Raw genomic sequence first — 72,089 nt, 5'->3', positions numbered from 1 at the left:
CAGAACCTCTTTGGGCGGACCGAACACCTCACAAGAGGCCATGTAGCAGGTGCGGTTTTATTATTCTCTGTAGTGTGGCCTGCTGTGGAACTACAAATCTGAAGTGTGGCCTGCTGTGGAACTACAAATCCCAGCATGTCCTTGAAGGCCAACGACAGAATACTGCTGGCAGGACATGTTAGGTCTTGTAGTTGGCAACAAAATCTGGCACCTGAAGTTCCAAAATAGTCTGTAGCTGGCAAAGAAATCCCACACAGTAGTTCCACAATGGTTGTGAATGCATTCTGGGATTTGTAGTTCTACTATAGCCTTTGCTTGGAAGGTAGTCCCACAACGGCCTGTGGCTGACTGTGGCTTTTACATTTACAATAGCAAAAGGTCATGTTGGGACTTGTCCCACTTTAGCATATCACCAACACAATATTCTGGGTATTGTAGTTCCACAAAAGCCTATGGACGGCAGTGCATCTGGGATCTGTAGTTCTCCAGCAGCTATGGCTGGCAGTGGATGCTGTGCCCTGTAGTTCTCCAGCAGCTATGGCTGGCAGTGCATGCTGTGCCCTGTAGTTCTCCAGCAGCTATGGCTGGCAGTGCATGCTGTGCCCTGTAGTTCTCCAACAGCTATGGCTGGCAGTGCATGCTGTGCTCTGTAGTTCTCCAGCAGCTATGGCTGGCAGTGCATGCTGTGCCCTGTAGTTCTCCAGCAGCTATGGCTGGCAGTGCATGCTGTGCCCTGTAGTTCTCCAGCAGCTATGGCTGGCAGTGCATGCTGTGCCCTGTAGTCCTCTAGTAGCATACAGTTAACAGTGAATGCCGTGACCTGTAGCAGACCCTCCAACATGACCCATTTCATTAGGTACAAAATGCTCTGCTCCTGGACTTCCCTCTTCATTTATGATTGCAGACACCTGTGCTGAAACACCTGTCTTATCAATTACCTAGCTCAACACAGGTGACTGCAATCATACATTAGTTGGGAAGACCAGGAGCAGAGTTTTTTGTACCTAATGAAACAGGTCATGTTGGATGGTAGGCTGTAGCTTCCCATCAGCCTATGGTTGGCAGTACATGCTGGGACCTGTAGTTCTACAGCTGACTATGGCAGTACATGCTGGGACCTGTAGTTCTCCAGCAGCTTATAGTTGGCAATGCATGCTGGCACCTGTAGTTCCCTAGCAGCCTGTGGTTGGCACTGCATTTTGGCTCCTTTAATTCCCCATCAATTTACGGCTTTTAGGGCATACCGGGACATGTAGTTCCACTGCAGACTATGGCTGAGACCTGTAGTTCTCCAGCAGCTTATATTTGGCAATGCATGCTGGGCCCCAGCAGCCTACGGTTACTGTGCAATCTGGGACTTGTAGTTCCCAATCAATGTATCGCTGTCAGTGTATATGCTGGGACCTGTAGTTCTCCAGCAGCATGGCTGGCTGGGTTATGCAGTGCACCACAGCTGGAGAGCCACTGGCCAGTACCGGTGCCCCCTCTCACCTTCCCAGTCAGAGTCAGAGCTGCCGGCAGTAGTCACCCTTCTCCCCTCCATGTCTGATGCTCTCCGGCTCCTGGAAGGATCCTGCTTCCTGGTCCCAGCACTTCCTGGTCTGCAGCCACGCCCCCTACATGGTTACTGTTACTATGGGCAGGAAGCCTTAAAGCCACAGTCACACAGTAATTTCCCAGGGATGGAGGTATCAAGCCCTGGGGGAATATTTATCATTAAACATTTGCTGCATGTACATTCCCCGAAATGTATGAGGGAGGGGCCGCAGCAGATACAGGTATCTCCGATATCTTCCGCGGTCCCTCCATTTCCTACAGCGGCCGCATAACCCACAGCAAATCAGTAGATGTGACGACTCCGATGTCGGCGGATGGGAGCACGCAATCATGGGTACACGTCAGACAATGTGTACGATGTGTCGCTCCAATCCACGGGACTGAACGACACAGGGCCGTATTCAATTAGTGGCGAAAAGTCAGAATCCACGAAAAAGTATGGGCGATGGCGACTTTTCGTCTGTCGCAAAAGTATCGCCGTATTCAATTGCATCTGGTTTTTCACTTATGCAAAGACGCGATGCAATATAATAGGTGAAAAAGATTCGCTTATGAAAAAAAAAAAAAGCGCAAAATCGCTATTTCGGGGTGCAAAGGTGGGTAAACCACTCTGCACCCTTGGAACAGCCCCCCAAAGGATAACTGCGTAAAAAAAAAGCCCCCCAAAAAGTGAGGAACACCCCAAAAAAAGCACTTTGAAAATGGGGTCGAAAAAAAATGCAAAGTGGGGGTACAAACTTTTAAAGTAGCAAAATAGACTTTTGGGGGGTCTGCAAGTATGGGTGGGGGCTTTTTTTGATTGCAGGTGTTTGCTAGAGGTGCGTTTTTTAGGATTTTATAAACTTTACTTTAGCGACTTAAAACCATGCTTGCACCCATTTTCATGTACCCCAAATGTGACAGGACTACTTATTTTTTCATAAAGAATCAGCTTAATGCTATTCTTCACCACTAGTGCATAGGTGCTAATTAGAAGAAATTGCCACACCTTAAGTACCCCAAATAGCTTTATTAGGGCTATTCGGTGACTTGTACATTGATCCCCAATGTTAGTGCATCTATTAGGGGGTGTCAGGGGGTGTCAAATCTGACAGCACTTTTCGTCTGGTTTGCATTCACCGGTTTGTTATTTCGCGTGTTTTGGAATTGAATAGCGGGGGTGCGCACGATAAGTTTCCACAGCTAAAATACGCGATGTAAGCGAAAAGTCCGGCATGCGAAAAAGTATCGCGGGTGCAAAACTAATTGAATACGGCCCACAGTCTGAGTCCACCCACCCTGGCACACCATAAAATCCACCCTTCTAACCCATAAACATGCCCTCTTGAAAGGCTCTGATTGGCTACCTAGCAAACAACAATTAACCCTATAGCTCTCTGCACCTAATCCCCTAATCTGAAACTACCTCTCCCGCTCACGAAATGCACTCGCTCCTCGATATCTCACACTGCAAAGGGTAATTCACCACACATGCGTGCATCCACACATCGGCAATGTTACATATGCAGTTACAATATACACAACCGACATCACACTCATGACATGGGGCCTCATTATAAACTAGGGGTGTGCACGTTTTGGATCTGGATCTTTCTTCGTGTTTTGGATCTGGATTGGTTTTGCCAAAACCACCCTTCCGTGTTTTGGGTTCTGGGTTTTGTGTTTTGGATCTGTATTTTTTTTAAAAAAAGCATAAAAACAGCTAAAATCACAGAATTTGTAGGTTTTTCTGCTCCTATGCTATTATTAACCTCAATAACCTTAATTTCCACTCATTTCCAGTCTATTCTGAACACCTCACACCTCACAATAGTGTTTTTATGTCCAAAAGGTTGCACCGAGGTAGCTGGATGACTATGCTAAGCGACACGAGTGGGCGGCACAAACACGTGACCCATCTAGGCGTGATACTGTAGTGGCAGACAGGATGGCAGTTTGAAAAACTAGGCCCCAAACTGTACATAATGCAAAGAAAAAAAAGAGGTGCAAGATGGAATTGTCCTTGGGCCCTCCCACCCACCCTTATGTTGTATAAACAGGACATGCACACTTTAACAAACCAATCATTTCAGCGCCAGGGTCTACCACACAACTGTGGCTGAAATGATTGGTTCGTTTGGGCCCCCACAAAACAAGCTGGCAATTAATCTGTCCCTGCACAAACTGGCTCTACGGAGGCAAGATGTCATCCTCATCCTCCTCATCCACCGATTCCTCACCCTCTTCTGTGTTGTGTACATCCTCATCCTCACAGAGTATTAACTCGTCCCCACTGGAATCCACCACCACAGGTCCCTCTGTACGTTCTGGAGGCTGGTCTCCCTGGAAGAGCTGATAATTCATTTTGATGAACATCATCTTCTCCACATTCTGCGGAAGCAACCTCCTACGCCTTTCGCTGACAAGGTTCCCGGCTGCACTAAACACTCTTTCGGAGTACACACTGGAGGGGGGGCAACTCAGGTAAAATAGAGCCAGTTTGTACAGGGGCCTCCAAATTGCCTCTTTTTCCTGCCAGTACAGGTATGGACTGTCTGACATGCCTACTTGGATGCTGTCACCGATGTAATCCTCCACCATTCTGTCAATGGTGACAGTATCATATGCAGTGACAGTAGACATGTCAGAAATTGTTGCCAGGTCCTTCAGTCCGTACCAGATGTCCAAACTTGGTCCTGCCTGCCCTGCATCACCGCCAGCGGGTTGCTTAGGATAGCTAAGTTTTTTCCTGGCAGCCCCAGTTGCGGGAGAAAATGAAGAAGGAGCTGTTGACGTGTCACGTTCCGCTTCAGCTGACAGTGTGATCACCAGCAGGTCTTTGCACCTCTGCAGGCTTGTGTCGGCCGGAAAGAGAGACACCACATAGGCTTTAAACCTAGGATCGAGCACGGTGGCCAAAATGTAATGGTCTGATTTCAACAGATTGACCACCCTGGAATCCTGGCAAAGCGAATGAAGGGCTTCATCCACAAGTCCCACATGCCGAGCGGAATCGCTCCGTCTTAGCTCCTCCTTCACTTTCTCCAGCTGCTTATGCAAAAGCCTGATGAGGGGAATGACCTGACTCAAGCTGGCAGTGTCTGAACTGACGTGTGGCAAGTTCGAAGGGCTGGAGAACCTTCACAACATGGAAATCATTCTCCACTGCGCTTGAGTCAGGTGCATACCCCCTCCTTTGCCTATGTCATAGTTGGATGTATAGGCTTGTATGGCCTTTTGCTGCTCCTCCATCCTCTGAAGCATATAGAGGGTTGAGTTCCACCGCGTCACAACCTCTTGCTTCAGGTGATGGCGGGGCAGGTTCAAGAGTGTTTGCTGGGGCTCCAGTCTTCGGCACGCAGTCGCTGAATGGCGAAAGTGGCCAGAAATTTTTCAGGCCACCCAAAGCGTCTCCTGCACGCCCCTGTCGCTTTTCAGAAAATTCTGCACCACCAAGTTTATTGTGTGAGCAAAACATGGGACGTGCTGGAATTTGCCCAGATGTAATGCCCGCACAATATTGGTGGCGTTGTCAGATATCACAAATCCCCAGGAGAGTCTAAGTGGGGTAAGCCACTGAGCGATGATTTCCCTCAGTTTCTCTAAGAGGTTGTCGGCGGTGTGCCTCTTACTGAAACCGGTGATACACAGCATAGCCTGCCTTGGAACGAGCTGGCGTTTCTGAGATGATGCTACTGGTGACGCTGCTGCTGTTGCTGCATAAGGTGATACATCTACCCAGTGGGCTGTCACAGTCATATAGTCCTTAGTCTGCCCTGTTCCACTTGTCCACATGTCCGTGGTTAAGTGGACATTGGGTACAACGGCATTTTTCAGGACACTGAGGACACTTTTTCTGACATTTCTGTACAGTCTCGGTATCGCCTGCCTAGTGAAGTGGAATCTAGATGGGATTTGGAACCGGGGACACACTACCTCCATCAATTGTCTAAATCCCACTGCACTAATGGCAGATACCGGACGCACGTCTAACACCAACATAGCAGTCAAGGCCTCAGTTATACGTTTTGCTTCAGGATGACTGCTGTCGTACTTCATCCTCCTCGCTAAGGACTGTTGGAGGGTCAGTTGTTTAGTAAAAGTAGTGGTGTTCCTACTTCCTCTCTGGGATGATGAACGACTCCCAGCAGCAGCAACAGCAGCAGCGGCAGCAGTAGGCGTAGCAATGCAGGATCCTCCGGAGGAATCCCGGATAGGAGAGTCAGTCATGCCAGTGACATGGCCTGCAGGACTACTTCCGATCCTGACTAAGGAGGAAATTGACGAGGAGGGAGTTGACGGTGTGGTTTGCAGGCACTTGGATACAACAGGACAACGGGATTTAGGTGTCCCTGGACTGCTTACGGTCTTAGCCAAAGTTTCTGAACTTGACAGTAACTTATTATGAACACGCTGCAGGTGCCGTATAAGGGAGGATGTTCCTAGGTGGTTAACGTCCCTACCCCTACTTATTCCACCTTTAGATATGGTACATATGGCAAGACAGTTGTTGTCCGGATTTGGATAGAAATATTGCCAGACCAAAGAGGTGGAATGTTTAGTCTTCTGCCCAGGCATGACCGTGATGGGCTTTTTCATCCCACGGACAACAACTGTCTCCCCCGGAGCCTGATTTAAACAAACCACATCACCATCAGAATCCTCCTCGCCAACTTCCTCCTCAGCGCCAGCTACACCAGTATCCTCATCCTGTTATACTTCAACAGTGACATCTTCAATTTGCATATCAGCAAGTGGACTGTGGGTGCTCCTTTCAGCACTTGCAGGGGGCGTGCAAATGGTGGAAACAGCCACCTCTTCCCGTCCAGTGCTGGGAAGGTCAGGCATCGCAACCACCACCACACTTGGACTCTCCTTGGGGATTTGTGATATCTTCTTAGAAAGCACAGTTCTTCGCTGTGCTTTTGCCAGCTTAACTCTTTTGATTTTTTTAGTGGGAGGAGGGCTTCCATCGTCATGTGAAGCTGAACCACTAGTCATGAACATACTAGGGATCGACCTTAGCCGTTCCTTGCCACTCCGTGTCGTAAATGGCATATTGGCAAGTTTACGTTTCTCTTCAGATGATTTAAATGTTTTTTTCAAGGTCATTTTCCTGAACTTTGTCATTTGGGATTGTATGTGCCTTCTACTATGACATTGGGCATCGGCCTTGGCAGACGACGTTGATGGCATGCTATCGTCTATGTCATGACTAGTGGCAGCAGCTTCAGCACTAGGAGGAAGTGGTTCTTGATCTTTCTCTATTTTATTTTTATCGGAGAAAGTTTGGTCCTCCATTTATGTTATATCGATTTGATATATACGTGCGGCTAAACACAGAAAATATTTTTTTATTTTTGCTGGAGAGTAGTGCACTTTGTGGGTTACACCACCCTTTAAGAAATGAGCCAGCCAGCTCTTTACTTATGGGACACAGGCGCACGCTTGGCGCTGCTCCTTTGTTGATGCACGTGCGGCTACTGCGCACACAATTCACAAACACAGAAAAAATATTTTGTTATTTGGTTTGGAGTGTACTTTGGGGGTTACAGCACCCTTTAACGGTCAAGCCAGCCGGCCCTTTACTTATGACACAGGCGCACGCTTGGCACTACTTTGTTGATGCACGTGCGGCTACTGCGCACATAATTCACAAACACAGAAAATATTTTGTTATTTGGTTTGGACTGGAGTGTACTTTGGGGGTTACAGCACCCTTTAACGGTCAAGCCAGCCGGCCCTTTACTTATGACACAGGCGCACGCTTGGCACTACTTTGTTGATGCACGTGCGGCTACTGCGCACACAATTCACAAACACAGAAAATATATTATTTTTTTAGCACTTGGGGGGAGCACCCCTGATGGACAGAGCACCCCCTGGACAACACTACAGCACCCCTTTAGGACTGGGACACTGCACAGGACTTTGGAGTGGACACAGCCCCTATGGAGAACTGACTGCACAACACAGTCCAGCCAGCCCCTATGGACTTTGAAGTAGTGGACACAGCCCCTATGGACAACAGCAGCACAGCACAGCACAACACTACTCTGCACTACACTACACTACACTACACAGCCCAGCCAGCCCTAACTCCCACCCTCCCTCTTCACTGTCCACAGCCGAGTGAGAAAATGGCGCCAACGCGGGTACCTTATATAGGATCCAAAACCCGCGAGACTCGGAAGGCGGGATGATGACGTTTTGCCTCGATTTCAGATCAGAGTCAGGCGGGAAAAGTCGAGCCTGACACGGATCTGCCTCGGATTGGGGGGCCTCGGGGGGGTTCGGATTTCAGAAATCCGAACCCGCTCACCCCTATTATAAACCAGTTTTATAATTCACAACAAGTGACAAAACTTGCTACATATGATAAATGGTGCTCCAGCCAATCAGCTCCCAGCTGACATTTTTCATACAGATGACAGATGGGAGCTGATTGGCTGGAGCACCATTTATCATACGTAGCAAGTTTTAGTGTATGTTTTCTATGCTGATTTGGTAATTCTCCATGATAATGCAGCTGTGCGTCTGCATTATAAAGCACGGAAGCCATTTTGCGCACATTACTGTGAGGGCTGCGGTGCAGGCCGGGATGGCTTCCCTGTGGTCAGTAAGGGATCTTGCAGGCCAGGCAGAAGCTGAAATAACACATCCTGTTATTATAACACTGCCGGTGTCGCAATTCATCATTGCGGTTGAAACAATCAACTGCAGCAGGTGACAAGTAATGTATCATGGGCCATACAATTATCCTCCCTGCCTGTTCCTAGGCCCTCAGGATCTTACAATGAGAATGAATAATTGTGAAGATGTTTGTGTGTGATTAATTCTATAATACACCATACCTACCCACTGTCCCGCTGTTCTTTAGTGTCAGCCAGGGAGATTGTAGGTGGTAGCACTGAGGGAAGTGTCCTGCAGTGGCCGGTGAAAACTATAGTATGGAGAGCAGCCCCCTGGAATAAATATACCATACCTCCCAACATTGTAGGACTTGAAAGAGGGACATACATGGTGCGTACACATACATGGTGCTCCCTGAGCGATATCGTCTAGTGTGTCCCCGGCAGGCTGTGCTCAATGTCGTTCATGACATTGAGCACGCCCGCTGAACGATATCATTAACGATATCGTTCAGCGCCGGGCTCTCTCCCCCATTCCATAACATGCAGCAACCTGACGACATCGTCAGGTTGGCCTGCATGTTAACCCGATGAACGATGATGACGAACGGCCCGCGGGAACGCGCGTCGTCGTTATCGTTCATCGTTTTTGTGTTAAAAATGGACGATAAAGTGGACGACTGAACGATAACGATATCGTTATCGTTCAGTCGTCCACTTTAATCGCCCAGTGTGTACGCACTTTTAGGATGAACAGGGGTGTGGCCTATCATGAGGGGGCGGTGCTTAGCACAGATGGGCATGGCCTCGGAGCTCCCTCCCCTTTTTGTCACTCTGGGGGCATGCCCAGCAGTCTCGGAGACGCTGCGCTGCCCCCAGAGACTCTGCCTGCACAATTATAGATGTCGTGCGTATCTGCTCACCCGCTGCTCTGCTATGCACACTCCACAACACTGTAGGAGGTAGGCTATGCAGAGCAGCAGAGTGTGCTCTCTCCAACTCCTCCCCCACACCACGGGACACTGCGGCCCGCAGGCGTGACGGCGGAACAGTCCCAGAAAAACGGAACTGTCCCACCCAAAGCGGGACAGTTGGGGAGGTATGATATACGGGAGGCAATCGGGAAGCCGACTGCCTAAATACCGGCAGCCGGCTTCCCGACTGCCATTTCCCGGCAAGGGTGAAATGCCGGGCGTCTAGATGTAGACGCCCGCATTTCCCCGACACCGGGAGACCGGCGCCCGGCATCTCGATCGTAGGGATGCCGGGCGCCACGAGCGGACAGCCGCGGGGGGGGAGGGTTAGGTTTAGGGCTCCCGGGGGGGACTTAGGGTTAGGCACCCCCCCGGGAGGGTTAGGCTAGGGGGAGGGAGGGTTAGGGTTAGGTACCCCGGGGGGGGACTTAGGTTTAGGCAGCGGGGAAGGGGGTGGTTAGGGTTAGGCACTTAGAGGGGGGATTAGGGTTAGGCACTTGGGGGGGAAGTTAGGAGGACTTTCTCACACCACCACTCTGCATAGTGCGCGTCATCCATATACACTTTGCCGGCTCTTGAAGAGGCTGGAGGGCTGTCCAGCAGCTTCCATAGCGCTGGGCAACCACCAGCATGACAGAAACCGAGGGCATGGCTCGTGGGATCTGCATTTCATGTGAGACCACGCCCCCTTGCTGACCATTTCCGGCCACGCACCTAAGGCACGTACAAGTGTTCAAAAGTTGGGAGGTATACCTATTGTATAGGAATAACCAGTGTCAGACTGGGACATGAAGGGCCCTTGGACATCAGGTGAATGCAGTGGTAGGGGCCCTTGCTTAAGGGGAGTGGTCATCCACCAGAGGGGGTGTGACCAGCCACCACAGATGCTTAGCTAACCATTAGGCAAATTTTGGTGGAGTTTTTTTTATAGGGGGGAATCAAGCCCCCATGCTGATCATTGGTCCTTCGCCACCCGGTAACTGACTGTCTAATATAGTAACAATCTATAATTTGAGGTGGGCCCGTTGGGGATTTCCCCAGTACCCCTGTGGGCCAGTCCAACCCTGGGAATAACAGTAACAGCTGGTTCATGACTGAATAATGTATTTACAGAAGTTGACCAGCAGAGGTCCCCACTAATCATTCCATGAGCTGCTGGATTCGGGGTCGGTATGAAATCCAGCAGCTCATCGGAGGAAAGGCACAAATACTGGGGGCACTGCACTGGGCACAAATACTGGGGGCATTGGAGAGGGCACAAATACTGAGGCCATTGGAGAAGAGGCACAACCACTGGGAGCATTGCAGGGGGCACAAATACTGGGGGCATTGGAGAAGAGGCACAACTACTGGGGGCATTGCAGGGGGCACAAATACTGGGGGTATTGCAGGGAGCACAAATACTGGGGGCATTGCAGGGGGCTCAAATGCTGGGGGCATTGATCGGCTGGAAGACCTGCAGGGAAGATCCCGACAGGTATTTAAACTATTACTAACCTAACCCCCCCCCCTAACCCTAACCCTCCCTTAGGGGTGCCTAACCCTAACCTTTCCCCCAAGTGCCTAACCCTAACCCCCCCTGTAATCCCTAAACCTAACCCCCCCTTCCCCGCAGCCTAAACCTAAGTCTCACGGGGGGGTGCCTAACCCTAACCTCCCCCCGGGGGTGCCTAACCCTAACCCCCTCTTACCTTAGCCTAACTCTAACCCTCCTGGGGTGGTTCCTAACCCTAAGTCACCCCCGGGATCCCCTAACCTAAACCTCCCCCCCCCCCTGCGGATGTCCGCGCCTGGCGCCCGGCGCCCGGCTTACATTCGGTGGGTATGCCGGGCGTTGGGCTCCAGGCGTAGGTAAAATTACAGATGTCGTGAGTTCGACGCCTGTCATTAGACCCGTGCCGGGATTAAACAGTCGGGAAGCCGGCAGTCGGCATTTCGACCGTCGGCTTCCAGACTGCATCCCCTGGATTCAGTATCTTTGGGGTTCCCAGTGCATGGACTGGAGTGCCAGCAATGTGGGCAAGATGAGGTCACTTAATTTAATTTAAAAATCACCTTGGACCTTTTGCTCAAACCTGTATCTACCCTGGTAACTTATACATAACAAATGAGAACTTGCATTTACAACAAATAACATTCATTAATTTTAATTGAGGCCAATAACCCAAGACCATACTTACCGACATATATTATCTGCTCCCGGGGGATGCCCAAAGAGCAGACATAGCAGGACACTTTGGGGGTGGGGCTGGGTTTCTATGTCATTAGGCCGCGTTTTCGTGTTATTTAGCCACGCTCCCTCCATACGGAGCCGTGATTCACCGCAATTACGCAGCGACTACCGGCAATCATTTCCCCATCCTTCCCACTTGGGATGTAGGAGATTCGGATACTCTTCCGGGGGGCTCCCTGAAAATTCTGGAGCCTCCCGCAACTACCGGAAAATTAGGTAAGTATGCCCAAGAAACTGGGTGCTGGGTGTCACAGGCATTACCTGCCACCAGAGAGGGCACTTACTGACGGCCATGGATGGCTGTCAGTGAGTGCCCTTTCAGAGAATAGTTAATGCCTGTGACACTCTGGACCTAGTATTTTCCATTTCTCCAAACCAGCCACCATGGACCCCATGACGCAGTTCTGGTTTATTTAATTCCCTTACATTTCAAACATGGTTGCCTGCTCTCTTGGTTTGGCTGGGAGCTTCTTGAAAATCGGGTGCCCCCTGAAAGAGAAAGCAACTCTTCTGGATTGTCTGCTGCCCCCCGCGCCCCCACTTATCGATCGAAAGTGGGCAGTCCGGGGGGGGGAGGGGAGGCGATGACGCAATTCGCGCTGAATTGCGTCACTGTAGCCCCACCCCCTGCCTTACAATGGCGGTAATATCAGCATTGTAAAGCTGGGGGTGGGGCCGAGGTGATGCGATCAAGGTGGGGTCAGCCAGAAAGTCGGTAAGTATGAGGCCACCACAGCTGCTGAAGCCGCCTCCGTCGCCGACAGGGCCGGATTAAGGGCAGGGCGACAGGGGCGGTTGTCCTGGGGCCCCCACACATAGGGGGCCCCCACACACTGTCCTCGACCCCTGGCCACATGCCCGGCGAAAAGGTTGATCGCGATCTACTGGAAGCTCACGGAGCTCCCGCCTGTAGATCGCGATCAACTTACGGTAAGTGGGAACGTTGGCCTCTGAGTACTGATCGCTTCAGAGGCCAGCGTTCCCAGTGATGCAGTGCGCGGGTGACGTCATGACATCACCCGCGCACTGCAGGGAAGTGGAGCCTGCGCGCCAGATCCAGCAAACAGCGGCAGCAGCAGTAGCAGTGACGGCGGGTCTTGGGAGCTATGACGGCGTGGAGCGAAGACAGGTAAGTTATTTTTAACAGGGGTGTGGGCGGGTAGGGAGAGCTACTAGGGACACTACTTTACGGGGCACATCTACAGGGGGCATTTAAGAAGAGGCACAACTACTGGGGGCATTGCAGGGGGCATTAGAGGAAAGGCACAAATACTGGGGGCATTGGAGAAGGGGCACAACTACTGGGGGCATTGCAGGGGGCACAAATACTGGGGACATTGCAGGGGGCACAAATACTGGGGGCATTGGAGGGGGCACAAATACTGGGGGCATTGGAGGAAAGGTACAAATACTGGGGGCATTGCACTGGGCACAAATACTGGGGGCATTGGAGAGGGCACAAATACTGGGGGCATTGGAGAAGAGGCACAACTACTGGGAGCATTGGAGGGGGCACAAATACTGGGGGCATTGGAGAAGAGGCACAACTACTGGGGGCATTTAAGAAGAGGCACAACTACTGGGGGCATTGCAGGGGGCACAAATACTGGGGGTATTGCAGGGGGCACAAATACTGGGGGACATTGCAGGGGGCATAAATGCTGGGGGCATTGGAGGGGGCACAAATACTGGGGGCATTGGAGGAAAGGCACAAATACTGGGGGCATTGCAGAAGGGGCACAACTACAGGGGTCATTGCAGAAGGGGCACAACAACTGGGGGCATTCCAGAAGGGGCACAACTACAGGGGGCATTCCAGAAGGGGCACAACTACAGGGGGCATTGGACATCAGGCAGATAGACCGGTATGTGTATGTGTATATATATATATATATATTTATATTTATTTTTTTATATATATAACTTATTGATAGGGGCCCCCACACGTTTGTTGCCCAGGGGCCCCCACAGACCTTAATCCGACACTGGCCGCCGAGCACACTAGCTTCCGATCAGACTCCCTCCCCGAGTGTGCACTGCTAGACGGCCACCGCTACCCACAACCCCACGCGGCAGGCCTTTAAGTAACATGACATCACTTGTCATGACGTGATATCCTTTGGACTCGCACGAGTGCAGTCTGGATTCTCACAGAGGTACAGTGAAAAACCAGGAGGACTAATAAGATTTGCCGGGCAGCAAGAGGCAAAATTGAAAAACAGGAGCTGAATGCGGGAGGGTAGGCGAGCCTGCAGTGTGACTCAGACACATTTGCGCAGATTAACAATAATTGCTCATTGAAGTAACTATCGGCAATGCGTACATCTACTAATCAGGCCAAATGTTCTTGTCAGAACCATAATCTCTGCATCACTTCACGATGTCAACCTCATTAAAAAGCTAATTAAAACATTTTAACGCTGTCAGCAGTATAGATGTAATGCCAGTAAAGCAGCCCTCCAATGGCTGTGTGCAGCCTCCATGCAGGGCTCCTCCTCTCTGGCTTGCACATGCGCCAATCTCCGGGGAAAATGTGTTGTGTGGGTCCAGTGCACCACACACCCTACATCCATTATAGTTACGGCCATTCTCCATTGCCGAATGCACCTGCCTTTGGTACAGGCAGCATTGAGTGGGCACCCATCAGAGGAGAATTGACAAAAGTCCTGACAAAAAGGACCAGGTGAGCGCACGTAGCCTAATTCTGAGCCAGTTGAACGCATCCCCGAACGCCAGCTGCGAACAGGATGCTAATGCCACTATATACCCATATTATTGTCCTGACTCAGAGATGGACGCTGTTGTGGCATCAGACTCATGTGTCTGTGTATTCCAATGAGCACACAATTATGTGAATTAGCAGCTCCACCATTTTGTGAGTGACAGCAATCTCACTCTGTGAGAGTTCTGAATCTGCAGTTAACCACAGGGTGTGATGGCATACCATATCTGTATTGCGCAAAGAACACGTCCATTAAGGCATCAGCTTTAATGATCGGAATGTCATTACTTTTTTAAGTTTGGCAGAAATTCAGTAGGCTTTGTGAAATTTCAGATCATGGCTAAGAATCCTTAATGGGACATGTGAAACCGTAAAGGTTTTTTGTCTATGGAAATGTATTGCTTTTTTATAATTTATTAACCATCAGGGACGGGAGCAGCAAACCGGGCCACCTGCAGGGGAAAAAGGAAACAAAATGGTACACTAGCGCTGGTGGTGGAGGGGACAGCACACAGGAGGTGTTTTGGGGGTGCAGAGGGAGAGACGGCTGAGGGGGCAGGCTGCAGGCGTACGGGGCAGTGGCAGCAGTGGAACAGTGCACAGGGGCAGCAGCGGGGACAGAATTGCTCACTGGTGCTGATAGTCCCAGCCCTGACCTGCTTCTTAAGACCCCTACACATGGAACGATGTGCTCACGATGCGATATCGTGAACGATTTCCCTAGAACACTCCCCGGCACTCCAGGACACGATATGGTGCTTAAACAGCACATTTTTTTACTTGGGAACTATTATGCAAGATCTAAAGATAGCTGACTGCATACACGGATCAGTGAGATCCGTGATGCAGGCATCTGTGCAAAATAAATGATTTAGAGATGCACGCACGGATCAGTGCAATCCGTCCATGCATCTGTGTTAAAAAAATGAATAAAAGTATACTTAAAAAAGAAAACTGCATGCCCCCCTCCCCCCCCCCCAGGAACAACCAGCCCTGGGCTCTGGAAACCCAGTACTGGTTGTGCTATATACAGGGGACAAAAGATGTACGGGTCCCTCGTATGAGGCACAACCAGCACTGGGCTTTCAGAACTAGTCCTGGTTGCCAATATATGGGGGGCAAACGATGTAGGGGTCCCCCGTATTCAGCGCAACCAGCACTGGGCTCTGAGCCGGTCCTGGTTCTGGAAATACAGGGGGAGAAAATATGTAGGGTCGTCCTGTATTAACCAGAACCAGCACTGGACTTTTTCTAATGGGGGAGTAATGCCTCAACAAAGGGAACCCTATCACCGGGCCCCCCCAGCCAAAACATCACCCCAGACCGCTAGTCAGCCCAGGCCAGAGATCCTTGGGGAGTTGGGTACCCCCCCATAAAGGGGTCCCACTCTCCAGGGCACCCCAAACCTGGACTTATTGTGTAGTGTGGTGCATATGAAAGTAAAAATATTGTCTTTTGCAGTAGGAATACAGGTCCCAGCATGCCTCCCCCGCATACTGGTACTTGGAGAACTACAAGTACCAGCAAGCGGGTGATTAGGGGCCCGCTGGCAGGGCCGTAACTAGGGTAGTGTGATCAGTGCCATGGCACGGGGCACCGCAGGGCAGGTGGTGCTGTTTGGGCCTGTCAGTTTTCTGTTTATTATCATTCTCACTTGTAGCTTCCTCTTCTGTTATCCCCAGCATCTCCCGGCCTCCCCTATCTCTTCCCCATGAGGCCATGGCCTTTTTTCTGGTGCAGAATCTTATGTCCCCATTTAAAAGTTGGAGTTGGGGGGTGCCAATGCTCTCTCTGGCACAGGGCACCAAAAAGTCTAGTTACGGCTCTGCCCGCTGGTATCTATAGTACCCCTGTAAAAGAAATATTAAAATAAAACAAGGTCACATTTTTTTAATATTTTATTTTCCTGCACCTTCACCTGGGGGGCGGCAGCCTTTAAGCTCTTTTTCATGGCTGCCGCTTCCCACAGGACTTCCATGGCGTCTTCACCTTGAGGGCGGCGGCCTTTAAGCTTTTTTCCATGGCCGCCCATCCAGGATTTCCCTGGCATCTTCCTTCTTCGGCAGCTCTTCTCTACTGCCACCTGGCCGACTGCCTGCCGCTCTGTGTCCTCGCACTGGCTTATATAACCAAGCTGAGGGGATGGGGTGACGACGTCGCGAGCCATGATGGCTCTCGGCGGCCATCTTTAAGTTTAAAAAATTGTGCATCGCGGTTCTCACCTTTGAAGTCAATGGTGAGAACCGCTCATTGGCTGAGAGGCGGAAGGCTCGCCTTTCTCTGCCAATTAGCGCTCTGCACCGGGATTTTTATAGTGAAATACCGCTGCGAAGCTGTCATTCGGGTAGTAGAGTCCTTAGAGGCCAAGACCCTGGATCACCTACTTTGGATTACTCCCAAATCCTCATTTTTTATTTTATTTTTGCCCTGAAATTGAGCATGTAGCACCGGGAGACAGTTCTACCCGTCCATACCAAATTTCAGCTCGATACTTCCTATAGCTCTTGAGGTGTAGCCCCTTAAACACCATGCCCCCCCCACCACTCCTCCTGAATTCTCTATGGAGACTTCCGTTGTTTTTTTTTTATTCAGCCTTAGTATAAGGGCACGACTGTGCCCCATTATAATATGTATGTATGCATGTGTATATATATATATATATATATATATATATATATATGTATTGTGGCAGTATCACCAGAGATGGCGCTGGTGAGCAGCAGATTCTGTGTGGGGCAGGAGAGATCCGCCAACATAGAGAAGAAAAGGATTCTGGGAAGAGGTGTAAGGGCTGCCGAGTGAACTCAGGGCCTGATTCAGACCCGGACACTATTTGCATTCGCTCGCTGGCTAAAAGGGGCTGGCTATTTAAATCATGTGCCCGCACTGCGTCGCGTAAAGCCGCCCACTAAGTAATAGCGAGCGGCTGCACTATGCGCTCGCACCTGTATAAAGACGCCCCTTTGCCACTCGCAACACACGTCATCTCCGGCAGTTGTAGGATTAACCGGGAACATCGAGAGCCATCGGATCTGCTCGCAGCGCTTGTGGTAGCCTTTTCCCACCACAACATTGCGAGCAGTTCTGGCTAAAATACAACCCAGTCACGTGTGTAATGACGCTACTTTGCTAATTATGCACACCCATTAAACGCCGTTCTGATGTCGGGCACGCCTGCGTACGCACATCCACACCCCCGTTTTCAAGCACCTTCCCGTTACCACCCACAAACGGCACTATCTGTCACTCAAAATAGCGGCCCGACTGTGGGCTACGGGCGAGCACTTTCCCATCGCAATGGCTGGTTCGCGCACGCGCACTGCGACTAAACGCATGTGCAGATTGCAAAAATTGCTCAATGCGAGCGAGCGCAGCATAGCGTCCGGGTCTGAATCAGGCCCTCAGTCCAGGGAGGACTGAGGCAGACCAGTCAGACAGAGCTCACTGTGCTAGCAAGCCAGTGAGGGCCAGGAGGCCTGAACCTAGACCTGTGAGATACAGGGAAGGCTATCCAACTCTGGGGCTGAGCTATGGTACCTGCAAGGAAGCAGGCCACACTGTGAGAGGCGGCAGCCAACAAGCTAAGGAAGCTATACCAGGCCAGGAGGCCAGTGTCCAGTCCTGCATGTGGCAGGAAGGACCACCAATCTCAGAGACTGTGAGAGACTGTTATGCAGAGTAGCTGCTTCTGTAGAGAGGGTTCAAGAAGTGAGCTAGTGCCCTAAGAAAGGGCTAGGCGTTTATTATTTTCTGTTTGTTTCCTGATTATGCTGGAAGTAAAGCACCACGTTCATTTGTTTTACTGAAATGCCGTGTGTGGGGTCTGATTCTGCACCTAATCACTGCACCACTGACCACTGACACTAGTCTACCAAGCTAATTACCCCAAGTATCACAGCATATATATATATATTTATATATATATATATATATATATATATATATATATATGTATGATATATTTGTCAGGTTTAAAATTTTAATCTGGTCACATGCAGTTTCCGTACTGTCTTTTCCCAGTGTCGCAGGTAAGGGTCGTATTTCTACGTCGCTACAGTATACACCTTAAAGTAGGGATGGCCATCAACCATCGATTGTTGACAAATATCAGTGGTTTACTACTATGATCAATGGTTTTGCCATCAATGACAGAGAGCCAATGGTTTTCCGCCATCGATGGCTAAGTGTAACCCGCCCCCAGACGGACCACTAAGCTCTGCCCCTCATTTTTGATTGGCCAGCTGGCTCTATAAATGGGTCCAGGTTGTGGGACATGTAACCAGCTGGGTCTATAAATGGGCTCAGGTTGTGGGACATGTAACCGGCTGGGTTTATAAATGGGCTCAGGTTGTGGGACATGTAACCAGCTGGGTCTATAAATGGGCTCAGGTTGTGGGACATGTAACCAGCTGGGTCTATTAATGGGCTCAGGTTGTGGGACATGTAACCAGCTGGGTCTATTAATGGGCCCTGGTTGTGGGACATGTAACCAGCTGGGTCTATTAATGGGCTCAGGTTGTGGGACATGTAACCAGCTGGGTCTATTAATGGGCCCAGGTTGTGGGACATGTAACCGGCTGGTTCTATAAATGGGCTCAGGTTGTGGGACATGTAACCAGCTGGGTCTACAAATGTGTTGTATCTTCTTCATGAAATTGTGGGTCTGACAGCTTCCAAAATATCCCAATTTAGGAAGAGACAGTCCCATAGGCTGAAAAGTTGTCCCACCTACTTATAGAGATTGCCAGTATACCAAGTATAGCCGAGAGATCTCCATGCAGCCTTGCCTGGCTCGGAACTTTGTTGTCAGGCACCTTAGGATCATAGTATTTGGTCAGATGAGTATAAGGCTGCATTACAAAGTACTGTTTGTTTGTTCTTTATTTGCAAAATCCCAGACATGGCAACTGTGTAAGAGAATTGCATTGCACCATGACAGCTATCTCGCTAGTGAATGAATAGGCTGTATTCTCATAAATATCTGTTCTGCCCAGAGCATGTATAATAATAAACTGGGATAGGTTTCTCACAGCAACCAAGAGAAGGTCATTGACTTTAAAGGGGAACATCAGTGAAAATGAGTTTGGCACCATTATGAAATGCATTTAACTAAACAGCTTTGTACATATAAAGTTTCCATACCTTGGAAGAACTTTGAATATTTAGAAACAAAAATGCACCTGCAGTTTCCAGTTCTCATGGGGTTACATGAGCTCACCAGTACCCCAGCTGTGGTGCTTCTGCATTTCGGGTTCCTGTCTCTGGCAGTGAAAGAGTTATGGTGACCTAGGAGGAAGTATATAATCTACAAGGAGTAATATAAAAAGATATGTGTACATGGCATGTGGTTTTATGGTCACTTCCCCCCAGAGCAGTCGTGTAAAACAGAAGCAGATAGACCGAGACGAAGAGACAGGTGATTGAGAGGAGCCCAGGGACCTGAGACTGCCATGGACTTTCTGCAGAGACATCTCCCCCGGGTCTACCAGGCCGTGCAGAGTGCTATGGTGAGGTTCATATATATGATGGGAAAAGGGGGACGGATGAGGGTAACGCAGGGCTATGTACTCACATAGACTGCCTCCCAAAAGTCCAAAAACAGACTGGCAGGTTCATTGGCTGCTGGCAGAAATGGTCCCTACTGTGTTTGATAGAAAATTTAGATTGTAAGCTCACTGGGCCTGGACCGATGTCAATGATATAGTACTGCGCAATATATGTTGGTCTCAACAAAATGGTTTCTGGCATAAAATGTGCTACTGCGCCGATACATATAACCGCGTAATACACAATAGTGTCTCAGGGAGAACTACAAGCATCATGTTATATTTTCTTTATATGATAAGAAAATTTGCAATGTAAAAACTCCTACTCAATCAGGGCCTGATTCAGAGGTGAACGCAAGTCCCATAGCAGCTGCGATTCTGTACGCAGCGGTTGTGTGAAAATATGCATTGTCGCAGCCGCAGGTATTATACTGAGACCCCCACTAGTGCCGTCTCGAATACGCCGCTTGGTCACTTAGAATGTCCATCACAAGTAAGCGGGCGAAGTTTCTACCACGAATTTGCAGACTCGGACACGCCCCCAAAGCGGTCACAACACGTCTGGGCTTGGTTCGCCACCCCCGTTACCTCCCACAAACGCACCCTAACTGTCGCACACTGCATCCAAGTCCTAATTGCGACCGCTGTTGGTGATCTAACTTGGCGCGTGTACAGTAGGACTCATACGCTTGTACGGTATAAAATATAAGCTCAGATCTGTAAGCATCGGCTTTGCGTGCACCTCTGGTTCAGTTATAGCTCATAGAGCCGATAGATGGTAAATGTCATGTGAGAGATGGAAAAATAGGAACATTTTGTGCAGTCTGTGGGCCTGATTCAGAGCCGGACGGTCTGACCAGAGCGCTCGCTCTGAATCAGGGCCCTCCTCCATTAAAATGGAGCGTCCTCCTGGACGCTCGTATAGCTGTGGGTCACCACCCACAGCATATACGAGCGTCCAAAAAGATGGTCGCGATGGTCTTGACCATCGCGACCATCGGACTTGCGACGGAGACCCTGCGGTAGGGTCTCCCTGCCACAAGCCCTGGAGTGATTTTGGCTCTATCAGAGCCAAAATCACTCCCACTGACATCACTAGTGATGTCAGTGGGGCCGGCTTCAGACGGTAGGCGTTCCCATGGGAACGCCTCCATCTGGCAGGCACGCCCCCGGCACGCCCTCCAAAGGGGGCGTGCTGTCAATCAACATCGACAGCACGCCTCCTTTGGTATGAGACCCGGAGCGACAGCTTGGCTGTCGCAGTCCGGGTCTCGCGCATGCGCATGACGGGGCTCCCTCCGTCGTGCGCATGCGCAGTGGGGAACATCGACCCACTTGCGAGCGTACTGCCGCTTGCGAGTGGGTCTGAATGACCCCCTGTGTCAGTACTGAAAGATAGGGACTTTAGCATATGCACTCAGATCCGCCGCGACCGAAGACGCATCACCGATCCGCACAGCGTCAACCTCTGAATTATGCCCATGATGAGGTGGATTGGGGTGTGAGGCTGTGGGTGGGACTTTTGTGCTTTAAAATGCTGGAGATGGGTCCATCTGCCAATCATTAGTAGTACTTTCATTAGAAAGAGGAACCATTTAGTTATGGATGGTGCAATGTTTTATGTCAACACCTTCAGGACTTACAGCTATCGTTCTCCTGCCACAGTCTTCCCCCATACCTGGTAACGGGCCCTAATCTCTGCTCCCGGAACCAGCCTTCAGATGTTTATTAACAAAGTTATCTGTAGATGAACTGAGGGGACCCAGGGTATAGGTGACCTTAAATATGTTGCAATGTAAGTGCTGTAATGTAAATGCCTTTATTTTGTTGGTATATGGAGTGTGCTACCTCCATGATGTCCCTTTAATGGAAGCATCTGTCCTTTACCAAGATGGCCGCTGACAGTGTTAGTGTGCATGTGCGGCACCATCCTGCCACGGCGCACTCCATATACACCCCCTCCTTGCAAGCCCATGTTACACAAACATATACGGTAGATGGGCTTCTTTGCAGCAGCCTAAAAATGAAATGAAAAGATGTTAAAGTATATTCTAGTCCACATTTCTGTAGAAAGAAGACTAACAGCTGTGACGTATAATCCCTTTAGTGACCATATCAGCAGGATTCTTCTCACTTGCTCTATGGACCACAGCAACAGATCCACTCTCTATCGGCTCACAAGTAAAGTGGTGTTTGATTGCAATGTGCTTGGAACTTCCATAGTGCTTAGTGATATAAGACAGATTAATTGCACCTCTATTGTCACATTTCATGTTGAAGGTGTCATCCTTGTTTACAAGACTTAGTTCACATAAAGGACCTCATTCAGAGTCGGTCGTTGCGGTCGCACGGTCGTACGCCACCGATGTTCGCTAAACTGCGCATGCATAACTTGGCCAGGTTGTTAGTTGGAGTGACAGGATGAGGCGTTTGTGGGTGGTAACAGGGGAAGGTGCTTGTGAACGGGGGAGTGGAGATCCGAACGCAGGCGTGCCTGACTATGCAAACGGCGTTTTATGGGAGTGCATAATTAACTAAGTAGTGTCATGGCACATGTGACATGGGAGGTTTTTACACTGACTTGATCGTAGTGCTTAAGAGAGGGTATGGTCAACCTTAAGCTCTACGGCCTCTTTTACCTTACGACCATGCAGCCGCAACGACCGACTCTAAATGAGGTCCAAAGTCTCTTTAAGGTGTAATGCTTCCTTAGCTGATTCTGTTAGTGCCATATATTCCGCCTCAGTGGTAGAAAGGGCTATAGTGGCTTGTTTCCTACTTGACCAGCTTACTGTTGCAGTATAAATAGATATCCTATATATTTAATGATGATCATCCTCCATTGTTGCCCAACGGGCGTCACAGACTGATTTTAATGTAGAATTTCCAGACTTGGTAAATTCCAACTTCAAAGAAGATGAACCTTTTAAGTATCTTAATATTTTCTAAACTGCTTTCCAGTAGAGATGAGCGGTTCGGATTCTGTGGAATCCGAACCGCTCCGAACATTGGGGATCCGAGTCCACCCGAACCCTGTTCGGGTGTTCACCGCCTGACTCGGATCCCCGTTCGGGGCCGAACGGCGGCCGCCTGATGTCGGATTCTCACTAGAGAATCCGACATCAGGTCTCCTCGCGTGTAGGGCAGAGCGCAGTGATAGCGCTCTGCCCTACACAGACACAGACACACAGCCGCCAGCGGCAGCTGTGTGTTTGTTACAGCAGCCAATGAGAGTCACACAGACTCTCATTGGCTGCTGCACGGAGGGAGCCGGCTGGAGCTCACACATGAGCTCCGTCTTCCGGCTCCCTCCTCAGCGTGTGACAGAGCGGACGGCGCGGGAGCGGGGATACAGGTAAGTTTTATTTTTTTTATTTTTTTACTTGTCAAAGGTCCGGGGGCGCTACTGGGGGGGGGGGTCTGCACTACTGGGGGGGTCTGCTACTGGGGGGGGGCTATACTACTGGGGGGGCCATACTACAGAGGGGCCTGCTACTGGGGGGGCTATACTACTGGGGGGGGGTCTGCACTACTGGGGGGGGTCTGCTACTGGGGGAGGCAATACTACTGGGGGGGCCATACTACAGAGGGGCCTGCTACTGGGGGGGGCTATACTACTGGGGGGGGGGTCTGCTACTGGGGGGGCCATACTACTGGGGGGGATCTGCACTATTGGGGGGCCATACTACAGAGGGGCCTGCTACTGGGGGGGGGGCTATACTACTGGGGGGGTCTGCACTACTGGGGGGGGTCTGCTACTGGGCAGGGCTATACTACTGGGGGGGCCATACTACAGAGGGGCCTGCTACTGGGGGGGGCTATACTACTGGGGGGGTCTGCTACTGGGGGGGCCATACTACTGAGGGGCCTGCTACTGGGGGGGGCCATACTACTGGGGGGGCCTACTACAGGGGGGGCCATACTACAGGGGGGGCCCATACTACAGGGGGGGCTACTACTGGAGCAGCCTACTACTGGGGGGGCCTGCTACTGGGGCAGCCTACTACTGGGGGAGCCATACTACTGGGGGGGCATACTACTGGGTGGCATGCTAATGGGGGGCATACTACTGGGGGGGCCTGCTAATGGGGGACATACTACTGGGGGGGCCTGCTAATGGGGGGCATACTACTGGGGAGCATTCAACTGGGGGCACTGCATAGTGGACCGTACTACTAAGGGGACTGCATAGGGGGCACCACTGCTGGGGGACATTGTGTAAGGGACACCGCTACTGTGGGCATTGTGTAAAAGGGTCACTACTGTGGGCATTGTGTAAAAGGGGCACTACTGTGTGTCGTAACATAAATAAGAGACACTACTTTATGGTGTAATGTGAATCAGGCCCTATGTGCGGTGTAATGCTAATAAGATTGTGCACTGTGACTCCTAGGGCCGTAGCCCACTTTGTAAACAAGTACTGTGACTCTGCTGGCCGTACCCCACTGGGTGGGTGCACTACTTTTCATTTCTGCCACTGCTGTGTGGCAATGTGTCATAGATGTGCTTTATACTGTGGTGTCTGTGTCGTTGTGCCGCTGCTTTGTCGCTTAGTAACCAGTCAGCTCACTGCAACCTTTGGCCAATAATGTTGAAAACAATATTATAAGCTGTGATATGGTCTAAATTGACTGGAAATTAATGTTATTGAGGTTAATAATACTCTAGGAAGAAAAAAAAGACCAATTTATGTGATTTTAGCTTTTTTTGTCAATTTTTGTAAAAAAATCCAAATCCAAATCCAAATCCAAAGCCAGTCACCGCAGTTTGGCAAATCCAAATCCAAATCCAAAGCCGGACGACGAATTAGAACCAAATCCAAATCCAAATCCGGCAAAAATGGTCCGGCGCACATCCCTACTTTCCAGTTATGTCTCCCAGGATTATTGGCTAATTGGCTTCTTTTGCTTACTGAATTTGGGAAGGGACACCGGCTTTGATTGCCTATTATACAGCTCTCACATACTGGCCTTTTCGTGTGGCTTACAGATATTCCTGTAACCATCCCGTCAAGAAGATTCTGGATGCTGTCATATCCAGCATGACCTAATCTTCAATAGTCTGTGAGTCAAAACTCATCATCGTATAATACTGCTCTGTGTCAAGGACATACAGTTATTGGCAAAAAGTACCTGTTGCTATTACAGTCCCTCTTTTGTTTTGCATGTCACACTTTCCTTCTGTGAACTGGACTTTAAATCCTTTCTACTCTCCCAACTTTTGTAGCTATAAGTACTTTATATCCTATTCATCTGACAGTTATAGGATCACACATGCTTATTGTAGTGAACCACTCTTAATTGCAACTGAAATGTCTTGTGGCACTTGTGTCAATATACCAGCAATCTCTTCTACAACTGTCTCTGGGGCTGATTCAGCATTGCACACAACTGCAATGCTGAACTTGTGTGCAAGGCTTATTACGCAGGACCCATTCTGCACACTCGCAGGACCCATTCTGCAAGTGTACAGAATGTGTCCTGCATAAATGCATGCAGCCCCTTTGATGCCTGTGCCTGATTGGCAGGCAGAGTCATTTAAGGGGCGGATGGCGTTCCCAGAAACGGGGGCGTGTCCACCCCGTTTTCCGGAAGTGGCAAGGCCAAGGGCTGCGTCGATGGACGAAGTTTCCTGGCCTTGCAAGCAGTCCAGCTTGAGTAAGCTGAGGCTTACACAGCTGGCCGGAGGACCAACGCCGTCCACCATCATGACCATCGATTGTCAACGGTGATCCCAGCCTGTGACCTCGATTGCAGTGCTAGGATCACAAATGCAGCAGGGGGTGTCATACACCTCTTGCTGCATTTGCATATTTGCAAGGGCGGAATTCCAAAGCTGCCTGAGTGCAGCTGTGCAATTCTGGCCGATGCTGAATCACCCCCCTCTGACACTTAAAGTTGACTAAGTTTCCTGTTACACCTTTTTTCTGTGTAGCATTCACATTTTTCAGTTTTCATACAGACGCTTTGTAGATTTGTCTTATGACATAAGATGCAAAGCCCAGAAAATCACTTGTACTTGCATTTTCTGGGCTTTGCATCTTTAGCGGTAAATTTGGCATTTTGAGTGATGTGAGGTGCGATATTCATTTGATTTGTATTCGATTTTGCATTTGGGTATTTACTAAAGGCCAAATCGAATGTAAAATCAAATATCAAATCGAGTTGTAGTCAAATTAACCTCAGGGCCTGATTCAGACCCGCTCCCGAGCACTATGCGCTCGCAAGCGGGTCAGTGGTGGCCCAGTGCGCATGCGCACGACGGAGGCGGCTCCATCATGCGCATGCGCGAGACTCGGATAGCGACAGGCAAACCGACGCTCCGGGTCTCGTACCAAAGGGGGTGTGCTGTCGATGTTGAGTAACAGCATGCCCCCTTTGGTGGGCGGGCCAGGGGAGTGGCTGCCCAAACGGAGGCGTTCCCATGTGAACGCCTCCGTTTGGGGGTGGACCCACTGACATCACGAGTGATGTCAGTGGGAAAGATTTCAGCTCTGTTAGAGCCGAAATCTCTCTGGGGCTTGCGGCAACGAGACCCTCCCACAAGGGTCTCGTCGCAAGCACAATGGTCGCGATGGTCTTGACCATCGTGACCATCTTCCTGGCCGCTCACTATAGCTGTGGGTGGTCACCCATAGCTATGCGAGCGGCCAGGAGGCCGCTCTAAAAAACCAGAAGGCCAGCCCTGATTGAGAGCGAGTGCTCTGTCAGAGCGTCCGGCTCTCAATCAGGCCCTCAAATCGAACATCGGGAAAACATTGATACTTTTACATAGACCAACACACAAAACCCTTATTTACTATCATTCGATTTGAAATCGAACTCAAAATCGGACTTCAAATCGAACTTCAAGTCCTGAAATTAATAGACCTGCTTCATGCTTTTGATTTGAGCATGAGTAGGTCTAATAAACACAGATACATGCAGACATCAGTGAGATGCCTGCATGTATCTGACTGTAAAAAGCAAATAAAGAGTTTCATTTAAAAAAAAAAATGACCAGCCCCAGACTTTTCAAACCCAGTCCTGGTTGACTAAGTACAGGGAAAAAAATACGCAGGGTTCCACTGTAGTTAATACAACCAGCACTGGGCTATGGGAACCAGTCCTGGTTCTGGAATTACAGGGAAAAATGTGCTTAGGGTCTCCCTGTAATTCACAGAACCAGCCCTGGACCCTTTCTAGCGGGGGACTGATGCCACAGCCAGGGGAGCCCTATCACCGGGCCCCCCAGCCGGAGCATCACCCCTGACCGCTAGTCTGCCCAGGCCAGGGATCCCTGGGGAGTTGGGGACCCCTCCAATAAAGGGGTTCCCCTCTCCAGGGCACCCCTAGCCTAGGCTGATAGCCCGGGGCTATCCCCACCACCCCTGTCTTTACAGTAGAACTGCAGGTTCCAGCAAGCCTCCCCCGCATGCTGGTACTTGGAGAACCACAAGTACCAGCATGCAGGGTATTAAGGGCCCACTCGGACCTGCAGTTAAATAAATATTGAAATAAACACACGCACACACTGTACACAGTAAAGTTTTAATCCATACATACACATTCACACATACTCACCTACGTTACCTGGAGTGGGCCCCTTATCCAGTAGACATCCATGGTCTTCTTAAAATAAATAAATGGAAAACGCGACCCTCGCACTAAGTAATAACCATCCTAACCAGGATGGTTATTACTTCCCGAATGAAGTGCTCAGACGCGGCTTCCTCCTTTGAAAGTCCATGTCTGAGCATTCATTGGCTGAGAGAGGTCAGCCCCCGCCTCAGCCAATGAACGGCTCCCTTCCATTGAACTCAATGATGGGAACCGTAGTATAAACTTTAGTTACCCTGCGGCTCTCCATTGAGTTCACTGGAAAGAGCCATTCATTGGCTGAGAGAGGCGGGGGCTGACCTCTCTGAGCCAATGAACGCTCAGACATGGACCTTCAAAGGAGGAAGCCGCGTCTGAGCTCTTCATTTGGGAAGTAATAACCATCCTAACCAGGATGGTTATTACTTATTGCGAGGGTCGTGTTTTTCAGTTTGTTATTTTACCCACACCCATGGATGCCTACTGTGGACCAAAGAGGACAGAACCACGCATAGGAGATGGTGAGTATGTTTTTTTTCCGACAGGTACCCAATGAATTTTCTACTGGAGAAGGGGACCGATGCTACAGGGATACATAGGTGAGTATGTGTACATGTGTGAGTGCATGCATGTTTATTAAACTTATACTGTGAATGTGTGTGTTTTTCTTTCAACATTTCTTTACAGGTGAACTACAGGTCCCAGTGGGCCCTTAATGCCCCGCATGCTGGTACTTGTGGTTCTCCAAGTACCAGCATGCGGGGGAGGCTTGCTGGGACCTGCAGTTCTACTGTCAAGACAATGTTAAACATATTCTTTTTTTTACACTAGTTTGACACAATCAAACCAGCCACCCACCGCCCAGGGGTGGCGGGGATAGCCCCGGGCTATCAGCCTAGGCTAGGGTTGCCCTGGAGATGGGGACCCTTTTATTGGAGGGGTCCCCAACTCCCCAGGGATCCCTGGCCTGGGCTGACTAGTGGTCAGGGCTGATGCTGCGGCTGGGGGGCCCGGTGATAGGGCTCCTCTGGCTGTGGCATCAGCCCCCCGCTATAAAGGGTCCAGGGCTGGTTCTGTGAATTACAGGGAGACCCTACGAAATTTTTTTCCCTGTAATTCCAGAACCAGGACTGGTTCCCAAAGCCCAGTGCTGGTTGAACTAAGTACAGGGAGACCCTACGCAATTTTTTCCCTGTACTTAATCAACCAGGACTGGGTTGGTTGTGTTTTGGGGGTGGACCTCACGTCAATTATTTTTTTACCTTTTAACTATTTGTTTGCTTGTTATAGTCAGATACATGCAGGCATCTCACTGATGTCTGCATGTATCTGTGTGAGAACTAACTGCTTATGCTGAAAGTGAAAGCACGAAGTTGTTCAATGCAGTTTGGTTTGAAGTGGGATTTGCCGTTCGATTTGTACATGAACATCACTGTTCAAAACCGAATCAAATCCAATTTGTTTTGCAAATCACAAAACAAATCGACCATTAGTAAATCTGGTAAAAAAAAAACGGGGTTGTCACAATGTGATTTGAGTCGGTTTGAGGTGAGCTAAATCACACTTCAAATCGACCATTAAATCGACCTTTAGTAAAACTTACCCCTTAGTGTGTGATGGAGTAATTTAATTCAACTAGTACTGTACACATTTTTGAACTGCAGCAGTTTTGTCCTAATGATTGACAGCCTGACTGTATTAGCTTCTAGAGCTACCATTGGGAAATCAAATTCAGATGCTAAAGGTGCCCATCCACTAGGTGATTAAATTGAGCGATTGAACGATAACAACGTCGTTATCGTTCAATCGTTCATTAATCGTTTGAAGATCGATCACTAAAATGTCTAAAACGACCAGCGATGCGCATGCCCGCTGGTCGTTTTAGACCATCTATCATCGTGAAAACATGTTGGTCAACCTGGTGACAGCATGTTAGCAGATGATTGATGTTCCTACACTGACGACTGCTCCTTCAGTGTAGGCAGATCACATAATAAACAGACAAACGACTACACAATTACAATGTCTATAATCGTGCAGTCTTTTGCCTGTCTTCTAGTCGATGGGCAGCATTAGTTCTCTGCCAATCCCTCCATCGCCCTTGTCTGTACTATTTTTATTATGTGTTAGTTTTATGCTCCCAATTGTTGCATAACTTTTATGTAAATGTTTTGTATTTTATCTGTGGAATAGTAGAGCAGTGCTACACAAAAGGACAACATAAAGGGCCTGATAGTGAGCTGCACGCTATGCCGATATGAGCGCAGTTGGCCGATGTTTTAAGTACTACGCATGCATCGGAGTCGCCCTGCGCATGTTACCTGATTGTTATTGCACCGAGACACAGAACCTTTTAGTGGGCGTTTCTGGGAGGTAACAGGGGGCGTGGCTAGGCAGACGCGGGCGTGGCGCTGGTAGCGGCTGCGTCTAAAGACGCACAACTGCTCACACAGGACGCCATACTTAGATGGGGAAGCTGCACCTGCAATAGGACAGGTGCAAGTTTCAGTGGTGCGTCCGATGGTCCGAATGATGCACCGAGACGGATTTCCACAGGCGTAAGATGCTGCAAGTGCGCGTCTCAGGTTTGAATGATCGGCTAAGGATTGAGCATACATTTGCAGCCGCGACCGTGTCTGCGGGTGACTCGGCTTCAGACCCAGAATGTGGTTAAATAGCTTGGCAGGGGCAGGATTAGGGGCAGTTGGAATAGAGGTTTAGGGGTAGAATCAGCAAGGAACGCTCCCCGTTTCCAGCCACTCAGTTCCCAGCGAGATACATGAGTTTATCAGATGAGCACAGCAGTGATATGTAGATGATCCATCATGATGCCATTTGGGTGGAAAATACAATCATCGTTATCGCTGTTATTTAATTTATTGCTCCGCCAATCGGAAAAACCCACCAGATCTACTAGCGCTGTCAGACGATGACCTCATACATAATCCTACATGGTCGTCAATGTCATTCACTATTCCACAACCTCTCATGGTGCCCGATAACCTGTCTCGGGGAGTCGGGGGTCGTGCTTGGCTTATTCTGTACATACTGCAATATGTGATCAGTTAGGTATAAAGTGTAACAGAATGAAATGGAACTTGCAGCCTGTAGGGGCACATAATGGTGAGTGGGTGATCCCATCCAGTGCTGAAAAGGTACAACTTAGGCCCCCGTGTATTTCATTGTGTCCGTCATGATCATTATTTAATATTTTATTTTGCAGGTCTACTTGACCAATGTTACCGCGCAGATCTTTGGAGCCCCGCCAAACGCACCGCAGCCCAGGAATGCCCAGGCTCATAAGACCCCTCTTCAGTCGTCAACACCGCAAGAGACCTCGGGCACACAGGTATGTGGACAAGTGGCATCACAAATAGTCAGGGTGCTAACCCCCAGCACCCACAGAGCTGGCTCCTACGCTCTTCATCATCCATTGATAATTAGCAGCGCTAATCAGTACTGTGGGGTCTATTCATAAAGCAGGGAAAAGCCCTGCTTAGCTGAAAACAGGGCTTTACACTGCTTTGGGCAATTCCTTCTCCAGTGGCGCCCCCGCTTCGTGTATGAATCGCATCACCATACTTTTGTATGGTGAGTGCAATTCAAAAAGGGAACGGAAAGCTCAGCATCTGTGGATGGCGCAGTCTGTACTGTAAGCCCAACAGGGCAGGGAAGCTGCCTACTTCCCTGCTGTCTGCCCGACACCGAGCCCTGGCTCCGCCCCCATTTCCCAGCGTCCTTTGCAGCAGGTCTGACTTGACCTGCTGCTCTTGGACGCCGGTGCATGCGCAGTAAGAATACAGACCTATGGAACGCGGATACCGCCAGAAGACGCCGGACAGGTAAGTATACATGAATGGCTACTAAACACCACTATACTGTATATCGCGTCGATGTGATGCAAAATCGATGTATAGTGATATTTTTCAGCAGCCACTTTATGTTTTACATGAATAGACCCCTAGATCTGTGACCTCGCCACCAAGCTGCTGCAGTATGTTTAGAGCGGAATCAGTATGATTTACCCAAGGCCGCATCAAATCCCGACAGCGGAAGCCCGGCAGTGAAGATCCCGACAGGTACGTATTTTTTCTATTTACTAATCTAACCTCCCCTCACCCTAACCCTCCCTTAGGGGTGCCTAACCCTAACTTCACCCCCTAGTCCCTAAACCTAACCCGCCTCTAAGTGCCTAAGCCTAACCCCCCCTTACCCGCAGCCTAACCCTAAATCTCCCGCGGGGGTGCCTTACCCTAATCTCCTCCCGGGGGTGCCAGACCTTAACCCTCCCTTCCCCTAGCCTAACCCTAACCTCCCAGGGGGGCTGCCTAACCCTAAGTCTCCCGCGGGGGTGCCTTACCCTAATCTCCTCCGGGAGGTGCCTAACCCTCCCTTCCCCTAGCCTAACCCTAACCTCCCAGGGGGGCTGCCTAACCCTAAGTCTCCCGCGGGGGTGCCTTACCCTAATCTCCTCCGGGAGGTGCCTAACCCTCCCTTCCCCTAGCCTAACCCTAACCTCCCAGGAGGGGTGCCTAACCCTAAGTCCCCCCCGGGAGCCCCTAACCTAACCCTCCCCTCCCCCACTCGCCTGTCCCCACCCGGCGCCTGACTTAGATTCGATCGGTCCTCCCGGGCTCCCGGCGTAGGTCTAATGACAGGCGTCGGGATTCCGACGCCTGTCATTAGACACTTGCCGGGATTAGACAGTCGGGATGCCGACGACCGGCATTTAGACCGTCGGCATCCCGACTGCATACCGTTTAGAGCAGCCTGTGTTTAATCCTTAAGGCCTAACACCTGAAGAGAAGGTAGCACTAAATGGAGTTTAGAGTAGAATATGGCAGGCAGACAATCCCCTAACAGTGTCTGTGACCCATAGCAGCCTAATTAAGCAATATTATTACTATACAGGAGACCATGCATTGCCGTACCCTCTATACTACAGCTCTGAGGTACCATTTCATATTAACAAATACAAATATTTGGGCTTAAAAGATGTCATTGAAGGAGGGACATACTGGGGCCACGGATCAGGCCCGGCATAGTTAGTGTGCACCGTAGGCGCACGTGTGAAAATGGGGTGTGCCTATGAGTCACGGGGGAGTGGCCTGTCAGTTTGCTGAATTCCTCAGCTTGCCAGCTGAGCTGCTCGGCCATGTTTTCAGGTCGCCGGACTGGCCCATCTGGCATTTTCCAGACGTGTCAGATGGCCAGCCGGCCCTACATTGAAGCAGTATGCAACCCCTTAATGGTGGGGCAGAGCTCTCGAGCTCTCAAATAAGCCCTATCCCACCTATATCGAGACATTTGGGAGATACAATGAGAGTTCCCCTTTAAGATCACTATTAAAGTTGTTGGTTTCAATGTTTGTTACCGCAGTGAGGTTCCTGTTTCTCCTCACAGAATATAAAGCACATTCGTGAGAGTTCCCATCACCTTTAGTTTTAAAGTAACTGGGAAAATAAATGTCAGTATGATAAATAATTGGAATGGATATGTAAAACAAATCAGCGTTTATAAATCCAAAATTTCACGTTGATTAACACAGGCTTCCTGGTTACAAAGCGTTAGTTCTGCTCCATCTTCTTTCATCTGTATTTAATGACCCTTCATCAGCGGCACACAGTGGGGCGGCCATTTTGTGGTATGAACCAGTATTAATAGGAATGCTGCCTGTCCAGTCAGTACGAGCAAAGGCGCCAGGACGTGGTTGGTGGTTAGAACTCAGGGCCTGATTCAGAGCCGGACGCTATTTGCGCTCGCTCGGTCAGAAAAAGGGGCCGGCTATTTAAATTGAGCGCTCGCTCTTTGCGGTCTGTTGACGCCTCTATGTCTGAGCGAGCGAACGAAACATGCGCTCGCTATTTTGTAAAGACGCCCCCTGGCCGCTCGCATCCTACGTCATCTCCGCTATTTATTTGATTAATCGAGTACATCGAAAGGCATCTGAACTGCTCGCAGTGCTTGTGGTAGGTTTATCCTACCGCAATCATGCGAACAGTTCAGGCTAAGAGACAACCAAGTGACGTGGTCGATGGCGCTGCTTTGTTAAATATGCACTCCCTTAAAACGCCCGTTTTGACCTTTAGGCACGCCTGCGTTCGGATCACCACTCCCCGTTTTCAAGCACCTTCCCCTGTTACCACCCACAAACGCCTCACACTGTCACTCAAATTAGCAGGCACTCGCTATTTTGCGAGCGCTCGATTTCCGACCGCAATGACTGGTTGGCGCATGCGAATTACAACCCATACGCATGCGCAGTTGTGCGAACATCGCTCGGAGCGAACGAGCGGCCGCTTACGAGCGGCTCTGAATCAGGCCCTCAGTTCAATTGCAATGTGAATTACGGTACAGCAGCACCCCTCATTTTCTGGGGGGTGTGAGTAAATTAATCAATATTCTGTAACTGGATGAAAGACAGGGCCAGTATATTATTAGTATTATTATTATTATTATTATTATTATTATTATTATTAGAGTGACTGACAGGAAGTACCGTTTGAGGGTGGTGATGAGGGGGTGGTCAGCGAAACACAGGCATGCCAGTGCGTCCGAACGCAGTTACAGGGGCGTGCATAAATTATCCAACTGCGACGCCATACGCAGCTTGAGTACTCACAGCATGCGATGAGGTTAGCAATTCCTGCGTAAGGTCAGACCTTGTGCAAGTGTGCGTGAGGCTGCGATGATAATCGATGTTATCGATGGTTTTGCAGCCTTGCTAAGGATTACGGATGTGTGTAAGGTAAAGTGGGCGTCCTTATGTTGTGCTGCGACGGCATAGTGATCGCAATGGATCAGCACACTATCGCAGTGAGACTGCGTGCGTAATCGCTATTGCAATCGCAGATGCAATCCGTAGTGAATGAGGCCCCTGGTTTTCTGTCACCTGGGAACATAACACCAGACAGTCAGAAAGGTATTTATGGCGAATCGATTAATCATGTATGACTTGTGGAATAGTCAGTCTCACAGTTCCTCTTTTACTGAGCGGCCTCTTCACATAATGTCCTAATAATTTGAACGTGACTCGTTTAGCAACATCTAGAGATTTGCAGAACATTACTTTGTACCAACTGTCCCCAGCTAGATGCATAATGATATCATCTACTGAGCATCTCACACTAAACAAACAAGCATAGGGCCTGATTCAGAGCTGAACGCTCTGACCAGAGCGCTCGCTCTGAATCAGGGCCCTCCTCCATGAAAATAGAGTGGCCTCCTGGCCGCTCGTATAGCTGTGGATGACCACCCACAGCATATGCGAGCGGCCAAAAAGATGGTCGCGATGGTCTTGACCATCGCGACCATCGGACTTGCGACGGAGACCCTGCGGTAGGGTCTCCCTGCCACAAGCCATGGAGTGATTTTGGCTCTATAAGAGCCAAAATCACTCCCACTGACATCACTAGTGTTGTCAGTGGAGCCGGCTTGAGACGGTAGGCGTTCCCATGGGAACGCCTCCGTCTGGCAGGCACGCCCCCGGCACGCCCACCAAAGGGGGCATGCTGTCAATCAACATCGACAGCACGCCCCCTTTGGTGCGAGACCCCGGAGCGATGGAAAGCCCGTCGCTCCCCGGGTCTCGCGCATGCGCACGACGGAGCTCCCTCCGTCATGCGCATGCGCAGTGGGGAACATCGACCCGCTTGCGAGCGTCCTGACGCTCACAAGCGGGTCTGAATGACCCCCATAGCTCCTAATAATGTTTTGTCCTAGAAAATAGCAGTAAAACACCCACAAGACACAAGCACAGACACTTACAATATTAATTAAAATAAAATCTATATATATTTTTTCACAAAAATTTATTATGACAATAACACTCCTGCCAATTGTCCCAACCTCGTCCCTGAAAAAGTGACTGTCCTACCGCGGCACGGATTAGGACCGCAGGGAGCAGAGCGCCATGGCGGAGGTTCCTTCAATGCTGCACACACCAGCGGTAGGTGGTGTTATGGGGTGATTTTAGGGGAGCAGTGGCTGAGATTGGCCCAGCACTAGAGAAGTGTAAAGGTTTTCATGCCCAAAGTAATGGCCCACTATACCCCGTATAGTGTGACCGCATCCCGCCATTGTGCGCACACAGATGAACAGCTGAATAATGAATTAAGAATGAGGCAGATTAAACACTAAGGGGTAAATTTACTAAAGTGAGAGTTTTTAGAAGGGAGTTTTAAAAGTGATGTTGCCCATAGCAACCAATCAGATTCTACTTAACATTTAACTAGCACCTTCTAGAAGATAATAGCTAGAATCTGATTGGTTGCTATGGGCAACATCACTTTTAAAACTCTCTTCTAGAAACTGTCACTTTAGTAAATTTACTCCCAAGTCTGGTTGTTGTATGTGTAACCTGGGGGATGCAAAGGGTTAAAAAGTTTGTCTACTAATTGTTACTTGTTCAGTTTATTAGTAATGGGGTTGATTGGTGGTGTTTTGGTTGGGGAGGAGTTTAGGGGTTTTGCATTTATAAGGAACAGCCCCTTCTTGGTTTCAGCCTCTGCATCCCGAAGTTTTCCCTAAAGCAGTTCTGGTGGGTTTGTACACTTTTATTACGTTGTGTAAGACAGCGGTGTAGCTGGGCTCTGGAGCGTCCTGTGCCGGCCTGCCAGAGGGGGCGCTGCATAGTGGCTGCACAGACTACAGGATGCTCCGGGGAGTACTACAGGAGCGATACTGGCTGCAGGGTGCAATTCCAGGTACTCTGCTAGCCAGAAGCAAGGGCCATGGGGCAGGTGCATAAAAGCCCCGGCGTCCAGCAGGAAAGGAGCTGGACAGAAGCAGAGGGATCCAAAAGTATCCCTCTCCGCAGCCCGGGACTCCTTTCCATAGGGATGGAGCAGGGTTGCTGGAGCAAACACATACATGCCTACCCTCCCGGTTTTCGCGGGAGGCTCCCGATTTTTCGGGTAACCCCCCGCACCCCCGGAAGGGTAGGCATTTCTCCCGCATTCTGCCCACTTCCTAGTGAAGTGGGCAGAATTGGGAGAATACCCGCGGCAATCGCGGGTCTCCGTGAAGGGGGCGGGGGCTTAAGCTGTGATTCTGCATGAATCACAGCATTTGGCCCCGCCCCCTATGTAAATTGTGCCCAATCGCGGCAATTTTACAGCGAGGGGGCGGGGCTTAATGACGCGAATCGTCAAGCCCCGCCCCGTAGGCCCCCTGCTGCTTCTCTTACCCGGGCTTCTCCCGGGAAGAGAATATTAAAGGTAGGCAACCCTGAGCAAACACCATCTGAAGATGGCGAATGCTCCTGCAGTCAAGCTCCGTAAATATTGTATATTTCGGAGCTTGATGAATTTCTGTCCCCATACTAGTGTATGGGGACAGCGGGCCACATCGGGAGAGAAAGCTCAGCAGGAGTTATCTGTGATGTCTCCTGCAGTACCTTTATAACATACCTCCCAACATGACCCTCTCCAGGAGGGACACAATGCTCTGGTCCTGGACTTCCCTGGTAATGTATGATTGGTGGAGGCTCCAGGGGTGGGGCTGCAGTAAGGTCCAAAATTCAAATAGGGGAGTCACACCAACTGCCAGTGAGTCCCAGCCAGTGATGTTGGCAGTGTGTGAAATGACAGTTGGTGTGACTCCCCTATTTGAATTTTGAACTGCGCTGCAGCCCCACCTCTTACCAGGGAAGTCCAGGACCAGAGCATTGTGTCCCTCCTGGAGAGGGTCATGTTGGGAAGTATGCCTTTATAATGATTGGCCCCAAAACTTGATTTCTACAAAAACAGGGGGTACCTCCTAAAGGTATACGTTTAGGATGCCGGCAGCCGCAATACCGACCGCCGGCTTCCTGACTCCTCAATCCCGGCTAGGGTTAAATGACAGGCGTCTAAAATCTAGACACCTGTCATTATCCCTATGCCGGGAGACCGGCACCCGGCATCCCGATCAAAGGGATGCCGGGCGCCGCGAGCGGACAGCCGTGGTGGGGGAGGGTTAGGTTTAGGGCTCCCAGGGGGGTCTTAGGGTTAGGGAGGGTTAGGGTTAGGCTAGGGGAAGGGGGGGGGTTAGGGTTAGGCACCCCCCCGGGGACTTAGGTTTAGGCAGCGGGGAAGGGGGGGTTAGGTTTAGGCACTTAGAGGGGGGATTAGGGTTAGGCACTTGGGGGGGAGGTTAGGGTTAGGCACCCCTAAGGAAGGGTTAGGGTTAGGGGGTAGGTTAGGTTAGTTAGTACTTACCTGGGGACGATCGGGATTTCCAGCGCTGTCGGGCTGCCACTGCCAGGATCTCTTCCTCTGTCGGCCTGACGCTGCCGGGGTATTACATACCAATTCCCTCCTAAATGCAGCTTCTCCACGGGAACCGCTAAATTCAAATAATCTATCAAGTAAATATTTATGTAATTTTAACACTTTTGGTTCTAAAATGCCCCATATCCAATCTCAGCCCACAAATATATACATTTACACAGAAAAGAGGGGGCATTGCAGCAAAAGTAGGAGCCTGACCCCCCAAAGGCCATTTGCACAGCATGACTGCACTTTTATATATTCATAAATGTCCACTGCGCAAGCCACTATGGAAATTTTAAGTCACTAGTAGTAATGATGTCACCATCACCAACCAGGATTGGCCTGTTTCCTTAGAACATAGCCACAGACAGACAGACTACCTGAATGCAATCTCAGTTTATTCCAATTGCAAAGCATAAGTACAAATAATACATTTTAGTTTTCACCTGATTAATGTCACTTAGCAACTCAGCAGCTGATTATCGCACCGGTATTCTGACCGTCTCGTACAATGTTTCATCTTCTCCCAGGTGACAGATCAGACGCCCTCCGCACCCGACATAATTTCAGACGACAGCATCGTGGGGGTGACAGAGCAGAATGGGGAGAGGCCTAGAACCCCTCCGGGTAAGCACTTAGAAAAAAAACAAGAAGATAAAATTAAAACATAATGTAAACATGTTTTTCCCCAAAAAAATACAGATAATCTCCCACTTGTATCTTCTTCCAGTTGTATATTGGTAGATATTTACCTTCCAAGTGATTGTAATGATGAATTCATCACCACATAGTTATTAATGTTTTATAAAGGACATCATATAGAGCGGAAATGGCTGTGCTAATCCAGGGTATAATCAACTATTCTGCTGCCTTAGGTGGCAACTGGAATGGCACAAGGGGCAAAACTCGACCCCAATCTGATGGCTATTGTACAGAGCTGTGGATTAGTGTACAGAGCTAAACCTGGTGTTATGGGCAGGGTATAAAGCTGAGTCCAGTCTGATGGGTGGTGTATAAAACTGATGACAATCTGATGGGTAGTTTATAAAGCTGATGGGTAGTGTATAAAGCTGATGACAATCTGATGGGTAGTGTATAAAACTGATGACAAGCTGATGGGTAGTGTATAAAGCTGATGACAATCTGATGGGTAGTGTATAAAACTGATGACAAGATGATGGGTAGTGTATAAAACTGATGACAAGCAGATGGGTAGTGTATAAAGCTCATGACAAGCTGATGGGTAGTGTATAAAGCTCATGACAAGCTGATGGGTAGTGTATAAAGCTGATGACAAGCTGATGGGTAGTGTATAAAACTGATGACAAGATGATGGGTAGTGTATAAAACTGATGACAAGCTGATGGGTAGTGTATAAAGCTGATGACAATCTGATGGGTAGTGTATAAAACTGATGACAAGCTGATGGGTAGTGTATAAAGCTCATGACAAGCTGATGGGTAGTGTATAAAGCTCATGACAAGCTGATGGGTAGTGTATAAAACTGATGACAAGCTGATGGGTAGTGTTAACAACTGATGACAATCTGATGGGTAGTGTATAAAGCTGATGACAAGCTGATGGGTAGTGTATAAAGCTGATGACAAGCTGATGGGTAGTGTATAAAGCTGATAACAATCTGATGGGTAGTGTATAAAACTGATAACAATCTGATGGGTAGTGTATAAAACTGATAACAATCTGATGGGTAGTGTATAAAGCTGATGACAATCTGATGGGTAGTGTATAAAGCTGATGACAAGCTGATGGGTAGTGTTAACAACTGATGACAATCTGATGGGTACTGTATAAAGCTGATGACAATCTGAGGGGTAGTGTATAAAGCTGATGACAATCTGATGGGTAGTGTATAAAACTGATGACAATCTGATGGGTAGTGTACAGAGCTGATGACAATCTGATGGGTAGTGTATAAAGCTCATGACAATGTGATGGGTACTGTATAAAACTGATGACAATCTGATGGGTAGTGTATAAAACTGATGACAATCTGATGGGTAGTGTATAAATGACAATCTGAAGGGTAGTGTATAAAACTGATGACAATCTGATTGGTAGTTTACAGAGCTGATGACAATCTGATGGGTAGTGTATAAAGCTCATGACAAGCTGATGGGTAGTGTATAAAGCTCATGACAATCTGATGGGTAGTGTATAAAGCTGATGACAATCTGATGGGTAGTGTATAAAGCTCATGACAATCTGATGGGTACTGTATAAAACTGATGACAATCTGATGGGTAGTGTATAAAGCTGATGACAAGCTGATGGGTAGTGTATAAAGCTCATGACAATCTGAGGGGTAGTGTATAAAGCTGATGACAAGCTGATGGGTAGTGTATAAAGCTGATGACAATCTGATGGGTAGTGTATAAAGCTGATGACAATCTGATGGGTAGTGTATACAGCTCATGACAATCTGAGGGGTAGTGTATAAAGCTGATGACAAGCTGATGGGTAGTGTATAAAGCTGATAACAATCTGATGGGTAGTGTATAAAACTGATAACAATCTGATAGGTAGTGTATAAAACTGATAACAATCTGATGGGTAGTGTATAAAGCTGATGACAAGCTGATGGGTAGTGTATAAAGCTGATGACAATCTGAGGGGTAGTGTATAAAGCTGATGACAAGCTGATGGGTAGTGTTAACAACTGATGACAATCTGATGGGTACTGTATAAAGCTGATGACAATCTGAGGGGTAGTGTATAAAGCTGATGACAAGCTGATGGGTAGTGTTAACAACTGTTGACAATCTGATGGGTACTGTATAAAGCTGATGACAATCTGATGGGTAGTGTATAAAGCTGATGACAATCTGATGGGTAGTGTATAAAACTGATGACAATCTGATGGGTAGTGTACAGAGCTGATGACAATCTGATGGGTAGTGTATAAAGCTCTTGACAATCTGATGGGTACTTTATAAAACTGATGACAATCTGATGGGTAGTGTATAAAACTGATGACAATCTAATGGGTGGTGTATACAACTGATGACAATCTGATGGGTACTGTATATAGCTGATGACAATCTGATGGGTAGTGTATAAAGCTGATGACAAGCTGATGGGTAGTGTATAAAACTGATCACAATGTGATGGGTACTGTATAAAACTGATGACAATGTGATGGGTAGTGTATAAAGCTGATGACAAGCTGATGGGTAGTGTATAAAACTGATGACAATCTGATGGGCAGTGTATAAAACTGATCACAATCTGATGGGTACTGTATAAAACTGAAGACAATCTGATGGGTAGTGTATAAAGCTGATGACAAGCTGATGGGTACTGTATAAAACTGATGACAATCTGATGGGTAGGGTATAAAACTGATGACAATCTGATGGGTACTGTATAAAGCTGATGAGAAGCTGATGGATACTGTATAAAACTGATGACAATCTGATGGGTAGTGTATAAAGCTGATGACAATCTGATGGGTAGTGTATAAAGCTAATGACAAGCTGATGGGTACTGTATAAAACTGATGACAATCTGATGGGTAGTGTGTAGAGCTGATAACAAGCTGATGGGTGGTGTATAGAGCTGATGACAATCTGATGGATAGTGTATAACACTGATCACAATCTGATGGGTAGTGTATAAAACTGATGTCAATCTGATGGGTAGTGTATAAAGCTGATGACAAGCTGATAGGTAGTGTATAAAACTGATGACAATCTGATGGATAGTGTATAAAGCTGATGGGTAGTGTATAAAACTAATGACAATCTGATGGGTACTGTATAAAGCTGATGACAAGCTGATGGGTGGTGTATAGAGCTGATGACAATCTGATAGGTACTGTATAAAGCTGATGACAAGCTGATGGGTCTTGTATAGAGCTGATGACAAGCTGATGGGTAGTGTATAAAGCTGATGGCAATCTGATGGGTAGTGTATAGAGCTGATGACAATCTGATGGGTGGTGTATAGAGCTGATGACAATCTGATAGGTACTGTATAAAGCTGATGACAAGCTGATGGGTCTTGTATAGAGCTGATGCCAATCTGATAGGTACTGTATAAAGCTGATGACAATCTGATGGGTAGTATATAAAGCTGATGACAATCTGATGGGTAGTGTATAAAGCTGATGACAATCTGATGGGTAGTGTATAGAGCTGCTGACAATCTGATAGGTATTGTATAAAGCTGATGACAATATGATGGGTAGTGTATAAAGCTGATGACAATCTGATGAGTGGTGTATAGAGCTGATGACAATCTGATAGGTACTGTATAAAGCTGATGACAATCTGATGGGTAGTATATAAAGCTGATGACAATCTGATGGGTAGTGTATAAAGCTGATGACAATCTGATGGGTAGTGTATAGAGCTGCTGACAATCTGATAGGTACTGTGTAAAACTGATGACAATATGATGGGTAGTGTATAAAGCTGATAACAATCTGATGAGTGGTGTATAGAGCTGATGACAATCTGATAGGTACTGTATAAAGCTGATGACAAGCTGATGGGTCTTGTATAGAGCTGATGACAAGCTGATGGGTAGTGTATAAAGCTGATGACAAGCTGATGGGTAGTGTATAAAGCTGATGACAATCTGATAGGTACTGTATAAAACTGATGACAATCTGATGGGTAGTGTATAAAGCTGATGACAAGCTGATGGGTAGTGTATAAAGCTGATGACAAGCTGATGGGTACTGTATAAAACTGATGACAATCTGAAGGGTAGTGTATACAACTGATGACAATCTGATGGCTACTGTATAAAGCTGATAATAACAGACATCAAGCTGTCCTGTTCCAGCCAGGTGATATTTGTCTGCTCCTATACTTAGCACTGACTGTTTCGCTGATGTAACCCCAGTGGAATGTTCTGCAAGGGACAAATATCTCCTGTATGGGCCAGGTTGACGTCTCTGCTGTTGCTGCCCTATGAAATGGAAGTCTCAGTAACCCTACTGTATTTTATTTTGCATCACAGGTGATACAGAGAATCAGGAGACAGATGTCCAACACCAGAAGGGTCACTCTTGCGGACGGCTCGATCTGCAGTATAAAATCAGCGATGACAAAGATATGCTCAGTGATATCTATGCAACAATGGAACAGCACACAAACCTAGAAAACACAGCTCACAGCTATAAGAAAGAAATGATAGGTGACCTAAAGCAAATGGAATCAGAAGACACAAAAACTTCATCACAAAGTGTCACAAGTCCCACTCACCATGCAGTGGAGGACCAGTTAATCAATTTAGATTTAAAGAAGGAAAATCAAGACTCTTTGACTGGTCAAGAACACATACTCTTCCAGCATGGAGAAGACCACTGCATTCCAGAGAGCTTGATGCTACACGATCAAGATAAGTTGTTGAGTGACTTAGAGCACAAAGACAGAGAACCTACTGTTGGTCCATATTCCAATAGCACTGAAGAAATAGAAAATATATGTCCTCAACCAAGTACTTTGAATGTTCTTACATGTGAAGTTGGCAAAGCACAGTCTGATGTTGCAGATGAAGAGAAGTCAGATAACCAAGAAGAAACCATATGTCATATCAATGTCACATCACATAACCAAGAATTTATTGGATCTGATGGACAGATCTCAAACTTATCGGTGGACATAACAGCTCCTCCAGTCACAGTGGATAATGATAATGTGTTGGATGCAACTGACATCAATTACCCTGAGCAACGTAAGAGGCTGGTTACACCAGCAAGTGAAACAGACAACTCTCCTTATGAAGCAAGTAAGACCTGGGAAGACCTACAGGAGACAGCTATTCGTCTGGCTCTTCAGTGCAATTTAGTTGAAAAGGACAGCCAAGAATGTGAGCAGCTCGGATATGTTACAGAAGCCACAGAATCTGTCCATGTCCGTGAGCTGCATTCAATTATAACAGATGACCAAGGATACACCAGAGAAAATTTAGTGGATATGTCATCATTGAAGGGTCTTTGGGAAGTGAAAGGACCTGGCATAGAAGAAGGACCCATGACAGTACAATCTTTAATGTCTGAGCAGAGCAGATCCTCTGGAGAGCTTTGTGCTGAGGAGGGACAGCTGGATCTTCTGATGGAAGAAGAAGAGAAAACATCTGTTGAAGAACAAGCACAGGAGCAGAGCGGTTTTCCGATAGATGGAGCACAGGAAAATATTCAGCATACCGAACAAGAGAGTTCTCCCAATTTTTCTAGCAATAAAAAATCAAAGAGAAGAGTGCATTTCTCACCAAGTACAGAGGAGTTAATAACAAAATTAGATCCTCCATCAGTGGATACAGATTTAATAGATGGTGACTATAGACTAGAGGAGGCTTTGCAACAAACTGATGAATACACTGGACACCAAACAATATCACATTTAATTATAGATTCAAGCCAATCACTGAACAAGAAGAGAGAAGATGACTATCTTGAAGACACCGATCTCACCCAAGATAATGGATCACTAATATGTGGTCCAATGTCTGCAGAAAGCGAGAATCCGTTGCAAACAGTCAGCACGGTGTGGTATGATGAAGATGAAGTTAAAACAGAAGGAGGTGACGTACTGTGTGAATCCCTTGTAGACATGGTCTACCAGACTGAGCATGTGGTTTGCCAAGTTGAAGATACATTAATGTCAATAACTGATAATAATAAGTCACTGGAAAGTCATCTTCCTTCTGATGAGGAAATGCATGAAAATGAAACAGAGCCAGCCAAAAAAACAGATGCCCCTCTAAGGTATTTTGGGGAAGCAGAACTCTCAATGGAAAATGAAAAAATATGTAATCTCCATACAGAAATAAGTCATTCAGAAGCAGATCACTCATTAGAGTTAGAGAAGAGTTATCTAAGTAAATCAGATCACTATGACCAGGAAGGGTCAGATTCTGCAGAAGATAACACCGCAACAAATACAGAATTTCTAGAAGAAATTAATCATTCAATCGGCAATACAGAAATACAATTGGATTATTTACCACTAGAAGCCATAACAGAACCACTGATACAGAAGGTCCATGGAAATGATACCCATGTTATTAATGAGGAGCTGTTGAGAACTTTGCATCCCTTATCTCAGGAGGACTTTGGATCATTTGAGGAAAATAAAGATAAAGATGGATCAACAACAGCTCAACTAAGGTCACGTGGAAGTGTCGATAATATCCAGAGGGAACCAAATAGTGCAGGAGAAAGTCTGATTGGAATGTGTTCATCAGAGGCAGAAAATCTCCTGCAGTCTCTTCAAGAGGATGATGAGTCCAAAAATTATAACATTCAAGAAATTAGGTCACTGGGGCAGCAAGTGTCCCCAGATAGCAATTACCATGATGAAGAATCTCAACAAAGACTTTATGACTCACGGAAAGAGCAATCAATTGATGAGACAGACACATCAACCATCAAGAAAGCAGAAGATCTAGCATCAGAAGAAATCAGTGAAGACTTAAAAGAAGCCAATGTTCCAGCCGTGACTGATTCTGAGATGGTAACCTACACTTGTGAAGTTGAGGAACAATTAGATTATTTACAAGAAGAAGACACAGATGGGAAGAGAAATAAATTCAGTTGCCATGAAGAGAATTTACAACCAGATACCACAATATTACACAAAAATGGAAGAGAAATTGAGAATGGACAATTAGAAGAACGATCTGTGATTACAATGGAGGCAACCCAGGAAGATGAGCATCAGGACTATTTAGAAGATGGTCATGAGACAGACTTATATCACACAGACATGGATAAGGAAGTTAATGACTCTGATGGAGACTTAGTACAATCAGCTAAAGTCAAAGAGATGGACATGGTATCAGTGGGTGAATCTATTAGTGCTGGTGATCCACAAGCTGCTCCAACACCAGACAGTGAATCAGAAGAAATATGTAGATCAGAAGATGTAGAATTAAATCACACAGAGCAGAGTGTTACTCTAATAATGGGAGAACTAGATGTTGTGTCAGGTCTTCAGAATATTACAAACGAAGATACGTCAGGTGAGAGCCATCATGAGTTACTTGAAATAATGGAAGTGAAAGAAAATTTAATGGCTACTAAGTTGGATGCTTCATATATTACAAAAGTTGATTTACAAAATGCTCCAGGAGCTGCATCAGGTTCAGATATTGAGACCGATGAAGTCTCTGAATGCGAGGTACCATCGGATTTCCTGATAGAATTTCAGTGCACGTCTATCTCAGATCACACGGTGTGTGAGGACCCTGCAATGATTAAAGAATTGGATCTCCCAAGAGAAAATCAATCCACTGTTACTCTAGACATGCCATTGAGTGGGTACTCTGGAGATCAATATGCAGATACTAACCATGAACTGGATATTGCCTCAGGATCTGGATTTCTTGGTAAAGGCTACTCTGAAAATATTGAAGAGATATTGGGAAGTGCGTCAGGTACAAATTCTTTAGCCGAAAAAATCTCAGAATCACTGGTGGAATTTGATCTGTTATCAGAAATTGAGTCTTTGACTACAGCAAGTCATCCAGCAATTAGTGTAGATGAGCCAAATGAAAGAGTACAGGATAAAATAGATATATTAGAAGGGACTGATCCCTGTCACAAAAATGATCATTTCACAGAAGCAGATGGAGAAGATATCGTGTCAGAGTTAGCCATGGCAGGTGAACTGGTGGGCACTGAGGAGAATGCTCAGTCTATCTGTTACCTAGAGGAACTTGAATCTAGCTTCAAGCCCTATAAAGAATTTGAGGACAAAGTCAAACAGCATGATTCTTCATCAGAAACTGTGATGATTGAGACTCAGGTAGAGGAAGCCAACATTGGGTTTGTTGTCATTAGTTCCTCCAAAGAGAATGAGATTGTTATAACAGATCATTTTAGATCAGAGGACATAGAACAGTCGGAAATGAAATCCTTTACAGAATTTGATCTTTTATCAGAAGTCCAGTCTGTGATTACAACAAGTCATCAGGTAGAAGTCACAACAAGTGTGTCTACTCCTAAACTATCTGAGTCAGATGAAGGATTGGGAGCTGAAGTGGACATTTTAAAAGGCGATGAACACTGTCATACAATGGTTCATTCTTCAGATGGGGATGGAGATAATATCTTATCAGCAGTTACCATGGCAAATGACCTTATGGACACTGAGGAGAATGCTCAGGCTATGTCTCAATCAGAGGACCCTGGATCCAGTCTTGGGCCTCATCAAGGAGTTGAGGACAAAATCAGGCAACATGACTCTTCATTTCCGACTGTGGTCACTGAGACTCATGTCAAGGAAGCCAACATTGATTTGGGTACCATTAACACCTCAAAAGACATTGGAATTGTTATTACAACAGATTATTTTGAGTCAGAGAATAAAGAAGAGTCAGAAATTAAATCACTACCAGAAGTGGATGACATCCGACCAGAGACGGAAGAGAAAGCGGAGCAGCAGGAATTCTCTAGCTTCAAGCCCTATGAAGAATTTGAGGACAAAGTCAAACAACATGATTCTTCATCAGAAACTGTGATGACTGAGACTCGGGTAGAGGAAACCAACATTGTGTTTGGAGTCATTAGTTCCTCCAAAGAGAATGAGATTTTTATAACAGATCATTTTAGATCAGAGGACATAGAACAGTCGGAAATTAAATCCTTTTCAGAATTTGATCTTTTATCAGAAATCCAGTCTGTGATTACAACAAGTCATCAGGTAGAAGTCACAACAAGTGTGTCTACTCCTAAACTATCTGAGTCAGATGAAGGATTGGGAGCTGAAGTGGACATTTTAAAAGGCGATGAACCCTGTCATACAATGGTTCATTCTTCAGATGGGGATGGAGATAATATCTTATCAGCAGTTACCATGGCAGATGACCTTATGGACACTGAGGAGAATGCTCAGGCTATGTCTCAATCAGAGGAACCTGGATCCAGTCTTGGGCCTCATCAAGGAGTTGAGGACAAAATCAGGCAACATGACTCTTCATCTTCAACTATGGTCACTGAGACACATGTCGAGGAAGCCAACATTGATTTGGGTACAATTAACACCTCAAAAGACATTGGAATTGTTATTACAACAGATTATTTTGAATCAGAGCATAAAGAAGAGTCAGATAGTAAATCACTACCAGAAGCGGATGACATCCGACCAGAGACGGAAGAGAAAGCGGAGCAGCAGGAATTCTCTAATCACAAAACTATTACAATACAGTCAGATCAAACTGAGCAAGGAAGACCGGGCATGAGAGAGAAGCATCTGCAAGTGGTAGAGCCACCATATCATATAGAAATCAGTGAAGATCAAGAGCGACCTCTAGCGGATCAGAAGGAAATTACAGATGAACCAGCTATGCAGGAAGAGGATGATGTGGATGGGGATATGGTAGGTTTCAATGTTCTGATAATCTAGAAATATTTAACTTATGGCTGTCCATTCCAGGGCATGGTGGGACTTCCGCAACACCTGGAACCACACAATGGCTTTGCCTATTTACGGATGTATGCCTATAAATATGAAGGTATAACTATATAGTATCTGTATTTTAGACATTTATGGCTCAATAGTTAAAAGAGAGTTGTTCAACGTGAACGATACATGAATATACCACTGTATAATTTTGGCAATTTTAATGTCAAAAGGCATTGTGTAATATTAAAGTGGACTCACCAGCTACACACACAATGAATTACATTATGTGGTCTGAACAAATATCCAGCCTATCAATTCACTGGGATATAGTGACATCACTAAGTCATAAGAGCCTGTGTGATGTCACTAGTTCCCTAGTGAGCTGAATATTGGTTTATTCTATATATTTTATTGTCAGCTGTTAAGGTTTGCTGCCATCCAGGAATTAGTCAACCTATTACTGTTGTATACTGTTATATATACCTCAAGTTTCAGGTGGCAGGTCAAATTCAGTTATTCACGTACATGGCACAAGTCAGTGACCTCACAGGTCAAGGTGGTTTGAAATGAATAAATGTAAAGCACAGGGTTGTAGCAACAAAAGAGAAAGGGGGTCTATGTAGTAAGCAGTGATAAGAGACAGAGTGAAAAGTGATAAGAAAGTGATAAGGTGCCAGCCAATCAGCTCCCAACTGTCATTTTTCAAACACAGTCTGTGAGATGACAGTTGGGAGCTGATTGGCTGGCACCTTATCACAGGCTTATCACTTTTCACTCTGTCTCCTAACACTGCTTAGTACATAGACCCCAAGATAACAGCGGGACAGGGACATTGCATAACAAGCTCCAGAAACAGAGGTAAACAGATATGAGGGTTGGTTGAATGCTCTATGGGCCTGATTCAGAGCCGCTCGCTATTTGCGGTCGTTCGTTCTAAAACAAGGGGTGGCTATTCAAATGAACCGTTCGTTAATTGCGGTCTGTTCACGCCTCTAAGTCTGAACGAGCGAGCAAAACTTGCGGTTGTAATTTTGAGAAATACGCCCCCTGGCCGCTCGCATCCTACGTCATGTCCGCTATTTATTAGATTAATCGAGTACATCGAACAGCGTATGAGCTGCTTGCTATTCTTGTGGCTGGTTTTTTCAACCGCTATTTTGCGAGCAGTTCAGAGTAAAAAAAAAACCAAGTGATGTGGTCAATGACGCTGCTGTATTAATTATGCACTCCCTTAAAACGCCCGTTTTGTCCTTTAAGCACGCCTGCGATCTAATTCCACACCCCCGTTTTCAAGCACCTTCCCCTGTTACCACCCACATACGCCTCCCTCTGTCACTCAAAATAGCAGGCATTCGATATATAGCGAACAAACGATTTTCGGCCGCACTGACTGGTTTGCGCATGCGTATTAAAATCCGTACGCATGCGCAGATGTGCGAACATCGGTCAGAACTAGCGAGCGGCCGCTTACGAGCGGCTCTGAATGAGGGCCTATATTTTTAGACCACTGTATATATTTGATTGGCCCGCACCTGTAGCAACAGCCATATTGCAAAAATATAAAATCTAAGATACAGGAGACAACTGCACATGTGGCTCCTCCCCCAGTTGTCAATTTCATTTACTGGCCAATAGTTTTTGAGCTGCAAAATATCGTTTTCCAAGTTGCTATCTCTCCCTAGAACCTAATATACATGTAACAGGTATCTCTCTGTGATCAGCCCCCTCACAGTATGCTGGATGTAAGCGCACAGAGGAGCCGAGTGCAGCTGAGAAGAAAGACCTCCGTCCGCCGGAAGCAGGGACAGCGCCAGGTTGTGTCTGAGATCGAACCGGCCGCGCCGCCACGGCCAGTTGTCAGGCCGCTCTCAATGGCAGTGCCGATGTTTCCTCCAGGGACATTGCCGATATTTGCACCGTCTCCAAGCAAGACACCACACGCTACAGAGGAACATGTGGAAGAGAAGCCGGCTACGGATGACCTCACTGTGAAGCCAAAGAAAGTGATACCAAAGCATGCTGGGTAATGTCTATAGACAGGCATGTTGGGTGATAGGTCATAGGAAAGGGGGGTACTCAGCATAACCAACCAATAATAGATGTGCTGTCAGCGGGCATCTTAGTAAAATCTTCACCTGCATCTTAGGGTAGAACACAGGCACACTTAGGGGTAAATTTACTAAAAGTAGAACGATTAAAAATCGATTAAAATCGATCAACATCGATTTTGTGTTTCAGGGGCTAAATCACATATGTACTAACACCTAAAAATCGATATCAAAAATCGTCTGTTACTAAATGTGTGATTTAGCCCCTGAAACACATCAATGTTGATCGAATTAAATCGATTTTTTTAATAGATTAAAAACGAGCTTTAGTAAATTTACCTCTTACACTCATGGGTAAATTTACTAAGAATCGTGTCTGATCAAGATTGCCCGATTAGAAACTCGATTGGCATCGCTGAAACTCAGGTGATTTTAGGCAGCTGAAACACTCAAATTTACCAAGAATCGTGATTAGCTGAGATTATATAATCCAATGACGTATGTGATCAAGATTTCTCACCCGAGTTCCCTGAGACTGACCGCAGCCAAACTCTCACGAACACGCAGCCTGCACATATCAGTGAGATACACGCAGGCTGCTTGTGTGTTATAAACGGATTTAAATGGTTAATGTAAAAAAAAATTACGTAGGGTCCCCCACAAAAAAAACATAACCTGCCCAGGGCTCCTGGTTCTTAAAATAGGGGGAAAAAAACAAGTAGGGTTCCCCAGTATTTTATGAACCAGCACTGGGCTACCTGATCCGGTCCCGGTTTTAAAAATGGGGGAAAAAGAATGCGTGGGGTAGCCCCTATTTTTAAAATCAACACCGGACTCAATTCTAGCCGGGGTATAACGCCACAGCCAGGGGACCCTTTCACCTGGTCAACCCGGCATTAACACCCCAAGCTAGTCAGCCCAACCTGGGGATCTCAGGGGTGGTGAATCCCCCAATTATGGGATCCCCCCCTCTCCTGAGTACCCCAGGCTTAGTCTGAAGCCCGGGGCTCTTCCCTGCACCCCTGGCGAGTGGGTGCAGGAGTAATAGTGATGAAAATAGAATGAAACTATTGTTTTTTACAGTGGAACTACAGGTGCCAGCGTGCCTGTCCTTTGGCACTTGTGGAACTACAAGTGCCAGCAGCAACCTGACACCCGTACCCCCACTGTAAAAAAAAAAAGTAAATAAAATACAGTACACACACACCGTAGAAAGTATACATTTATTACATACCTACCACGCTCACACATACTTACCTTCTACCAGATGTTCACGTCCCCTTGTCCAGATAGAATTCCCACGGTTTACCTGTGAAAAAAAAATCCAATACTCCCCTACCTCCTGGCGCATGTCTGTCCCCTTCTCCAGTTGTGCCCAGGGGTCTTGGCAAAAATTCAAGCCGACTACCCGTACCTGGCCGGACATGTATAGATGTATGTCTAATGACATAATGTACATCTATACATCTATACAGTGCAGAATGACAGAAGACTCGAGGCTTCTGTCATTCTCCCCGGGCCACCAGCCAATCAGAGGCCGCTCTACATTTAGCAGCTGCTGATTGGCTGTGACCCATGTGCTGTTGAATGACAGCCACATGAGTCACAGCCAATCAGCGGCCGCGAAATGTAGAGTGGCCGCTGATTGGTAGTAGAAGGCAAGTATGTGTGAGTGTGTTAGGTGTGTGTACTGTGCTTTTAATTTTTTTTAACTATTTTTTTTACAGTAGGGTTACGGCTGCCAGCCACCTGCTGGAACTTGTAGTCCCACAAGTGCCAAAGGGCAGGCATGCTGTCACCTGTAGTTCCACTGTGAAAAACAATAGTTTCATTCTATTTTCACCACTATTACTCCTGCACCCACCGGCCAGGGGTACAGGGAAGAGCCCCGTGCTTCAGACTAAGCCTGGGGTGCTCAGGGTGCTCAGGAGAGGGTGGGTCCCTTTATTGGGGGGGGGGGGGTTCCACCTCCCATGCGATCCACAGATTGGGCTGACTAGCTTGGGGTGTTAATGTTTTGGCTGGGGTGACCCGGTGAAAGGGTCCCCTAGCTGTGGCATTACACTCCAACTGGAATTGAGTCCGGTGCTGGTTTTAAATAATAGGGGGTGCCCCACACATTGTCTCCCCTATTTTTAAAACCAGGACTGGCCCGTGATTCTAATGACGATTTTGGTAAATTCCTGAGCTGTATTATTTCAATGAAAAGTACTTGCGAGTTTAGCCGATGGTGTATTTAATCGTGTTTGCATTCTCACTGGAGGATTCCCGTTTTAAAAGAGAAATCGCTCCCGAATTTTCCTTTAGTACATTTCCGATTCTTAATACAATTACCCCTCATTCTCACAGTCAGTGAGTCACCTTCTCCTATAGATGATAGTAATCTCCCAGTGATATCAGGTGCTTTGGGGGCCCGGGGTGGCCCTTAAATGCTAACTTTTTATTTATTATTATTAATATTATTATCTTTTGTTTCTAAAGCCGGGTACACGCTGGAGCAACGGGCATTTGTTCCGACATTGGAACGAATGCCCGTGAACAGTGATTGTGCGGCCACACATGTGCGTCATGCACTGTTAATGAATGACGAACGATCGCTGTTACGTCATTCATTAACCAAGCACTGGCTGCTAGCGATATCGCTAGGTTTGATTTGCAGCACATCAAACCTGGCGACCGTAGCTAGCGACGGCAGGAGTGCGCCATTATGCGTACACACTGAGCGATGTAGGCGATATGTCGTTATGAAGTGATATATTTGGGCCCGACATCGCTCCAGTGTGTATCCGGCTTAAGCCGCCACAACGGTTCCATAGTCCGGTATAAAGGAAATAGAATGCACAACAAGTTACTTAAGTACAAACGGATACAAACTATTGTAGGACTTTGTGCCATGATAGAATTATGTAGGGAAGGCAATCGGACGAGGGATCTAAGAGCTTACAATCTAGAAAGTGTATTGGTGGGCACGATAGGGTTAAGAGACCAGAGTAAGGGAATAGGGGTTCCTCAAGTTAAACCATACTTACCTACTCTCTCAGAACATCAGGAGACTCCCGGATCTCGAGTGGCGCCAGGATGCACAGAAAAGTAGGCAAATCTCCTGTAGACCGCCCGCTGTCGCCCACTTGCCGAGTGAAGTAGGTGGTTCGGGCAGCCTGATGACGCGATTGGCGCTGAATCTCATCATTGTTGCCTTTCCCCCTATTTTATAATGCTAGGAATTGCGGCTTTGTAAAGGAGGAGGGGCCACCCTGGCGTGATTGCAGGTATACAGTGAGCCATGGGTCATCCCTGATAGCTTGTACCTCAGATATGGGCCAATTTCATGGAGACAGTCGAGGTCTTGGCCACATCTAAACAAGTAGCTTACCGTTCTAATGTAACCAGAGCTGATGTCACATCTAACTGCCCCGTGACCAACACTGAGAACCAAAACTTCTCCAATTGCAATGATTAGTGTAAAACTCCCTGAACTCATTCCAGAAAGCATCTAACATGGGAAAGCCCTAATGGGACCTGACACAAGTCAGTGTACAGACCCGAGGAGACCCCTCCTCACCCTCTGCTCCCTGTTCTATGTGCATTTAGAGGATCTAGCTGCCAGTGGACTGTACACTAACGGGCTACCTGCTCTCTCCCCCCTCTCTATGATTCAGGTTTGGGATGCCGAGTCCCCAGATGATGCAGGAGCTGCAGGCACGTCTCAAGAAGAAGAAACCAAAGGAGTGACCGGGGGGGAGGTCATTGGATCCGAGGTGTAAATGGGGAATGTTTTTGTAAATAAGAAATAATAAAGATTGACTGTATAAATGACTATAATACTTATCTGTGTCCAAATCATTTATACTAATAAAATATTGATACCAAGAATTTGAAACACTCCATACAGCAGAGGCAGCCATTATGGTGGTCAACCCCAAAATGGCTGCCAGTGACAGGGGCCATTTCTTTCTATTAGGCCACCTCCTCCTCATTTACATAAAGAGGACAGCAGGAGTGAGTCTAGCCAACTTCAAGTCTGAAGCAGCAACCAAAACAGCGCCCCCTTCAGTCCTTACACAAATGGAATTTGACCTGTTTTAGCCACTCCCTCGATGTCACAGATGTTCATCCTGCTGGAGAACTGGTGACTTGCGTGATGATCCAATTGGTTAGCATCACCATCAGTTGTTCGGATCTTTGTCCAAGTCTCCCAAGACATGTGAAGTGTCATTTGGCTGAATGACCAGCTCCCAGGGCCAGCTCTATCGTTAGGCAGCTGCCTAGGGTGCCAGAATCAGGGGGGGCGCCACTGAGTCTGCCTACCGTAAAATTGTACTTAAATCAGGAGGCAGCTGTAGAACTTATAAGATGCACTTTTATCTGAGTGGCTGGGAAGTGGGTATTGATGGGGGTTTAGGGAGTAGATTGAAATTTTGCCTATGGTGCTGAGTGACCTTGCACCGGCCCTGCCAGCTCCTGTGCTGTATTGTTTTTGTGGTCATCTCAGGACCCTACACATATAATGATTGCACCCATCGCTGCTGACATTTTCAAATGCTCCCTGAATATGACACCAGACCGTGCCTCAGATTCGCTTCTTAGGACAGAGCCGTAACTATACTTGGTGCCCTGTGCCAGAGAGAGCAGTGGCGCCACCCCCTTCCCATTTTTTAAAATAGGGACATAGGGCCATGGCCTCATGGGGAAGAGATAGGGTTACTCCTGGGGCAGCCAGGAGATGCTGGGGATAAAAGAAGAGGAAGCTCAGAATGTTAATAAACAGGAAAATTCACAGGCCCAAACAGCGCCCCCTGCCTGTGGTGCCCTGTGCCATGGCACTGGTCGCACTACCCTAGTTACAGCCCTGTCTTAGGAAATTAATTTTTTACAGGTAACGTAGCCGGGTGTGATGACACACAATGATGATGTCATCAGCAGCAGCACTATGTGGCCACTACTGATTGGCTGGTTGTATATTAGACCCCTCCAGCTGATGGCATGCCACTTATTAGCATAGCGGCTACAGTATATTATGCCATGTTGCGTTTGTCTGTTTGCATTCCTCAGCGGTCATTCCCAATGGGACTACTATAGGAAACAAGACTCCCATAAGCTTTATATAGAGGGAAATGGCGGATGCAGGGGTATTTGTATTTCACTACATTTCATAAGGAAAATGCAACTGAGAATGCGACAGGAGAATGTCGACAGGTTCTGAATGTCAACATTGTGAATGTCGCTCGAGTCTCAAAGTCAACATATGATGTGTCGACATTAAAAATGTCTACACTGACATACTGTAGTGTCAGCATGTTTGACATTATGGGCCATATTCAATTTGGAGCGAAAAGCCGTTCTCGGCAAATCTTTTTCGCCGATGACGTAATTTTCACCGATTCAACTTATCCCCGTATGGTGCGAAAAGTCAATGCATCAGACCTGGCGAAAAAGTATCACCTATGAATAGGTGGCGAGAAAAAGTGCAGAATTGGGGTTTTGGGGTGCATACTTCCAAAATCACCCTGCACCCCTTTGTCAGGCCCCCAAAGGTAATCTGTGTCAAAAAGTACTTTCGTTTTGTGGGCGAGAAAAAAAACAAAGTTGGAGGACAAACTTCTAAACTAGCGAATTAGGCTCTGAGGGGGTCCCCAAGTATGCCCCAGGTGTTTTTTTGCTTGCAGGTAGTTGCTGCAGGTGGATTTTTCATGTTTTTTTAAAACTTCATATTAGCAACATTAAAATATGCTTGCACCCATTTTCTTGTACCCCAAATTTGATGGAACTACTTATTTTGGCAATAAATGCTATTCTTCACCACCTTCCCAAAAATGCAAAACAGCACCTATTGAGACCTTTTAAAGACCCCACATACCTTTAGCAGCGCTATTCGGGGGTACCCATAGTGTACCCCCCATGTCAGAGCATCTTTTGGGAGTTGTCAGGTTGATTTCCCCAAAAATGACAGGACTCTTCGCTGATTTCGATTTCGCCGGGTCCCGTTTTCACTGATTTCAATTTGAATATGGGGATACGCGGGCACGAGCGCGATACTCTTTCGCACCTGAGACCAGCGATGACGGCGAAAAGTCAGCTTCAAATTGAATATGGCGCTATGTCAGTGAGATTGTTGGCAAAACCCTAACTGCACCCTAACCATAATTCTTAACCATAACCCCAACACTGATGATGCAGACATAGCTGAACATGCTGCCATTTTGTCAGCGTCGACATGTATGTTGACATTATGAACCCGACAAAATTGTGCACAATGTTGTCGACGTTCAGAACCATTCAGTATTACAGTGCCGACATACTGAGAGTGTACATTGTGATTTGTGGCAGTATGACTGCATACTATATTTTGTCATAGTCTAAATTGGGCATGGGGAATTTACAGCAGTTGTATATCTACATATCCCAGCAGGTTTGCACGACCTTCTGGGACTTGTAGTTCCATTTCAACTGAAGAGCACTAGCTTGTAATAATAAAATACAATAATTAATTACAATATATGCCAAGATGTGGATAGTGTGTTTATAACCACTGAAAGTATGTAATGTAATAGGTTACTGCAGTATAAATGGCAAAGAGAACGGGAGGGATGTTTGTGTGTTTGGTTTGCTGTCTGTTTATAATATTAGCTACATATATGGGGTGGGGGGGTTGTGTTTCTGGTAAGACAGAGAATTCCCCCCCATCATCCAGTGACTCAAAAACAGCTGGAGTTCTCAGCATCACTAATAGGGATATTCCAGGATCTGATCTCGTCCTTCCTTTAATTGGAAGGAGATGTGGAGAGTGCTGAGGGCATTGTGGGAGCAGACAGGTAAGGGTTAAACTTGCTCCGTAACAATTGGACTTTCCCCGCCGTCCGTCCATACAGTTTAGTTCCCAGTGAAACAGCGTCAAACATTTCCAAATGCAACTTATTTTATTTAAAGTATATAAAAATAAAAAAATACATAAATTTAATATAAATAGTAATTACAAAAATAACATTTTGACAATAAATAAATGCAATCAAATCAGAATTCACAATAAATAAATGTCATCCTATAAAAAATATAAATAAAACAAAAAAACAGCCTGAAAGTTGTTTAATCAAAAAAATGTTACCACTGGGTTTTGCATTGTAGCGAAAATGTATCAATCTGTGCAAATTACAATGGTTGGTTAAACAAGAGGTTTTACTCCTATCACAGGAAACAATTTGGAAATGTTAGCCAAACACATAGATCTTTGCAGCAGGTCATGTTTTCAGGATTTTTTTTACCACCTTCTTTGACTGGATTATTAATTAGCCACAGCTGCCCACAAAGGTAAGCGCCGAAAATATAACCTAACCTGTTAAAATGCATGAAAGCTGGAGCTCAGGGCCTGTCAGTACTAAAGATTGACATTAGAACATGTCAGTAAAAGACACTAGAAAATGTCAGTAAATCAATTACTAAGGGGTCAATCCTATTAGGTGCGATGTGCCGTTGCAACGGCGTTTAAATGCCGGCAACGGCACCGCATCTCGCACCCTTTGCTACCCGACCCGAGCCTGGATTCGCATAATTTTGCTCTGAGCCCTAAGGGGCAGCAAGCACTTTTAGGCAAATCCGGGCGGCCGTCAAGCACGGCCGCTGTCGCGATGACTCGCACCCGCGAATACATCGCATGTAATAGGATTGACCCCAAAAACTCTAGAGGAGGACAAGTATTTGGGAAATACATAACTTTAGGGGACAGTTTTCCATTATTATCCTCAATTATCGCAATAGGTGATGGGGATCCCATCTGTTTGACTGAACAGCTTCGTATACTATATATATGACCACAGGAAAATCCAAAAAACATGACCCGTTGGGGAGTCTTAAAGTGATATACTGCAAAAATGATGCTCAAGAAGAGATCCTCAAATATTTATTACAAGATGTTGGTGAAGAGTGTGGAAGTCTGGAACATGCTGGTGAAGATTTTGGAAGTCTGGAACATGCTGGTGAAGAGTGTGGAAGTCTGGAACATGCTGGTGAAGAGTGTGGAAGTCTGGAACATGCTGGTGAAGAGTGTGGAAGTCTGGAACATATTGGTGAAGAGTGTGGAAGTCTGGAACATGCTGGTGAAGAGTGCGGAAGTCTGGAACATGCTGGTGAAGAGTGTGGAAGTCTGGAACATGCTGGTGAAGAGTGTGGAAGTCTGGAACATGTTGGTCGACAGTGTGGAAGTCTGGAACATGTTGGTGAAGAGCCTGGAAGTCTGGAACATGCTGGTGAAGAGTGTGGCAATCTGGAACATGATGGTGAAGAGTGTGGAAGTCTGGAACATGTTGGTGAAGAGTGTGGAAGTCTGGAACATATTGGTGAAGAGTGTGGAAGTCTGGAACATGCTGGTGAAGAGTGTGGAAGTCTGGAACATATTGGTGAAGAGTGTGGAAGTCTGGAACATGCTGGTGAAGAGTGTGGAAGTCTGGAACATGCTGGTGAAGAGTGTGGAAGTCTGGAACATGCTGGTGAAGAGTGTGGAAGTCTAGAAAATGTTGGTGAAGAGTGTGGAAGTCTGGAACATGCTGGTGAAGAGTGCGGAGGTCTGGAACATGCTGGTGAAGAGTGTGGAAGTCTGGAACATGCTGGTGAAGAGTGTGGAAGTCTGGAACATGCTGGTGAAGAGTGTGGAAGTCTGGAACATATTGGTGAAGAGTGTGGAAGTCTGGAACATGCTGGTGAAGAGTGTGGAAGTCTGGAACATGCTGGTGAAGAGTGTGGAAGTCTGGAACATGCTGGTGAAGAGTGTGGAAGTCTGGAACATGCTGGTGAAGAGTGTGGAAGTCTAGAAAATGTTGGTGAAGAGTGTGGAAGTCTGGAACATGCTGGTGAAGAGTGCGGAAGTCTGGAACATGCTGGTGAAGAGTGTGGAAGTCTGGAACATGCTGGTGAAGAGTGTGGAAGTCTGGAACATGCTGGTGAAGAGTGTGGAAGTCTGGAACATGTTGGTCGACAGTGTGGAAGTCTGGAACATGTTGGTGAAGAGCCTGGAAGTCTGGAACATGCTGGTGAAGAGTGTGGCAATCTGGAACATGATGGTGAAGAGTGTGGAAGTCTGGAACATGTTGGTGAAGAGTGTGGAAGTCTGGAACATGCTGGTGAAGAGTGTGGAAGTCTGGAACATGCTGGTGAAGAGTGTGGAAGTCTAGAAAATATTGGTGAAGAGTGTGGAAGTCTAGAAAATGTTGGTGAAGAGTGTGGAAGTCTAGAAAATGTTGGTGAAGAGTGTGGAAGTCTGGAACATGCTGGTGAAGAGTGTGGAAGTCTGGAACATGCTGGTGAAGAGTGTGGAAGTCTGGAACATGCTGGTGAAGAGTGTGGAAGTCTGGAACATGCTGGTGAAGAGTGTGGAAGTCTGGAACATGCTGGTGAAGAGTGTGGAAGTCTGGAACATGTTGGTCGACAGTGTGGAAGTCTGGAACATGTTGGTGAAGAGCCTGGAAGTCTGGAACATGCTGGTGAAGAGTGTGGCAATCTGGAACATGATGGTGAAGAGTGTGGAAGTCTGGAACATGTTGGTGAAGAGTGTGGAAGTCTGGAACATGCTGGTGAAGAGTGTGGAAGTCTGGAACATGCTGGTGAAGAGTGTGGAAGTCTAGAAAATATTGGTGAAGAGTGTGGAAGTCTAGAAAATGTTGGTGAAGAGTGTGGAAGTCTAGAAAATGTTGGTGAAGAGTGTGGAAGTCTGGAACATGCTGGTGAAGAGTGTGGAAGTCTGGAACATGCTGGTGAAGAGTGTGGAAGTCTGGAACATGCTGGTGAAGAGTGTGGAAGTCTGGAACATGCTGGTGAAGAGTGTGGAAGTCTGGAACATGCTGGTGAAGAGTGTGGAAGTCTGGAACATGCTGGTGAAGAGTGTGGAAGTCTGGAACATGCTGGTGAAGAGTGTGGAAGTCTGGAACATGTTGGTCGACAGTGTGGAAGTCTGGAACATGTTGGTGAAGAGCCTGGAAGTCTGGAACATGCTGGTGAAGAGTGTGGCAATCTGGAACATGATGGTGAAGAGTGTGGAAGTCTGGAACATGTTGGTGAAGAGTGTGGAAGTCTGGAACATGCTGGTGAAGAGTGTGGCAGCCTAGAAAATGTTGGTGAAGAGTGTGGAAGTCTGGAACATATTGGTGAAGAGTGTGGAAGTCTGGAACATGCTGGTGAAGAGTGTGGAAGTCTGGAACATGCTGGTGAAGAGTGTGGAAGTCTGGAACATGCTGGTGAAGAGTGTGGAAGTCTGGAACATGTTGGTCGACAGTGTGGAAGTCTGGAACATGTTGGTGAAGAGCCTGGAAGTCTGGAACATGCTGGTGAAGAGTGTGGCATTCTGGAACATGATGGTGAAGAGTGTGGAAGTCTGGAACATGTTGGTGAAGAGTGTGGAAGTCTGGAACATGCTGGTGAAGAGTGTGGAAGTCTGGAACATGTTGGTCGACAGTGTGGAAGTCTGGAACTTGTTGGTGAAGAGCCTGGAAGTCTGGAACATGCTGGTGAAGAGTGTGACAGTCTGGAACATGTCAGTGATGAGTGTGGCAGTGTAGAACATGTTGAAGAGTGTGGCATTATGGAACATGTTGGTGGAGAGTGTGGCAGCCTAGAACATGTTGATGAAGAGTTTGGCAGTCTAGAGCATGGTGGTAAAAAGTGTGGCAGCCTAGAACGTGTTGGTGAAGAGTGTGGCAGGCTGGAACATGTTGGTGAAGAGTATGGCAGTCTGGAAGATGTCAGTGAAGAGTGTGGAAGCCTAGAACATGTTGGTAAAGAGTGTGGCATTTTGGAACATGTTGATGTGGAGTGTGGCAGTGTAGAACATGTTGGCGAATAACTTGGAAGACTAGAATGTTTTGGTGAAGAGTGTAGCATTTTATAACATGTTGGTGAAATGTTGATGAAGAGTTTGGCAGTCTAGAGCATGGTGGTAAAAAGTGTGGCAGCCTAGAACTTGTTGGTGAAGAGTTTGGCAGTCGAGAGCATGGTGGTAAAAAGTGTGGCAGCCTAGAACTTGTTGGTGAAGAGTTTGGCAGCCTAGAACGTGTTGGTACAGAACATATGGTGGTAAAAACTTTGTACTGAAGTCTAGAACATGTGGACTAGGACATTTCAATCAAGAACATGGAACAGGAGTACCTTATGTTTGTATTCAAAACATTCCAATATCAATCCTTATTGTTAAAATAACAACATCACTGTATAGGAACAATCCAGGGACTAACTGGATTATGGTTCCAGATTAGTTTACTCTCTGTGCAGCAGATTTCAAATACATGAAGTAAAATCAAACAACCAGCATAGAGATAATTCTTATGCTAAAAAGAACAATTCAAGTAAAGGTAATCATTAAGTTCACATTATCTCCATGACCCGACCTCACATTTCTTTCCATGTTCTCAAAATCCTTAAAAGAACAGTAACATCAATTCTCAACATGTTCAGCGTCAGAGAACACGTGACATCGGCCAGGTAAACAGCGCCGTTTTCACCAATAGTGAAACATATAGAACACGAATATTTATGTACCAATTGTTTTTATACAGCCAATTATATGCTTTATTTTATAATATTGTCATTGACAAGAAAATTGGTGATGTGTCTGCCCCTTAGACGCTAACACAAACGCGAATACACCAATTACACATCACAGAACGGACCAGGAGTGGGGCGCTAACTTTCAGTGCATTATTCCCAATTCAATAAATAACAATAAATACTTTTTAGGCAACTAATATAAATACTTCCATATGAGATAGATAACGGACATAGCTTCAAGGCATGCTGGGAAGTTAGTCGGTGACCGAGATCAAGATGATATCATTTGTGTGAGGAATTAGGAGACTATGTAAAACAAATCTGTTACTCAGTGTAGAATTAGATCTGGAATATAAATTCCTATATTCCACTTGATATCACCGAGGGCAGGGGGGGGAATTTCGGATATACGAGATGATTCTGGGTCATTTCACTTCTTATCCTGATTGTTAATCTTGTCATCTTGTTAAAACCCAAAACAAGTGCCAGCCCCAAGAATAGTGAGCAGGCTATCGCTAGAACCTCTTACACCGGGGGGTATTCAATGTGTAGCCCCTCCAGCTGCTGTGGAACTACACATCCCAGCATTCCTTGCCATAGTTTTAGCAAAAATGTGAAAGGGACTTGCTGGGATGTGTAGTTCTACAGCAGTTGGGGGATCGCATGTTGAACGCCCCTGTCTTACACAATATTGGGCTGGATTCACGACAGTGGAGCTTCTACTGCAAAAAAGTTAATTAAAATTGGTATTATTAAATTAACAAACAAAATTACATATTGTGTCCCTGTAATTTTTTTTTTCTTTATAGGATGGATTTTTTTTTGGCACAAGAAATTTTTTATTTTAGCAATAATCTCTTATGAAAACCTCAAACAAAGCTTTAAGCGTAAGGTTCTCAAAGACCACTATAAGTCCTGGACTAAACTAGTCCATTTTTTTTTTGTCAGGGTAACACCTAAAAAACTAAGGATTAGGGTGGTATTTAAAAACATTAAACAAAAAAAATATATATATATTTTTCTGAATTTTGTGTTAAGCAAACACATTTTTCCCCCCATTTTGCAGCCACAACTGTGGTGAATTCAGCCCATTCATTTTGACGGGAGGTTCTAGGTATAGTTGTAATATAGTATAGATTAATATTGCATGACCCGGCTGCAATTTTACGCATTGAAGGAAAGGAAACAAAATGAACGTGGCCAATTTAATATGCCCTCAAAGGTACTTTTGGCGAGGAAGGTGGCTAGTTGCTATATCCAGCAAGCAGGCCTCATCCAATGCCGTGCATTTACCGTAGTAAGTGTTACCCGTCGGCCATGTTGTGCGTTTCAGATACAGGGGTCTAGTTACTAAGCAGTGTTAGGAGACAGAGTGAAAAGTGATAAGGTGCCAGCCAATCAGCTCCCAACTGTCATTTTTCATATACAGCCTGTGAGATGGCAGTTAGGAGCTGATTGGCTGGCACCTTATCACTTTTCACTCTGTCTCCTAACACTGCTTAGTAACTGGACCCCACAGACGCCAATTGTCTGAGATGTCCCCTCTTTCCTCCCAGTCAGGTATAACTTCCCATCCGCCTCCGAGGAGTGCAGTACAAATCTCTAATAGTGTCCTTGTCAGCATAACGGCGCATAGGGCGGGTGTACTCACAATATGTGGGTGACATCCTCACCCCCCAAAACCATCCCCAGTGTTTAATCAAGAGAGCTTTGCAGCACAGTGTAATCCCTCACCGCCCGCAGCAGGCTTTGTTCCAGGGTCTGGAGAGCTTGAAACATCAGCACGCGGCTGCACCAGTGTTTGCCGGAGGTCGGTGGTCCATGCGGGGACAGACTGGCTGCCGGGACACTGACTCCCTGTGATGACATCTGCAGGAGAGAGGAGACAGGTGTCTTTGTGATGATGCGATTATTGAAAAAAAAATGGATTCAACATTTCTTATGTTAGTTGTTATCAATAGCGGGTATCACAACCGGAGCTAGTCAATTAAACTGCATCTTCCCTGCATGGTAAACTGTGGGTTAACGTGTGCTAGAGTGCCAGAATCTATGCTAAACCGCAGCTGCGAGGAAAAAATTAGGGCTGGACATCGGAAGCCGATGGTTAGCAACCATCGATGTTTATGATTCGATGGAAGTACTTTTTCCACCGAATACCGGAAATTTGATGGGTTGCCAGTCATCGGATGCAGCTTTCCGGTGGTTGGCTGTGGAGGGGAAGCGCACACAGAGCAGTAGTCTATGCAAAGCAGCAGGAGAATAGATCTATTCTCAGTATAGGGGGAGCCTGGGGGCAGCCCAGCATCTCAGAGAGTGCTGGGGATGCCCCCACAGTGACGTGGATGGGGGCCACGAGGCTCCGCCTTTTCCCAGCAGGCTCCGCCCCTTTTCATGCTGTAGTATGACCATCGCGTTGTTTATACTATCGAATATTTGCTATGCGATGGCAACTGATGTCGGAAGCCCGGCAACCAGGGGCGTATTTATAATGGTTGCAGGGTGTGCGGTGCACGCAGGCCTCTGGGTCTAGTGGGGGGGCCGCACCGCACACCCTGCACCCATATTTTTTTTTTCATACTTACCTCTCCGAAGTCCCACGGAGTAGCGCTACACAAAACGCCATGGCGGCCATTTTCCTGGCGTTTTGCACATGTGCAGTACAAAATCACTGGGAAAATGGCTGCCGCACCATTTTCCCTGTGATCTGCACATGCGCAGTAAACTCCGGGCACAGAGTAGTGCCCGGGGTCCACTGCTGCTGTCAGTTCGCTGACAGCAGCCAGGAAGAGAGGAGAGGGCCCCAGACGGGGAGTGAACAAGGGCCCCTGCCGGCAACCATTTCAGCCAGGCTCCCGATGTCCATCCCTAGAAAAATTCCTGCCTCCAGGGGGTTCCCGCAGCTAATTGCATTGGGCAGCACCGACAATTTACCCCGGGGCTAATTGGATATGCCCCTTAACTGCACTGAGACATACCTGCCGACAATCTGGCTGCCCCTTCCGGGAGGAGGCAGCCAGGGCGGCACAGCAGAGGTTGGGGTGAAGGGAGTGACACGTGATTAGGGGCAGAACGTGGGTGCAACTGCACAATCGCCTCATACCTACATTATGCAGCAGGGGGCGGGGTCAGAATGACGCGATCCAGTGCAAACCGCATTATTGGCTCCCCCAGACCGCCCCTTGTATTCTATAAGTGGGTGGCTGTGTGGGGCGTGGGTGGATGGCGGCAAGGGCAGGTGCGGGTGGGAAGGCAGCTGGCCAGGAGACTTGTCCACTCTTCCAGGCGGCTGGGAGCACCATCCGATTTCGGAAGCATCCCGCTGTTCCGTAGTATGCACTGATATTACACTTATTCTGCACAGGCACTGATCAGACACTGATCGGACACTGCACAGACACTGCTCAGACACTGCACAGACACTGATCAGACACTGATCAGACACTGCACAGACACTGATCAGGCACTGATCAGACACTGCACAGACACTGATCAGATACTGCACAGACACTGCACAGACACTGATCAGACACTGCACAGACACTGCAGAGACAATGATGAGATATTGCACAGACACTGATCAGACACTGCACAGACACTGATCAGACACTGCACAGACACTGCACAGACACTGATCAGACACTGCACAGACACTGATCAGACGCTGCACAGACACTGCACAGACACTGATCAGACACTGCACAGACACTGCACAGACACTGATCAGACACTGCACAGACACTGATCAGACACTGCACAGACACTGATCGGACACTGCACAGACACTGATCAGACACTGATCGGACACTGCACAGACACTGATCAGACACTGCACAGACACTGATCAGACACTGCACAGACAATGCTCTGACACGACACTGACACTGCACAGACCATACTTGCCTACCCTCCCGGGACGGATGAGAGGCCGAAACTCGGGTGCTACTTACAGCCGCCCGGAGAGGCGTACCAGTCTTCTTCAGTGCCCCCCGTCCACCCAGCGCTACCCACTTCTCCGAGTAAAGTGGGTGGGGCGGGCGGCCAATGACGAGATTCGTGCTGAATCGCATCATGGTACCCACGTCCTCCTCTTTACAATGCTGTAAATATAGGCATTGTAAAGTAGGAGGCTTGGCCACGATGATGCAATCATGCCGGCAACCCTCCGCACCGCCCACCTATGCTGCCCCATGCCCCCTCACCCCCCCTGCTATGCCGACCTTGCTGCCCTTCCCCGAATAGGGCATCCAGAATGTCAGCAAGTATGGGGCAGATGCTGCACAGAGACTACACTGCACTGACACAATACAGACACTGCACTAACAAACTTTTGGCCTAGGGGTGCCACACAAAAATGCTGATACTTTAGTACGCCGTGATTCAAGACAGTTTGGGTACCACTGATCTATAGACTCGTACCTAAGTTATACCTGATAGGGGACGTCCAGTAACATGTTCCTCCCTTCGCTTCTGAGACTATTTTTATCAGTAATTATTTAAGCAGTACCCACACATTACACCTTTCTACAAAATTTGAAAAAAAGTGTTTTTTTTTTTTTTTTTTAGCTTTATTCAAATTGCAAGAGAGCCAGCTGTGGTTCTTGCTTTGGCATTGACCCTTCTTTCCCAAACAGCGAAAAGCCAAAATCTGCACAAAGGCTTTCAGAACAAAGGCTCTGATTCAGAGCCGGACGCTCTGACCAGAGCGCTCGCTCTGAATCAGGGCCCACCTCCATAATTATGGAGCGTCCTCCTGGACGCTCGTATAGCTGTGGGTCACCACCCACAGCATATACGAGCGTGCAGGATGATGGTCGCGATGGTCTTGACCATCGCGACCATCGCCACTGCGAGCCGAAGCCTGCGGTTGAGTTTCTCAACCGCAAGGCCTGGAGTGATTTTGGCTCTATCAGAGCCAAAATCACTCCCGCTGACATCACTAGTGATGTCAGTGGGGCCGGCTTCTGACGGTAGGCGTTCCCTTGGGAACGCCTCCGTCTGGCAGGCACGCCCCCAGCACGCCCACCAAAGGGGGCGTGCTGTCGATCAACATCGACAGCACGCCCCCTTTGATCAGACACTACGAGCGAAGGAAAGTCCTTCGCTCGTCGCGTCTTGCGCATGCGCACGACGGAGCTCCCTCCGTCGTGCGCATGCGCAGTGCAGACCATCGACCCACTTGCGAGCGGACAGCCGCTCGCGAGTGGGTCTGAATCAGGCCCAAAATGTGCACTTGAAAATGAGAATTCATTTGTTTCTTTTTTGTTTTTTATACCGGTGTGCATGAAACTCATAAAATGCGTAGGGGTAATAAGGTAGCCCAGCAATGCGTACAATTTCCAAATCAACCTTCTGCGTCAAATGAGGGGACCTGGTCTTTAGCAGTGCGGGATTATTCTCTGGTGACTTGTAGATAAGTGCCCCCATCTGCCCCATCTGAACCCCTGCTTGGCTGAGAACAAGTCCCACTCATCCTTAGCAGTGAAGGGGTGAAATTACAATAATCATGGGGCTATATTAATCACCAAAGTACATTTATTGAAATTCATAGCCAAGCTCTGCCAGATCATTGCAGATGGCACACAACTTCCAGTGCTACCTGGTCAGACTGGTAGCTGGTCACTCACCTGCTTCTGGATGTGGTGCAGAAGATCGCGGAGGTACAAGCGCACTTTGGTGACTTTTTCCTTCAGGTGAGATGCTTTGTCACTGGTGTCCTCTCTCACCCACTTCTCCAGCTCCTCCAGGTACACAGGGAAAACCCGCAGGGCTCCGTTCAGCAGCCTGAGACGCTCACCTGGCTGCAGACAGTGGAAAAGGGGAGATCGAGGGAGACGTTGATGCTAAAGGAACCTTATTGATTGAGGAGGAAAAGGTGGAGAGAGAGGGAGAGAGAGAGGTTGGGGGGAGAGTGGGGGAGAGAGAGAAAGAGGGAGAGGGGGAAGAGAGAGTGAGGGGGGAGAGAGACAGAGAGAGAGAGAGAGAGAGAGAGAGAGTATGTTCTCACCAGTAGCTTCAGCCAGGAATGAAAGCTGATGCTGACAGACGGAATGTTTTCGGAGTGCCCTATCAAGTCCAGGTGCGATCCAGGTAATTTCCACGACCGCTGAAAAGAAGACGACACATTGTGAGGAAAGTTATAGTCCAAAAACGGGATACGTTTATTAGCACAACACAGGAATGATAATAAAACTGGGTGTTGTATGTGGAGTAGACTGAGACAGATACATACTATATTAGGAAGAATGATAAGTCTCAGGGATAGATGTGCTAAGCCTTGAGATAAACTACTAACCAATCAGCTCCTAAATGTCACTTTACAGGCTGTTTGAAAAATGACAGTTAGGAACTGATTGGTTGGTACTTTATCTCTCTCCACTTTCTCTCTCCCCAAGGCCTAGTACATAGACCCCTTAGTCAGGTCAAGTTCATCGAGCGGTTTAAAATAGAAGTCTCAACTACAGTAGGTCAAGGTGGCAAGGTAGGTAGCTTGGTGTAAAATGTAAGGAGAAGCCACATCAAATGCAGAAAAAACAGGGAAATGAAATAAAAGGTGAAAAGATACAACTATCACAAGAGAGGTCAGACCGTTAGAGCCTGTATTTGGGTTGATGTGACAGCTGTCACTGGCCAGAAGACTAAGCGGAGTGGTAAAGAGACAAAGTACAGTCTAAATCCAAGAATCACAAAATCACTCAGGCCTCCAACTATGAAAAAGAACTGGATAGTGACAATCTGCCGGAAGTATAATACTTTAGTTACACATCACAGGATAGAACTATGCTACATTAAAAAAAAATTATATTACATATATAGCATGGAATTTGGGAGATAGAGAACCCAGAGGCTTGGGACACCTACGTAGTCGTGTGCCAATGACCTTGTCTCCTGCAACAGCTTCCTGGACAGTCTCAGGCTCCTGCTAAAGTCATCCTTCGAGCGGCCGCCCTTTACAGTCATCCCACCAGTCACAGGGGCTCCATCCACTGCCCAGCCCCAGATGATGCCACAGAGCAGAACTGGCAACCAATGGGCACCTGCAGAGATGGAACAAGGTATCAATGCTATAAAGTGACCAAGTGGAACAGCTGGGTATGGGCCACATCAAATGAGCCACCAAGGCCACAGACTGTTGTTCCAATTGACTCCTTTTCATGGATTTACACATCTTCACCTCAGAGACTTGCCTCTTCTCTCACCTTGCCAAGACTTCCCAAGCCTTCATTGCTCTCCTGTATCTCCTCAACATCTCATACACTGTCTCAGCCTTCTACACCCAGCCTTCTACTCTCGCTCCGTTACCGAGACTAACCCCCCTCTCCCTCTTCACTCCTCCTTGGTCTGTGCTTTCCCATAGTCTTCCCCTTCTCTCTCTCTCTCTGCATGAAGTAGCTGTCTCATGTTCCTCTACAGCTGATGTTACACAATAGTCTCTGGGCAGTTTTATTATTGGTAACATCTGAGTTTCCTTCCTCGTGAGGAAGACACTCAGCAGAGTTTACTGTCAGGCCAAACCCTCCAGTAGAGAAGTAGGCTGGTCTGTGCAAGCACACACAAACATTTACTATAAGCAAACAATGTGCTGCTGCATTACACCAGCCCTGCTGTCACCCAAGTTGGACGGGGGGCACTGAAATGACTTGGACTGTCCAATTGGTACACCTCGTGTAACGTCTAGCTTGATGAATGTTGGAGAGCAATCCCATTAGATCTCTGCCCGATTTTTACACTTAGGACTTTAATAAAAGATAAAAGTATATCTCAAGTTTTTCTCTTTGGTTTTTCATAGTGGTGGTGCCCTTTCTGACAGTTTAAGACTGGTTTGCCCAGTAAGTAGATGTGGGACCTATCCTGCTGTTGTCCAGTCTCATCCTAGGTGACCTGGTGGAATAATCATTTATGAAGGCAGCAGGCTCCCTATACTCTGCTTCTAAGGCCACAGCTGTGGTTAGGATGCCACCCGTGTTACCCAATTGGTATAATGTCTATAAGGGTCCTAACACCACCATGACTCCAAAAGAGCTTGAGGTGCCATCCACCTACCTGGATTGAGCATCTTCATCTTGCCGGTTGGTGATTGATGTCACAGTATCTACTCCTTGTGAGTTTGTGTCCTGACAGCACCATCTCTGAGATTTTATATAACCCCGTAAAGCTTTCATTTTCCAAATGGCTACAACATCTAAAGAAACGGAGGGGGGGGGTGAAGGGGTGGGGATTCCCTCCGTCTTCTCCGCTCCTCTTTTTCGGGATTTCCTAAACTTCCTTTTATAACACAACAGCAGAGAGTCATTGATATTAAAGAAACAATATATTTGCAGAAGTCATGTTCAGCACCAAAACTACTATTACACCATCGTCACCCTATTTCCCATGCATGCAGCATTTTCTGTACCAAGTAGACCACAGAGTTAAAGCCTTTGACAGGGTTGCTTTTAGCCAACCTGGGAGGGCGTGGTAATAATTTATTCCACGTTTTGATTTACTGGCTGCTAATTTGTGGAGACTGGGTGCTTTGTAGCCCAGGTCAAACTTTAAAGTGTTCTACTAAGTACCATATTTATCTTCAGGTAGTCACACAAATAGAAACCCCTAAAATACAGGAGGCTTGTATACGTTAAAACATGACGATGTGTCAGTCAGAGACTCACTTGGGTAAAATGGAATCAACAGGTTTTGCTCTCAGTGCAATAATCTACTTTAGGCTTTATACATTACAATCAGTGTAAATATATATTCATGTAGCTCCCAAACGTCCTGTTTTTCTCAGGACAACCCAATTTTGGAAGACTATCCTGCCGTCTCCCAAACTGGTCCAATGCCACACACTATGGAGGTAACTGGCTCCATGGCATTTAGCATAAGGAAGTAAAAGTTTAAATTAGATTATTCTCGGAAAAGGCCCAAGAGGGACATGCCGACATCTGCAGACATTCTTTGGAAGTCTTTAGTTACAATCTGACATCCCAAAATGCAAACACAGCCTAATATAATCAAAGTTCCTGTAAACCAAAGAGTTCCCTACATAAATATAATGTGATAAATTCAAAGCCTGACATGCACATTCTTTAAAAGAGGTAGAGTGTAAATTATTTTGGATTTAATGTGATCAAATTATATAAATATAAATGCAATAAAGTTGCTTTATAAGGAAATACACCAAAGAAATGGTAGACTGAACAATTTCAGACTGATCCCCAACAACTGACAATGAGGGTCATTCAGACCCACTCGCGAGCGGCAGTACGCTCGTAAGTGGGTCGATGTTCCCCACTGCGCATGCGCATGACGGAGGGGGCTCCGTCGTGCGCATGCGCGAGACCCGGCGAGCGACGGGCTTTCCATCGCTCGGGATCTCGCACCAAAGGGGGCGTGCTGTCGATGTTGATTGACAGCACGCCCCCTTTGGTGGGCGTGCCGGGGGCATGCCTGCCAGACGGAGGCGTTCCCATGGGAACGCCTACCGCCTAAAGCCGGCCCCACTGACATCACTAGTGATGTCAGTGGGAGTGATTTTGGCTCTGATAGAGCCAAAATCACTCCAGGGCTTGTGGCTGGGAAACCCGACTGCAGGGTTTCCCTCGCAAGTCCTATGGTCGCGATGGTCAAGACCATCGCGACCATCTTTTTGCACGCTCGTATATGCTGTGGGTGGTGACCCACAGCTATACGAGCGTCCAGGAGGACGCTCCATTTTAATGGAGGAGGGCCCTGATTCAGAGCGAGCGCTCTGGTCAGAGCGTCCGGCTCTGAATCAGGGCCAATATCCCATGTAAATTCAATACAGATAAAACTTTACTGCCTCAAAACTATGTGAGAAAGAAAAGAAAGAAAGAGTGTTGTTATACTAATCCGTTTTACAAAATAATGTCCAATAAGAGTTCTATTAATGGGTACTAAAATTTCAACTCTCTTCTGGAACACAGTAAATGTACAATACCAGACAATAAAATTGTATAATTTTCTGCACTTATACATATGAAACCTGAATACATTATATTGATTCCTAGGAAAGATATATCCTCGATATATTGTCTTTATGGGACCTGTCTATGTCATTGACATGTGTTTTGTTACATTTAGAGGTCATAAATGTATATAGAGGTCTTCACAAACATGCAGTATATTATGGCTTTGATTTATTATGTGTTCAATAACGAAAGTATACTGAACCTGGATTGAGACAAATATTTTAGTCAATATTTTGGGTTCTTAGAACACTTAACTGGGAATTTAAAAAAGGGTGACTAGACTTCTATGATAACAGGGTATACAGTATGTGAGTAAATAATCATTGCTCCACTACGTCCGACATTGGCAGCGCGTCCATCTCTGAATTAGTCCCATGGGGACTCAGTTCACATTATGCAACTCCACTGCTACTCACCTCCGTGATTTCAAATCTTGGAACCTGTGGACTGCAATTGGATCTTTGAAGGCGATTCTTCTGTGCTGCGACCATACCACTGGCGTCACCTGGGACCTTCTCGTTACTACTCCTTGCTCCCCCCGACTCTGCTCCTCCCATCTATGCTGGCAATGTCGCCTGTCACAGCATCATTTGTTGCAGTATGGGCGACGCTGGCGATGCAGCTAAGCGTGGGAGCCCCCTGTGAGCATTGGCCCCTGGGCAACTGCACCTGCTGCCCCGCTCTAGTCTTAATCCGGC

The 72,089-nt window shown here is 47.2% G+C and overlaps 3 protein-coding genes across 3 annotated transcripts in view; 1 reads left to right on the top strand and 2 right to left on the bottom strand.

Annotated features, from left to right (window-relative positions):
• CLN3 (CLN3 lysosomal/endosomal transmembrane protein, battenin) overlaps positions 1–1,604 on the bottom strand; it is a 13,982-nt gene extending 12,378 nt beyond the window's left edge. Inside the window, exon 1 of the mRNA XM_088446827.1 lies at positions 1,492–1,604. Coding sequence (XP_088302953.1) covers positions 1,492–1,543 — 52 coding nt within the window. The 5' untranslated portion in view covers positions 1,544–1,604. The remainder of the gene's footprint in view (positions 1–1,491) is intronic.
• Positions 1,605–19,540: 17,936 nt separating this feature from the next.
• Positions 19,541–53,679, top strand: LOC148506333 (uncharacterized). The gene is made up of 7 exons (XM_088446826.1): positions 19,541–19,604; positions 30,444–30,569; positions 38,004–38,100; positions 42,460–46,418; positions 47,148–47,822; positions 49,571–49,872; positions 53,557–53,679. The coding sequence occupies exons 1-7, from the start codon at positions 19,548–19,550 to the stop codon at positions 53,627–53,629; spliced, it is 5,289 nt and encodes a 1,762-aa protein (XP_088302952.1). The 5' UTR covers positions 19,541–19,547; the 3' UTR covers positions 53,630–53,679.
• A 7,213-nt stretch (positions 53,680–60,892) lies between these two features.
• IL27 (interleukin 27) lies at positions 60,893–69,482 on the bottom strand. Its single transcript, XM_088446868.1, has 6 exons — positions 69,464–69,482; positions 68,282–68,457; positions 67,428–67,526; positions 67,048–67,221; positions 63,158–63,292; positions 60,893–60,922 (listed from the first exon to the last, which is right to left on the bottom strand). Exons 1-6 carry the CDS (start codon positions 69,480–69,482, stop codon positions 60,893–60,895), a joined length of 633 nt encoding a protein of 210 aa, XP_088302994.1.
• Between the last annotated feature and the right edge of the window lie 2,607 nt (positions 69,483–72,089).

The sequence above is a fragment of the Taudactylus pleione genome, unplaced genomic scaffold (assembly GCF_031769625.1).
Source record: "Taudactylus pleione unplaced genomic scaffold, aTauple2 ptg000407l, whole genome shotgun sequence".
Classification (NCBI taxonomy): domain Eukaryota; kingdom Metazoa; phylum Chordata; class Amphibia; order Anura; family Myobatrachidae; genus Taudactylus; species Taudactylus pleione.
Note: the sequence above shows the minus strand (reverse complement) of the source record. Positions and strands in the feature narration are given on the sequence as shown.

Coding starts and splice junctions, on each gene's coding strand:
- IL27 (XM_088446868.1), bottom strand. Junction 67,222..67,427: donor ATTCCTGGCTGAAGCTACTG/GTGAGAACATAC, acceptor CACTGTCTGCAG/CCAGGTGAGCGTCTCAGGCT. Junction 63,293..67,047: donor TGCACCACATCCAGAAGCAG/GTGAGTGACCAG, acceptor TCTCTCCTGCAG/ATGTCATCACAGGGAGTCAG.
- LOC148506333 (XM_088446826.1), top strand. CDS start 19,548: ATGGACTTTCTGCAGAGACATCTCCCCCGGGTCTACCAGGCCGTGCAG. Junction 30,570..38,003: donor AAGAGACCTCGGGCACACAG/GTATGTGGACAA, acceptor ATCTTCTCCCAG/GTGACAGATCAGACGCCCTC. Junction 46,419..47,147: donor TGATTACAACAAGTCATCAG/GTAGAAGTCACA, acceptor ACAAGTCATCAG/GTAGAAGTCACAACAAGTGT.